The sequence below is a fragment of the Cynocephalus volans genome, chromosome 18, assembly GCF_027409185.1.
Source record: "Cynocephalus volans isolate mCynVol1 chromosome 18, mCynVol1.pri, whole genome shotgun sequence".
NCBI classification, from domain to species: domain Eukaryota; kingdom Metazoa; phylum Chordata; class Mammalia; order Dermoptera; family Cynocephalidae; genus Cynocephalus; species Cynocephalus volans.
Genome location: NC_084477.1, coordinates 16925283 through 16986230, shown reverse-complemented (window position 1 = coordinate 16986230; position 60948 = coordinate 16925283). Strand labels below are relative to the sequence as shown.

At 39.1% G+C, this 60948-nt stretch overlaps 1 protein-coding gene across 4 annotated transcripts; it reads left to right on the top strand.

The window, feature by feature from the left end:
• The first annotated feature begins 1127 nt into the window (after positions 1-1127).
• TSNAX (translin associated factor X) lies at positions 1128-39356 on the top strand. 4 transcript variants are annotated; one of them, XM_063082778.1, is made up of 6 exons: positions 1128-1263; positions 1803-1907; positions 15163-15277; positions 19881-20011; positions 33676-33803; positions 37597-39356. In XM_063082778.1, exons 1-6 carry the CDS (start codon positions 1143-1145, stop codon positions 37972-37974), a joined length of 978 nt encoding a protein of 325 aa, XP_062938848.1. In that variant the 5' UTR covers positions 1128-1142; the 3' UTR covers positions 37975-39356. The 4 variants fall into 4 exon arrangements, with proteins under 4 accessions (XP_062938848.1, XP_062938847.1, XP_062938850.1 ...); XM_063082777.1 differs by having other exon boundaries at positions 1800-1907; XM_063082780.1 differs by lacking the exon at positions 1128-1263 and adding an exon at positions 1274-1399.
• The last annotated feature ends 21592 nt before the right edge of the window (positions 39357-60948 follow it).

Here is a 60948-nt window from a genome sequence, read left to right as displayed (position 1 = left end):
TTCATCACAAGTGCCCTTTTTTTTTTTTTTTTTTTTGGCATAGTCAAGTGCTCACTTATCAAAGACGGGTTGGGGATACTGGCGTATGTCACAGGGTCGGATGTCACACAAACTCACAAGTATTTGCCCAACATCCACAAAACAAGGTCCCCAGCAACCTACTTTTTATCTGCAAGAGAGGTGGCCGGTCAATTCTGCACGGGCACGGTGGGTGGCGGTCCCTTTCCTGCCTTAAATCTGGAAGACACCTTAGAGATCACCCGGAGAAAGAAAACCTCCCTGCGACCCTCCGCCAGCGACTCCACGTCATCGCCATCCCCCGGCCAGGTCGCTTGGTCGCTGCCGGGAGTGCGGTGACTCAGAGGTGGTCCGAGTCCCCGGAGGGCGCCGCCCGTCACCCGTGCTGACGACGCGAAGGTCGTTCTCCAGTGACGAGGGGCGGCGGGCACGAAGTCGGCTCCCGACTCACCGGCGCACGCCTGTCGCTGTCACTAACCTCTCGCGGTGGGAGACTCGCTGCTCGTGCGCCTCAGGATTAACTCCCTTAATCCGCATATAACGCTGCGAGGCGGGCACTATCCTGACCCCACCGCACTGATGAGGAAACTGAGGCACACAGGCCCACTGCGGCCTCACGGTCACACAGCCACTGCGTGGAGGGGATCGGGAGGGCGGCGGGGATGGGGGATGGGGGAGGGGCGGGGAGGCGACGGGCGGCCTTCTTCGTCACAGAAACGCCAGCAGCGCCCTCCACTCGCCTATTTCCGTCACTTAAAGCTCCCGGCGGCCCTGCTAGGAAGGGAAAGCTACCAAAGTCCCAGCTCTGAAAGCGCCCGCTGCGATCCCTACGGGGCCTTCCCTCAGGCCCGGATGCGCCTCACACGCCCGGCGGCCCGGCGCGGACTGCAGCCCCCATAATGCACCGCGCGCGGAGCAGGGCCCGGCCGCGGGGACGCCGGGGTGTCCCAGCGGCGCCTTGAGAGAAAAAAATAGAAAAATCCAAAATCCCATCTTCCGCCGCTTTCCCTTCTCCACACAGATCTCATTTCCAGGAGGACACATTCCGTTTAGTAACAGCGCATGCCGTGAGGCGTGTAGAGCCGCTTCTGCTTTCAGGCACAGAAGGGGTCAGGCGCGGTGTTATGCGAGCGAGGCCCCCGGACCCCTCGCGGGGCGGAAGTAGCGGCGGCGGGGCTGCGACGCAGGCCGGAAGTGCGGGAGGGGGCGAAGGGCGCGGCCTCGGCGGGCGGGTGCGCGCTTCTGGTAGGTGCGTTGACGTCGGCCGTGTGGCGCGGGGCGCTTCCGCAGCGTCGCTCCCGGGCTCGGCGGCCCGCGTCCTGTGCACTCCCCCCGCTCCGGGTTCCGTAGCGTGGCCGGGACGACATGAGCAACAAAGAAGGTGGCGTCCCCCACAGCCCGGGCCGCTCTATACCCACAGGGGAGGCTCTCCTGCCTTTTGGGCCTCGAGGGATGCTCTGGTCCCTGGCAGGCTCGTGGGGCGGCGGCCCTGGGTCCCTAAACGGCCACATGGTCCCGTTTACGCCCCTTGTTTAATTTTTAAGTCTGCAGTTTTGTCCCAGTTCCGTAATTGCCCCACCTGGGCCGGGTCGAGGAGCCTGCTGGTGGCGGCCGGGATGGTCGTGGGGTCAGGCGGGGCTACTTGTCTGTCAGGGAGGAGGAAGGCGAGGCCCTGCGGGGGTCGGGTGTGAAGGAAGGAGGCGTTTGCCTGTGCCCGGAGTGTTTTGCGGGCCTCGGTGACGGAAGATCCCGGTCCAACTTTCCCCCTTCTTCTCCCCCAGAAGGATCGGGAAGGTTCAGGAAACGCAAGTATGACAATTTCCCACATAACCAGAGAAGAGAAGGGAAGGACGTTAATGCCTCTTCACCCGTGATGGTGGCCTTCAAATGTAAGTTCTCCGTGACGTGCATTGACGAAGGGACTGAACTAAAGGCTGCGACAGAAATTCCTTAGCCGGATTGTGCACGAGGAAACAGCCCTAAGAACTAAAGACGTGCCGATCGGAACCTGCATTTTTCTGGAGGGTCTGTCCTGGAGGGTTCCAAAGTCTGGATTCCAAAGGCTTGACTTTTCTGTCTCATTAGGGAAAACGTTAACATTAACAGTCAGACACAGGTAGCAGTTGACATGCCACGTATGCTTACAGATTATCGTGTCCCTGATAACATTTTCTCATCCATTGTGGACAGTAGTCCCCCCTTATCTTCCCAGGGGATACCTTCCCAGACCCCCAGTGGGAGACTGAGATCCAGATAGTACCACGCTATACGAAAGTACCTGAAAAAGTTCATGGAACGATTCATATTATCTTTCTTTTTTTAAAAATTTTATTTTGTTGATATACAATGTGGTTGATTGTTGTGGCCCATTACCGAAACCTCCCTCCCTCCTCCCTCTCCCCCCTCCCACCCAACAATGTCCTTGCTGTTTGCTTGTCATTTAAACTTCAAAGAATTGTAGTTGTTGTCTTCTTCCCCCCGCCCAGGTTTTTTTTTTTGTGTGTCTGTGTATGTATGAATTTATTTATTTTTAGCTCCCACCAATAAGTGAGAACATGTGGTATTTCTCTTTCTGTGCCAGACTCGTTTCACTTAATATAATTCTCTCATGGTCCATCCATGTTGTTGCAAATGGCAGTATTTCATTCGTTTTTATAGCTGAGTAGTATTCCATTGTGTAGATATACCACATTTTCCATATCCACTCATCCGATGATGGACATTTGGGCTGGTTCCAACTCTTGGCTATTGTAAAGAGTGCTGCGATGAACATTGGGGAACAGGTATACCTTCGACTTGATGATTTCCATTCCTCTGGGTATATTCCCAACAGTGGGATAGCTGGGTCATATGGTAGATCTATCTGCAATTGTTTGAGGAACCTCCATACCATTTTCCATAGAGGCTGCACCATTTTGCAGTCCCACCAACAATGTATGAGAGTTCCTTTTTCTCTGCAACCTTGCCAGCATTTATCATTCTGAGTCTTTTGGATTTTAGCCATACTAACTGGGGTGAGAGGCTATCTCAGTGTAGTTTTGATTTGCATTTCCCTGATGCTGAGTGATGTTGAGCATTTTTTCATATGTCTGTTGGCCATTTGTATATCTTCCTTAGAGAAATGCTTACTTAGCTCTTTTGCCCATTTTTTAATTGGGTTGCTTGTTTTTTTCTTGTAAAGTTGTTTGAGTTCCTTGTATATTCTGGATATTAATCCTTTGTCAGATGTATATTTTGGAAATATTTTCTCCCACTCTGTTGGTTGTCTTTTAACTCTGTTAATTGTTTCTTTTGCTGTGCAGAAGCTTTTTAGTTTGATATAATCCCATTTGTTTATTTTTCCTTTGGTTGCCCGTGCTTTTGGGGTCATATTCATGAAGTCTGTGTCCAGTCCTATTTCCTGAAGTGTTTCTCCTATGTTTTCCTTAAGAAGTTTTATTGTTTCAGGGTGTATATTTAAATCCTTAATCCATTTTGAGTTGATTTTAGTATATGGTGAGAGGTATGGGTCTAGTTTCATTCTCCTGCATATGGATATCCAGTTATCCCAGCACCATTTGCTGAAGAGGCAGTCCCTTCCCCATTGTATAGGCTTGGTGCCTTTGTCAAAGATCAGATGGCAGTAAGTGTGTGGGTTGATTTCTGGATTCTCTATTCTATTCCATTGATCAGTGTGTCTGTTTTTATGCCAGTACCATACTGTTTTGGTTATTATAGCTTTGTAGTATAGCTTAAAGTCAGGTAGTGTTATGCCTCCAGCTTTATTTTTTTTGCTCAGCATTGCTTTGGCTATGCGTGGTCTTTTATTCCATATAAATGTGTGGATAGTTCTTTCCATTTTTGAGAAAAATGTCATTGGAATTTTGATGGGGATTGCATTGAATTTGTAGATCACTTTGGGTAGTATGGACATTTTCACTATGTTAATTCTTCCAATCCAAGAGCATGGGATATCTTTCCATCTTCTTGTATCCTCTATAATTTCTCTCAGCAGTGGTTTGTAGTTCTCATTATAGAGATTTTTCACATCCTTGGTTAACTCAATTCCTGTTTTTTTTTTTTTTTTTTTAAAGATGACCTGTAAGGGGATCTTAATCCTTGACTTGGTGTTGCCAGCACCACGCTCACCCATTGAGCAAGCTGGCAATCCCTATATGGGATCCGAACCCGTGGCCTTGGTGTTATCAGCACCGCACTCTCCCAAGTGAGCCACAGGCCGGCCCCTAAGTATTTTATTTTTTTGGTGGCTATTGTAAATGGGCCGGCATTTTTGATTTCTCATTCTGCATGTTCACTATTGGAGAAAAGAAATGCTACTGATTTTTGTGTGTTGATTTTGTATCCTGCTACTGTGCTGAAATCATTTATCAACTCCAAGAGTTTTTTTGTAGAGGCTTTAGGCTGTTCGATATATAGGATCATTTCATCTGCAAACAGGGACAGTTTGACTTCATCTTTTCCAATCTGGATGCCCTTTATTTCCTTCTCTTCTCTGATTGCTCTGGCCAGTACTTCCAACACTATGTTGAATAGGAGTGGTGAGAGCGGGCATCCTTGTCTAGTTCCTGTTCTTAAAGGAAAAGCTTTCAGCTTTTTCCCATTCAGGATGATATTGGCAGTGGGTTTATCATATATGGCTTTAATTATGTTGAGATACTTTCCATCTATACCTAACTTATAGAGGGTCTTTGTCATGAATGAGTGTTGAATTTTATCAAATGCTTTTTCAGCATCCATAGAGATGATCATATGGTCCTTGTGTTTGACTTTATTAATATGGTGTATCACATTTATTGATTTGCGTATGTTGAACCAACCTTGCATCCCTGGGATGAATCCCACTTGATCGTGGTGAATAATTTTACGTATGTGTTGCTGTATTCTATTTGCTAGTATTTTAGTGAGGATTTTGGCATCTATATTCATCAAGGATATCGGCCTGTAGTTTTCTTTTTTGGTTATATCTTTACCTGGTTTTGGTATCAGGATGATGTTTGCTTCATAGAATGAGTTTGGGAGTTTTGCGTCTGTTTCAATATTTGGAATAGTTTGTAAAGAATCGGTGTCAATTCCTCTTTGAATGTTTGGTAAAATTCTGCTGTGAATCCATCTGGTCCTGGGCTTTTCTTTGTTGGGAGCCTTCTGATAACAGCTTCAATCTCCTTTATTGTTATTGGTCTGTTCAGATTTTCTACGTCTTCGTGGTTCAGTTTTGGGAGCTTGTGTGTGTACAGAAATTTATCCATTTCCTCCAGATTTTCAAATTTGTTGGCGTATAGTTGTTTATAGTAGTCTCGAATGAATCTTTGTATTTCAGATGAATCGGTTGTAATATCGCCTTTTTCATTTCTAATTTTTGTTATTTAAATCTTCTCTATTCTTTTTTTGTTAGCCATGCTAATGGTTTGTCAATTTTATTTATCTTTTCAAAAAACCAACTTTTTGATTCATTTATCTTTTGAATTGTTTTTTGGTTTTCAATTTCATTCCGTTCTGCTCTGATCTTAATGATTTCTTTCCGTCTGCTAACTTTAGGTTTGGATTGTTCTTGTTTTTCTAGTTCTTTAAGGTGAAGTGTTAGGTTGTTCACTTGCCATCTTTCCATTCTTCTGAGGTGAGCGTTTAATGCAATAAATTTCCCCCTTAATACTGCTTTTGCAGTATCCCACAGGTTTTGGTATGATGTATCATTATTTTCATTAGCTTCAATAAATTTTTTGATTTCCTGCTCGGTTTCTTCTTGGACCCATATGTCGTTAAGTAGAATGCTGTTTAATTTCCATGTGTTTGTATAGTTTCCAGAGTTTCGTTTGTTATTAATTTCTAGTTTTAATCCATTGTGGTCTGAGAAAATACATGGGATAATTCCAATTTTTTTGAATTTATTGAGACTTGATTTGTGACCTAATATGTGATCTATCCTGGAGAATGATCCATGTGCTGATGAGAAGAATGAATATTCTGAGGTTGTTGGATGGGATGTTCTGTAGATCTCTTCCAAGTCCAATTGGTCTAGAGTATTGCTTAGATCTTGTGTTTCTCTGCTGATTCTTTGCCTAGATGACCTGTCCAATATTGACAGTGGGGTGTTCAGGTCCCCTGCTATTATGGTATTAGTGCCTATTTCCTTCTTTAGGTCTAATAGAGTTTGTTTTATAAATCTGGCTGCTCCAACATTGGGTGCATACATATTTATGATTGTTATGTCTTCTTTGTGGATCAGTCCTTTTATCATTCTGTAGTGTCCCTCATTGTCTCTTTTTATGGTTTTTAGTTTAAAGTCTATTTTGTCAGCTATAAGAATAGCTATTCCAGCTCGTTTTTCTTTTCTGTTTGCATGGTAGATCTTTTTCCATCCTTTCACTCTTAGTCTATGTGAGTCTTTATGGGTGAGGTGGGTCTCTTGTAGGCAGCATATAGTTGGGTCCTCCTTTTTAATCCAGTCAGCCAGTCTGTGTCTTTTGATTGGGGAATTTAAGCCTTTTACATTAAGAGTTGTTATTGAAAAGTGTTGATTTATTCCTAGCATTTTATTGATTCTTTGGTTGTCTTAGGTGTCTTTTGTTCCTTGCTTTCTGATTTACTGTTTGTTTTCTGTGTTTGTTGGTTCCTTAGGTTGTAGATAGCCATTTTGTTTGTTTGTTTTCTCTTCATGAATGCCATTTTTATTATACTAGTGGGTTTTGATTTTTCTTGGGTTTTTATGGCAGTGGTAGTTATTTTTCAGGAATCAAACCCTTGAGAATTTCTTGTAAGGGTGGTCATGTGGTGGTGAACTCCTGCAGTTTTTGTTTGTCTGAGAAATATACTATTTGCCCATCATTTCAGAAGGATAGCCTTGCAGGGTAGAGTATTCTTGGCTGGCAATCTCTGTCTTTTAGTATTTTGAATATATCATCCCATTCCTTTCTAGCTTTTAGGGTTTGTGATGAAAAGTCTGATGTTAGCCTGATTGGGGCTCCCTTATAGGTGATTTGATGCTTCTTTCTTGCAGCTTTTAAGATTCTCTCTTTGTCTTTGAGTTTTGCCAATTTGACTATAACATGTCTTGGAGAAGACCTTTTTGGGTTTAATACGTTTGGAGATCGTTGAGCTTCCTGGATCTGAAGATCTGTGATTTTTCCTATACCTGGGAAGTTTTCTGGCAGTATTTTGTTGAATATGTTTTCAGTGCAATCTCCTTTTTCCTCCCTTCTGGAATACCCATGACTCGGATATTTGATCGCTTAAGGTTGTCTGATATCTCTCTCAGATTTTCTTCAATGTCTTTGATACTTTTTTCTTTTTTTTTTGTCTGCTTGTGTTATTTCAAACAGTCCATCTTCAAGTTCAGAGATTCTCTCTTCAATTCCGCAAGCCTGCTGGTTAAACTCTCCATTGTGTTTTTTATTTCGCTGAATAACTTCTTCAGTTCGGCAGGTTTGCTACATTTTTTTTCAGGACATTGATTTCCTTGTACATTTCCTCTTTCAGGTCCTGTATACTTTTCCTCGTCATGATGTCTAGCTGAGTTTTCTTGTATCTCATTCAGTTTCCTTAGAATTATCACTCGAAATTCCTTGTCTGTCATTTCAAGGGCTTCTTGTTCTATATGATCTAGAGTTTGAGATTTATTAACTTTTGGTGGTGTACTTTCTTGATTTTTCGTATTTCTGGTATCTTTTTATGTTTATTCCTTGTGGCAGGGGGTTTCACAGTCCACCGATTTGACACTATTGACTAACCAAGGTGTTACTGTGGTTGCCAATTTGGTATGGCTACCTCCGTGATTGCTCAGTTGGCCTCTAGTGCCTTGTGTGTGTGCTTGCCTCGGGTCTTGGGCCTCTCTGGGGAGCCATCTCTCTGGTCAGCTTGGACTCTGCTGGGCTGCTGGATCACGGGGCGGTACCGCAGGGTGTGTGGTCTCTGCTGAGCTTCTACCTCCCGTGCAGGACTTCTCCCTGTTCCGTGCGCTCTGGCCCGGGCTGCTGGGATGTGCTGAGGCACCGCAGAGCGTGTGGTCTCTGCAGAGCTTCCCCTTCCCCTACAGGATGTCTCTCTGCTCTGTGCGCAGTAGGCCAGGCTTGGGATGGAGCTGGGTGGCGGCAGTGAAGCCTACCTGCTGCTGGATCCCGCGGCGGCGGCCCCACCACAGGGTGTGTGGACTCCACGGAGCTTCTGTCTCCCTTGCTGGACGTCTCTGTGCTCCGTACACATTGGGCCGGGCTGCTGGATCGCGCGGCAGCAGTGTGGTCCCCGTGGAGTTCCCGCCTCCCCTGCCGGACGTCTCCCTTCTCCGAGTGCACTAGGCAGGGCTGCTGGATCCCGCAGTGGCGGCCCCACAGGGTGTGTGGTTTCTGCCGAGTCTCTGCCTCCCTTGCCGGACGTCTCCCCACTCTGTGCGCACTGGGCTGGGCTGGGAATGGAGCCGGGTGGCGGCGGTGAAGCCTACCTGCTGGATCACGCAGTGGCGGCCCCACAGGGTGTGTGGTTTCTGCCAGGTCTCCGCCTCCCTTGCCAGACGTCTCCCCACTCTGAGCGCACGGGGCTGGGCTCCATATTATCTTTTATTCTATTTTTCTACCAACTTTTTGAAGCACCCTCATGTATGCTATGCATGAATTTCTTTTTCTTTCTATACAATTTCAGGGATAGAAAGTTCATTCTTGATTTTTTTCTTATTGAGAACGTTTATCTTTTCACTTAAAGAAAGCATTTTATGACTTCTCTTTGTCATAGTCAAATTGCCAGCATCACTGTTCTTGCACTTCAGGGTTGTTATTAAGTCAAGTAAGTGTGATTTAAACAAGCGCTGTGATACTGCGACAGTTGACCTGATAATCTAGTTGGCTAGAAAGTGACTGACTGGTGGGTAGTGTAGACAGTGTGGAGACGCTGGACAAAGGGATGATTGATGTCCCATGGGATGGTGCGCAATTTAAAACATGACTTGTTAGTTCTGGAATTTTCTGTTTTATATTTTTTTGGGCTGTGGTTGATGCAGGTAACTGAAACCGTGGATAAGGGGGAACTACTCGTGTGTGTGTGTGTGTGTGTGTGTGTGTGTGTGTATTTAGTGTGTATTAGTTTTGTTTTTTCAACTAGACTTTTTTTTCCCCTCTTTTAAGAAGATGACTGGTAAGGGGATCTTAACCCTTGACTTGGTGTTGTGAGCACCACGCTGTCCCAAGTGAGCTAACCGGCCATCCCTATATAGGGATCCGAACCCGTGGCCTTGGTGTTATCAGCACCACACTCTCCTGAGTGAGCCACAGGCTGGCCTTCAACTAGACTTTTGAAGACAGGGACCATATATCTTTGTTTTTACTGTAGCACTTTGCACAGAATGGGAACTCATTTGTTAGTAAATCCTATACATATATACACATATATATTCATAGTCCCCCTTTTCTCAGCATATTAACTTAGTCAAGTTCCTCATTCCAAAACAATTCGTAAAGCAAAATCTTCCTTCCTCTGTCCACCTCTATCCACTATTTTGTACCTCACAGTTTCTGTGATTCAGGAATTTGGGAAGTACTTAGCTGGTTGGCTCTGACTGAAGGCTTAGTTGAGGGCTGGAAGATCTACAGCTCTTGACAGCTTAGGCCTTCTGCCTACCACCAGCTCCGTTCCTCTTCACATGGATCTCTCTTTAGTGCTGCTTCAGCGTCCTCATGTATGGCATCTGACTTCCCCAAGAGAGGAAGCAAGGAAGAAACTCACAGTCCCCTTATGTCCTCATCTTAGACGTCAGACACTGTCACTTTTGCCACACTAATTGTTGGAAGCAAGGCAGTTTATAAGCTCTGCTTCGTATTTAAGGGGAAGGGAATTAGGTTCCACAATTTGAAGGGAGGAGTCTCAGATCATTTGTGGAAATATTTTAAAACCACCACAGTATATACAGTGGTCTTCAGACACGTAAGACAGCTGGTTGTAATTGAGTAGAGAGCATATTGATACTGCTGTATCCTAAGTGGAAAAACTACAGTGGGTCAAGTATTTCCCACCTTTAAGCTCATGCACCCTGTACAGAGCTGATTGTTCCCAGCATATTTTGCTGTTTAATGTTTCTGCCTGCCTTTGGGCACATAGTTTCAGCTTGGAATTACTTCTACCTTGGTGCTCCCATTACACATCTTCTTCAAGATCTGGCTCTGGTAGTTTCTTCTCTTTGAAGCCTTCCTGGTTTTTCTCTCAAGCAGACTTGGTGATAAACATTACATTCATTTATTTTCCACTCGTCTAGTCATGAAATATTTATTGAGCGTCTCATATGTTCTATCGTGTTAGTGGTGAACAAGAAAAATGTGGTTCCTGCTTCCCTCAACCTTTTACATGTATTTATTATAGCTTGGTTACATTTCATTTAATTATTTGTTTACATCTCTGTCTTTCATAACTGAACTGAGCTCCTTGGGCATAGGAATTGTATCTTATCTAACATTTTATTCATAATATCTGACTCAGAGTGGTGATTAATGTATTCATATTAAACAATGAATACATGTTAATTATCTTGAAATATTAGTCAAAATCCTGGCCTAATTGTTATCTCAGTAATAAAAGATCAGATATATTTAGGTCCTTGTCAGGTACTAATTTGGTTAATAGTTTAAGTTTTTGTTTTTTTAATTCATGCAGAATACATCTTTTGTGTGCTCGCTATAGGCCAGGCAACTTGCTGGGAATTTGGAGTGAAAATGCTTCTGAAACAAAATAGTTATTAAGAGAGTTAAGTTGTGTATGGGTATTTCAAAGACTAAGGCTTGAAAAAAATAGGCAAGTTTATACTTGAGACTTGCTAAGTGAGTAAATCTCAAATGTTCTCACCACAAAAAAATGGTAACGTTGTGAGGTGATGGGTATGTTAATTAGCTTGATAGTGGTAATCATTTCACAGTCTGTGTGTGTGTATATATATATATATATATCTCAGAACATCACATTGTATATCTTTTATATATACAATTTTTATTTGTCAGTTATACCTCAGTAAAGCTAGGGGAAAAAGATGACAGGAAGACAAACATAAAGAATAGGGATAATGTATAAACTTTTAAAAAAGTCCTAGTTTCTTTTTTGTAGATAATTATACTGTATGTGGTAAGGTAATTTGAAAAACTTTATGTAACCTCGGGAGGTTTTGTGCCATCATTTTGCGATAACAATCTCATGTTAGCTAGGCTGAATGATTGTTTAAAAGAGTGCGTACAGTAAGCCCATTGTGAGGCTCTGAGTGATAAAACTCAGTTAAGACATAGCTGTTTTTAAAGAAAGAATATTTTGATTACTAGCAGAGCCTTTGATTTCCAACTGCTTCAGAAATATATAAGATGTTTTTTGTCCTCTACATTTTTATGGAGTAAATAATAGTTGCTTTATTGGGGCATACTGACCTGCCTTCGCGAAGTTTACATTCTATTGAGGAATTTGGTTAATAAACAAGTAAATATACAGATAGATAGGCAATATAATTTTAGCGAGCAGAGGATAAATGCTAGGAAAAAGTAAATCATTGAAGCACTGTGAGGGAATGAAGAGTAAGGGAGGAAGGAGGCAGGTGATATTAAGCTGTTTTTCAGCCGAGTTGTATGTGAATGACGAAAGTGTGGAACATGAGTCGATTACTGGGATGGTGTTCGAGAGACAGGCAGTAGTGGAAACTGAGGCGCCAAGGAAGGTACAGTCTAAGAGAATCAGGACTAGCAAGAAACAGTGTGGCTTCATGAGCCAGGGGTAGGACATGAGGACAAATAAACATTTTAGAGGCATGAATTTACTACTTAATCATTATGGATTCTGCAGATTATTTTTCCTGTAGGTGATATGACATGTCTGGAGACTCCCAGTGGTTGTATTATTAAATGTTAGTTATGTGTATATATATGTATATATAGTTTAATAAAAGAAAGTAACTTTGTGCTCTAGAAAAGCTAAACAATTTTTCCTTCAGTTAAATTTATTTAATATATCCTTTTGTTCTGTTGTAAGTATACTCACAACACCCCTGATGCAATCTTTTAGTCAGTAATAAAAAGTGATTGTTACTTGTTGAAAATTTTTATAAGGAAAAAATTTTGAGGCGGAAACATTTAGTAGTGGTGTGGTGAAGATTTTTGATTGTTTTAAAAAACTTAAAACACTTTTTCTGTTTGGCAGTCTCAAGTTAGACTTTTTGTAAATAAAGCTATTTAGGGTAAAAAATCTTACAGTCTCAATATTTGAGATTAAAAGAAATCGAGCAGAAAAGATGAAAATTAAGTTAACATAAAAAGTAAACAGATTGGCAATTATATGAGGTAGATATAATAGAAGTATTTCAGTTAGTCGTTTCTTGAACGTGAAGTGCTAATGCAGGGTCAGGAGAAAACAGCAACTGTTAGGAATCAAAGTGGTGACATTTAAGGGGAAGAATGTTTAAACATTTTCCTGAAGGCAAGACGTGTTAGAATTGTGAAAATGCCTTGTTGTATAATCTGATAAGAAAAAGTGGAATGAAAGTGGAGGAAAAAACACCCCTTCTTTTATATAGCCATAGAATATTATGTAATGGGGACTTGCGTCCGCTCTATCCATTTGACAGGTTGAAGGTTACTTTCTATGTGGGAGTGCTGAACCGTCAAAGATAATGTATAAACTAACTGGATACCACAGTCTGTGTTCATTTCCTTGTTCTCAGGAACTCTTACTTCCTAGTTTTCTTCTACTTTCAATTCTCTTCTTCCAAGATTTCTAACATGCTGACTGACTCAGTTTCCAGCTTATTTTTTCCTGGCCTAACTACTTAAGTTTTGATGTTTCTTAACTGATTATTTTCAGATGCACTCTGCCACAACTTTCTATTGATTTCAAAACTACTTTATGATCTAGTCCTCTAGTTATTTTCTTTTCTTTTTTTTTTAATCCTCTAGTTATAACAAAACCAATTCACATAGTGTTTGTGAATTTTCAATCTTTTTTCCTTTTTTTCTTTATTTTTTAAAATTTTTTCTTTTTATTTTTTTGACTTTCTTAATTTTTATAAAAGTTAATAATACATGTTTATATAACTGGCCATAGCCTGGGTGGCTCATAAAAAGCAGAAATTTATTGCTCATAGTTCTGGAGGCTGAAGTCCGAGATCAAGGCATGGCAGATTTGGTGTCCAGCAAGTATTCGCTCTCTGCTTCATAGGCAGTGCCGTCTTGCTGTGTCTTCACATGGCCAACAAGGAAAACAAGCTCCCTCAGCCTCCTTCAGGCACTAATCCCACCATGAGGGCCCCACCCTCATGACCCAGTCACCTCCCAAAGGTCCCACCTCCTAAGACTATCACCTTGGGGATTAGGTTTCAACACATAAAGTTTTGGGGACACAAACATTCAAATGGTAACAGTTGTCCCTATGGAAGTGTTCCAGGACAGGGGATGGGCCAGTGGGAGCTGTTGGGGGCTGGGCTGTGCGATGCTGGCCCATCCCTCCTCCTAAGGCCTGGAGAGAGGGGCTTCTGTATTATTCCATACTGCAGAGGCAGCTGGTGCCAGAGTAGACTCCTTGCCTGAAGGGGTTCAGGAGGTTCTGAAAGCCTGACCCCATGACCTGGGTGCTGCTGGGGTCAGCCCTGGGCCCCCCAAGAAGCCAACTCTTCTAGGGTGCAGCTGGGTTTAGGTCAACGTTCACTGGGTACTTGCCAGTGCTGGCTCTGTCCCACGTGCTGGCCATACCCAGGGGCAGGGGTGCTTCTTCCAGGCTAACAATGCTGTCCCCAGTGCCTGGATGGATGTCCACACACTGTGACCACACAGCCAGGGCCACAGGCTTGATGTTGAGATGATTTTGAAGGACCTCTTTAAGTAAAAGAATACAAAATGTTTTGTTTTTTTTTTAAAATAGGTTCAAAATTATTTAGAGTGAGAAATCATAACACATTGCAAGGTTTAAAAAGCAATAGAAGAGCCGGCCCGTGGCTTACTTGGGAAAGTGTGGTGCTAATAACACCAAGGCCACGGGTTCGGTTCCCTATATAGGGATGGCCAGTTAGCTCACTTGGGAGAGCATGGTGCTGACAACACCAAGTCAAGGGTTAAGATCCCCTTAGTGGTCATCTTTTATGAAAAAAAAAAAAGCCATAGCAGAGGAAGGCCAGGAGGGCATCATGGGGCTTGAGTTGTGCTGGGAGAACCTATGGGTACATGTGACTTACTTCACGTTAACTAAGTAGAAAGTAAAAGGTCCTCTCCTCCCTATCTGGTGGGCATGATGGCCATCATGATGGTCGCAATGGTGGCAGAAGGCTCCTCAGCTATTGGGCTGGTCTTGGAGCTGGGGCTTCTTGAGCTACCGCCCTTCGAGCCCCCAGCTCTGGGCCTCAGCCCGAGCTGGTAGCTGGGGCTTCTCCAGCAACCATTGTGACCTGAACACATATCTGCTTCTTTGCAGTCCTCTTTTCCCATGTTGTGGGCTTCAACCTTTTTTTCTTTATTATCTTCTTAAAAATTGTTTAAGTGTAAGTATTATGGTTATGTATACAATGGTAAAATAATGTAAATTGGAGGTTATGTGCAATCTAAAGGGACATTGAAATGGCATTAATAAAAAAAGAAAAATGAATGGATTATGATTAGATTGTTATTCGCTATTTAAATGTGATATTCATAATTTTGTAGCTTTTTAAAAATTGAGATAATTCACAGACTATGGCAGTCATTTTAGGAAGTTTGTTGCATATTCATTTTAATCCACTAAGCTGCTTTAATACAATTTATGGATTTCTAAAATATTTTCAGGGATTCAGGAATTTGTTTCTGTGCATTGTTGCTATTTACAGAAAAATATTAGTGGCTGCTTAGTTTCAGAGGTTTAGACATCTGGGACCATTATGAAACAAGTTTAAATTAGATTAAGTAGACTTCTAAAGGTGCTTAACAATGTAGACCTAGGATGTTTGACAATTAACAACACTGTAGACAGTAGGTGCTAGAGATTGTTTACAGTGTTCAGCTTTTTGTAGTTTGAGAATTAGTGTCATTATGACCATGTTCTGCTTGTGTTATGCCTTAGATAAAGGCAGGAGACTGCAGCCATTGCTTGCATTCACCTTGTGACACGTATTCTCTGTGTTGTTTGATAGGCTTTGAGTGTAGAATATGCATGCTCATGGTCATAATAATGTGTCCTTAGCATTTCAGCAGGAACTTGATGCAAGGCATGACAAGTACGAAAGACTTGTGAAGCTTAGTCGGGATATAACCGTTGAAAGTAAAAGAACAATTTTTCTCCTCCATAGAATTACGAGGTGAGTAAACATCTTTAAAATTTGTTACAATTTGATATAGTTTATATTTTTTATGCTTCATACCACGATGCATGGTAACTAGCCGTTAGGATATTCTGTGACTTTTGTTTGTGAACATTGGGATCAAAAGACATTTTAAGAATAAATATTTCAATAAAAATAGGAAGGAAAAAATTCTTATTTTCAGAGCAGTTAGGGATTTTGTGCTCTGTTAAGATCATTAAAATATAGCTATTGTTTGTGAAAATATATTACATTTTTATTGCTTATTAGAACCTATTAAAGCTTTACTTGGATGGTAGGTATGAAAATTTTAACATTAGATAAATGTTAAATCTTCTTATTTTCTCATTTATTTCTCAACTCGTTGCAATAGGGCTATCCCTCACAATTATTGAAATTACCCACATTACTTTCATATTGTTAAATCTAGTGCATCCTTTTCTGTTTTATTTTACATTTTTGCAGCATATTATACTGTTGAATACTTAATTATTCTTTGAAAACTTCTCTTCTTTCAGCTTTGTGACATTTTCTTTCTCTAGGACTTATCTTACTTTCCTAGGCAGGCTTTGTATATTTCATAGATTTCTTGGTTACAAGTAAAAGAAACCAGCTTAAACTGCCTAAGCTAAGCAAGAAAATTACAGATTTTAAAGATTCAGGAATATCTTATGAATGCAGCTGAGTATCTCTGTCTTTCATCTTTGTTTCTCTGTTAGCTTCATATTTCATTTGACCAGCTTCCTTTGCTTCTTTGTTCTATGCTGGGGTAGAAAGTGCCTGTCCTACACCTCTTCAGCCTATGTGTTTTAGGCCCAACTCCCAAAGAGAGATTTCTTGTTACAAATTCTAAATACCTCTAGAAGGGTGACTATGATTGGCATTACACTATGTCTCTAATAAAGTATTTAGAAAAGACCAAATATAATTTATTAGCTTTTTATTATTAAAAATATTGTTGAAGTCTTATATTCACTAATTTAAAACTTTTAAGATAATTCTCTAATGCATTAATTTTTATTTTATTAAGTAGAAGTGAATTTGTTATACATAGTTATTGAAATATGGCACTGTTAACCTTTTCTTTTTCTTACCTCACTTTCTAAAATTAATTTTTGCATGTTTTCTTAACTAATTCTTAGAAATCTTGTACACAGATGAGCTTGTATTATAGAAAGAAACAACACTATTCTGATTAATTATGGGCACCTTTTTTTCCCAGTAACAACTCTAACTCTAAAACAATTGCCATCAGTATTCAGCAGTTTAAAGAAATAAAAACATAATAGAAGAGTGACAGGAGAACTTAATATTTTAGAAAAAAGCGATGTTATTCTGTAAAGTCATCTTGTATTTCTTCACCAAAAAATAATAGATACTCATTACGTAAACTTAAATAGTGATCTGTAGAAAAATAATAAGTGACGAGAAAAGTAAAGCTATTTTAATGAAAGAATTTAGTCAGTCATAATATCCAAAGATAGCCACTATCATTTAGCAGATTTCATATTTTATGCACTATTTTTTTTATCATAGTTGTGACCATATTGTATATTCAATTTTGATTAGTAAACTGAGAAAAGAGTAAACTTCAGAAAAATTACAAACTTCATTAAAATTACAAACTTCAGAATAGTAAATATACTTTATGAAAGAAATCAGCCAGTCCCAGTACAGAAAGATTATTACTATTAATTAAGAAGATTTAATACTTTAACTACAAGCTCATTTTGTTTAACAGGCATGGATATTTCTTTCTTCTTTAGTGAAGATTGGTAGTTTATGTCTTTCAAGGAATTTGTCCATTTCCTCTAAGATTTGAAATGTATTGGCATAAAGTTGTTCCTAATATTTCTTTGTTATCTTTTTTTTTTTTTTTTGTCGTTTTTTCATGACCGGCACTCAGCCAGTGAGTGCACCGGTCAGTCCTATATAGGATCCGAACCCGCGGCGGGAGCGTTGCCGCGCTCCCAGCGCAGCACTCTACCAAGTGCACCACGGGCTCGGCCCTCTTTGTTATCTTTTTAATGCCTGTAGGATCTGTAGTGATGTCCCTTCTCTCATTTCAGATGTTGTAATTTGTGTCTTCTCTTTTTCCTGATCTACATGGCTAGTGGTTTATCAATTTTATTGATCTCAAAGAACTGTTGGTTTCATTGATTGTATTACTTTTGGGTTTTCTTTTGCATTGATTTCTATTCTTATTTATATAATTTTTTTTTTTCTGCTTACTTTGGGTTAATTTGTTCATCTTTCTTAAGTTGGAATCTGAGATCAATGAAGTAGCTAAGGTTCATCTTTTCTAGTGTAGGCATTTAGTGCTATAAATTTCCCTTCAAGTCTCCAAGTATTGCTTTAGGTGCATCCCACAGATTTTGATGTTTTTTATTTTCATTTAGCTCAGAATACTTTCTAATTTTCATTTCGATTTCATCTTTGGCCCATGGGTTATTTAGAAGTATGTTATTTGGTTTCCACATATTTTGTGGGTTTTCCAGATGTCTTTCTAATACTGATTTCTAATTTAATTCCATTGTGGTCAGAGAACATTCTTTTTTTGATTTGAATCATTTTAAATTTACTGAGACTTCTTGTGGTCCAGAATATGGTCTATCTGGTAAAATGCTCTGTGTGTACTTGAAAAGGATATGTATTCTGCTGTTGTTGGGTGTAGTGTCCTATAAATGCCAATTAAGTAAAATTGGTTGATAATGTTGTTCAGGTCATCTATATCCTTACTGATTTTCTGTATACTTGTTCTATCAATTATTGAGAGGGAGGGATTGAAATCTCTGGAATGTAATTGTGGAAATGTCTATTTTTCCTTGAAGTTCGTTAGTTTTTGCTTTATGTATCTGGAAGCTCTGTGGTGCATTAATATTTAGGATCATTACGTTCACTTGATGAATTGATCCTTTATTATTATGATGGTATAACTGGAAATAGTATTTACTCTGAAGTTTGATGTTAATATAGCTACTCCTATTTACTTTTGTTTAGTGTGAGGAGGGTATATATCTTTCATCCTTTTATTTTTAATCTGTTTGTGTCTATATTTAAAGTGGATTTCTTATCTTTCTTGCTTTCTTTAATCCATTCTGATAATCTCTGCCTGTTATTGGAGGTGTTCAGACTGTTTATATTTAGTGTGGTTATTGATATGGTTGGATTTAAATCTCCCACCCATTTTCCTCTTTTTTGTTTTTTTTTTTTGCCTTAAATTAAATTGAATATTTTTTATGATCCAGTGTTATCTTATTTCTCTGCTTATTAGTGATATCTTTTTGTTTTGATATTGTAGTGGTTGTTTTATGGTTTATAGTGTATATCTTCACTCAGCATTGTTGACCATTCTTACTTGCACAATGCTGCGTTAACTGAAACTTGTGCATATCAGAACCACATCTTTGCTTTGTATGGTTCTGTGGTAACAGTTACTTTTCAGATCGAGGCCACAGTGTTGATATGCATAAGTTTTAGTTAACGCAGTACCATGCAAAAGTAAGGACCACTTGCATATCATTTCAGATATAGTATAAAAACCTTCTAATATACTTCCTTTTCCATTTGCCCTCTACTAGCCTGGTCTTTTGTACTACTGTTGTAATTCATGTTGCTTCTGTATTTGTTACAGTCCTCACCAGACATTATTATTTTTACTTCAGTGTGATTTAAAAAATAAGAAAAAAGTGTGTGTTATTTGCATAGTTACCATTTCTGGTGTTGTCCATTCCTTTGTAAATAGATCCAGATTTCTATCTGGTATTATTTTCCTTTTTCCTAAAGAACTTCCTTTAATATTTTTTGCAGTGTCAGTCTGCTGGTGATAAATTAGCTCTTTTTGGCTCTATACATAACATGGGGATTGTTCTGCCTGCTCACTTTGGGTGGTTCTTTTTCCAGCACTGTGTAGTTCCCTCACAGGCCTGCTGTGATCAGTACTCAGCTAAAGACTTGAGGAGGTTCCTTCCGTAGGTCTCTGAAGCTGTCTCTCTTTGTTCAGCTTTCTCCTCGTCATGACTCTGCCCTGCAAATGTTAGCTGTCTTGGGTGTCCCTTAAAATCTCAACTTCTTTTCTACTCAGGGGGATTCCTGGGTTCTAAGTTTCTTGTCCCTGCACTGTCACTTGGAAACTCTCCAGACAATTAGGTGGGACACTCATAGGGCGTAGTCGTATCTCCCTCCACACCAGGGGATCATTGTCCCATGCTGCCTGTAGTCTAAGGTCTGAAAGCATTGTTTTGTATGTTTAGTTTTTCTTTTTAGTTGTTTAAGGTGGGAGGATAAATCTAGTCCATGTATCCTGACTGAAAGCAGACATTACAGATGTCACATTTTCATGAACAAAATTTTTCTTATAGTTACAATCACATTATACATGTAATTTTTATACTTCTTTTTTCACTTAATCGTGTGTTATAGCATTTTCCATTTCTTTACATATTATTAACAAAATCTAATTATAGATTTGAGTTAGAAGTATGCAAATACATACAAATATTTATTTAGTCCTGTGTTAATTAATATTTACATTATTTCAGTTTTTCACTATCAAAGCATCTGGCTGATATTCTAAAAGTTCCCACTATCTTGATTATAGTGCTCCTGATTTGGAAGAAATATTGACTGAATCGGAAATTAAATTGGATGGTGTCAGACAAAAGATATTACAGGTAGCCCAAGAGCTGTCAGGAGAAGACATGCATCAGTTCCATCGAGCGATCACTACAGGTGAGTCTAGATTCCTTTCAGTGGTAACATTTTTTTAAAAAGTGTGCTGTATGATTTATGTGTGAGCTGTGTGAATTTTAATTAATACCTGGTGAAATAATATTATTATACTTTTTAAAACCTGGGACTTGTGAGTAGTAATGTAAAGGCAATCCAAAAACATTCAATTGGCTTTATTTTTACAGCACTGTTGGTGATAGTCATTGACTGATTTTAATAAAGTCATTGAGAACACAGAGTCAATAGAATGAACTTTATTCTTGAATATGTATTCAGACAGGGCACATCTCATTTCCAGCTACAGGTAAGTCTCACTAGTGGCTCTAAGTTTCTGTTTTGGTAGATTCATGAAAGAGAAGGTATCACTTAGCCACATGAATCCAAACATCTCAGAGGGTGACTCCCTGTCTTGAAATCTTAGGATAGTACACATTTTAAATATTCATTTAAAAATGTTCAGAGAGTACTGGATCTTCATGGTTACCACCGTTTTCAAATTAGTTGAATAAATGTGTAAAGTGTTTTGCTCTCTTTTCTTCATTCCTTTCCTAATATGAGCTTGACAGGCGAGATAACTACATAATTAGATACATCTTAAGATTTGCATAAACAGTGGGAAATGAGTTCATTGGTATCTGCTCCATATATGTATGTCCTATTGTAATCTAAGCATTTATAATTTCAGCACTTATCTTTCAGAAATATTAAAATGTCTTTTAATATGTAAGAGAAGGTACCTGCATATGCCAGTTAAAGCTGGTGATGCATGATTGGAAGCAAGTGAAAACTCAGATAGTTCTATGAGGTGTCATAGCATATTCCCAAAGGAGATATAGTCCCATCATGATAACTTATTACTTAGTATCAGGGATTTATTTGGTTTTTAACAAATTGCACATAATAAACATGATTTACTGAATTCAGTTTGTGACATCAAATGTCACAACCTCAAGTATGACAAATTTGGCCGGAGAGGAAGATATCGGAGGTATTGATGGTAAGATGGGTGAGGTGGAAACTAAATCAAGCTTCTAGAGGAAAATATATGAGAATATCTTCATGACATTGTGGTAGAGAAGATTTCTTTAACCAAAACAGCATTAATTGTTAAGGAAAAAGTGGTCAGTTGATTTGCATTAAAATTAAGAAATTCTTTTACCAAAAGAGATCATTTAGGAAGTGGAAAGGCAAGCTGAAGTGTGAGAGAAGACAGATACATACGTTGGGTAAAGAATTCCTAGAAATCAACAAAAGGACAAGTAATTTTGAAAATGAGTAGAAAACTTAACAGGGGCCTCAAAGAAAGAGAACATCCACATGGCTAGTGAACATATGAAAAGGTGCTTAGCATCGTTATTCACCAGACTTATGCAAAGTAAAGCCACAATTAGGGCCACAAAAATGATTACACTGTGTAATGTTGAATATACTAATTATCCTGATTTGAGCATCACATATTGCACACAGGTATTGATAGTCAATGCTGTATCCCACAGAAATGTACAGTCAATTATTTTTCAATAAAAAATAAACTTAGAGTAAAAAAAACCCCAAAACACATTTAGATACCATTTGGCCACCAACATGGCTAACTTATACAGACTGACAAAACTACTTTAAAAAGCTATTTGGCAGTATCTGCTTTAGTTAAACATGTGCTTGTAACTGGGTGTGACCTGGCAGCTCCACTTCTAGGTATGTAGACAACAGAAGTGAAGCTTATGCCACCCAAAGACATGTTCAAGAAAGCTTATAGCAGCTATACTCATAATAGCCTAAAACTAGAAATGACCCGAATCTCCATCCAGGAGAGTGGATAAGTTGTGGTACAGTTGTACAATGTAATACTGCACAGCAACAAAAAACAGTAAACATATGCAGCAGTGAATGTGAATCTCACAGGCGTGTTGGGCAAAATAAGCAGCCATAAAAGAGTACCTGCTTTATAATTCTGTTTATGTGAAGTTCAAGAACAGACAGAACTAGTCCGGGGAGGTAAGAGGGAGGACAGTGGTTACCTGGAGGTGGAGTTTGGGGCAGGGGTTCTTGACTAGAGGCAAGAAGGGACCTTCTCAGATGACAGAAATGCTTTATATTTTGGTCTGGGGGTATTACATAGGTGAACATTTGTAAAAATTCGTTGAGCTATACACTTAAGATTTCTGCACTTTACCGTATATAAGATATAACTCATTTTTTTTTTTTAAACAAAGAAAAGTTAGTGTTGACTGCTGGGTTCTTAGCTCCTTTTTCCAGAGTGGTTCCTTGTATTAGGAGATCACATCAATGGCAGTTCTCTTCCTGGCAGTGCTTTGGTACAGATGTGGGCCATGCCATTCATAGCGTAATACTCTCTGTCATGGCTCTTTTGGTGAGGTTCCCCTTGGGTACTCTGTCACTCCTTGTTGGTTGCAGGTCAGATAATGTTAGTGGCATCCTCCACCTTATTCTGTTTGATCTCCTGAGCTTTTTATATTCCTCTTGTAGAGGAGGTGTAACAGGAGGAGGTGAACTGGAACTGTGGTTCTTAGGGTTGGTTGGAATCCAAAAGTGCCATCTCCAGGCCTCAGGTATGCTGTAGATCTTTTCAGGGATAGCGATCAGGAGCAGTGGTGTTTATCAGTTGTCTGTGCGTGAACACTGTACCGACATAAGGGAACTCAGGGAATTATGGCTGTTGCTCCCTCCCCTGCAGCTGGAGCAGTAGCTGTGACCATACTAGAGTGGATCATAGCAGGAAGACAGTTCAGACAGAGTGGTTCTGCTCTACGTAAATTGGGTATGCACATACAATCTTGAGGATTACTGGGTGGTGGAGTTGGTGGTGATGGAGCAAGTTGGGTTTGTAGAAAGTCCTCAATCTGAAGAAGCAGTACAGTCTAAATGTCTTACTGCATTAAAGTAAAAAGAAATCCCATTCTACAGCTTCTCTTAAGTTACCTATTAACTCGAATGAGTAAAGCAAGAGTTTGAAAAACTTCCGTAGTCCTTATCATTTTTTTCTGTCACATCATGCAGGAAGCCTATCTTGTAAAAATTTATGGCTAGGTAATAAATATAATAAAAGCTGACACAGTAATCCTCACTTTTAACTTCAATCTGTGCTTAAAACGTTTATTTTTGTAAAAACTTGTGTATTTTCTTCACAGTGTTGCTGTTTCACATATGAAAAGTGATCTCATACTTTCTGTGTTTAAACATCTCAATTTCTTATTGGTTCATAGGTTAAGCTCTGTCAATTCTTTTTTTTTTTTTTTTAAGCTCTGTCAATTCTGACAACTTGAATTTCCCCACATGTCTAGTGGAATATCCTTGATTTGCTGTATTTGGCCCACTGGCACTGTTTTGTATGTCCTGAATTCATCAATGAGTAAAGTGTAAGGAAAGAGTTTAAATAAGGCTAAGGATCACATTGATAATAGATACCAAAAGAAACCTAGAAAGCTGTATGTTGTCTTTTATTTTTATTATTTTTTTTGTCAGCACCATGCTCAGCCAGTGAGCAAACCGGCCATCCCTATATAGGATCCGGACCCGTGGCCTTGGTGTTATCAGCACCACACTCTACCGAGTGAGCCACGGGCCGGCCCCTGTATGTTGTCTTTTAGAACATAACATAAATGGAGGGGAAAAAAAGCTAAAAGAGACATTGAGTCAGTAGAGCGTTTCCTAAGTCAGGAAGGAAGCACTACAATGTTGGAAAGTTTAAATAGCACGTTAATAAAATGAGAGCAGTCTTTCCTCAGATTTCTCACTTCCCTGTGCCACTGAGGATTATTATAAGAACCATAGTCTGTTTTAGGCCTTTGTTTATGATTTGCAAGTTTTCTTTGAAGATTACCTACTTATGGATTTTAAAAATTAAGGATTCTCTATATCTCACTTTCCTGTAAGATGTTTTTAAAATGAGGTTTTTTGAATTGAAGCAATACAATGTTTTTCCTTAAACTTAAAGAATAAAGCAGTCAAATAAAGAGGTATCTGGGGCTTAAAAATTTGCTGACATGTTTTATTTGATAAAATAAGGTTATTTATAATTTTATAATTATAGTAGCGTTAACAATATGATGCTTGTGAATAGCTTGCTGCTTGTAATTGTTAAATGCTTGTTTTGGTGTTACTCCAAATAGCTGTTCTTTTGACTTGAAGATAAAACAATTCTGGCATTGAACTAAAGGAGTTTTGTGCTTTTCCTCATTAAGAATAGTGCTAGTGGCACGCAGAGCATTTCCCTGAGGGATACTTATGTGAGCTCAAACATTGAGTATCCTAATAATTGAACAACAACAAAACGTTAGGTCTGTTTTCTACACATTTCTTATCAGAGTAGATTGCAGATTGTCCCAAGGGATGGTTAAATAAATGAATGAATAATTAGTTCCTTGAAATAAGTTACTTAAAAACATTTCTGGGCCATATCATTTTTTTCCTCTTGTTGAAAAATTGTTAGGTTGAGGGGAAATATCCTCCATCTAGAAGAAAAAAATTTTTTTTTTTTTTTTTTTAGTTTATATCACTGATGATGATTCTGTCATTTCTAAGACGTTTTGTTGTGCATAGATCACTTCTGTCCCCATTTTTTTGGCCAGTCACATGGCACACCTAACTTCAAGGGAGAATGGGAATATGGTGTGTGCCAAGGAAAACAAAATGTTTTTCTCTGATATTGAAATTTGATGTCCTTTTAGTTTAGGGGAAAATCTAGGTATTGCTTGTTTTTAATTTTTTTCTGAATATATTTCTCTTTTGTTTGAAAGCATTCAGTTGTCTAATTTGGAAATAATTTTACAACTGAATGGGTGGTAAGAGGATATCTAGTCCCACTACCTCATTTTGTAAATGAGATTAGTGATGATATTGGAATTGGAATCTGACTTGTTTTATCTCCTCTGATAGACTTTCTGCTCGGCCTTGCTTCTGTGATAGATAGTGCTTTGTACCTATTTTCTCCAAAACCAAAGGATTTTTCTTGAAGAGATCAGATCCTATATCTAATTAAAGAATCTCATACTTCTTAATTTTACCTATGTATGTAAGTAAAATAGATATAGTTTACAGTTGCATTTAAATGTGGGATGATTCAGTAAACATTTTCTTTGACTATTTTAATCACAATTTAATAAGTGTATACTTATTGTGTGTACACACTGCGAACTTTCGTGGTAACTGCTGCGGCCATGAGAAAATGTCTCTATAGGCATTTCTGGGTTATAAAAATTCAGTTTGTGAACATTCTTTCTAAGTAAATGTCTGGTACACACTGCTTAGACTGTGTGAGTATATGAAGGTCTTTCAGTCCAGTTTTTCTTCTTGTCTCTGAATATTCCTACTGCTGTTTTGAAATACTGTTTCAGAAAGTGAATCTTTTGAGCTGAGGCTTGTCAGTTGATAAGGACGGGCTAAATAGGGGACATGGAAAGAAGAGACAGCTTCTTACTCAGTTGTGGACGCACTGCACCAAGTTAAAGAGCTCCTTATTTTTTGACAAACTTTATCTTATCATGTCTTAATGGGATAAACAGTAATGTTCTGTTGACATATTTTGCTATTCTTAGCTTCCTAAAAAGTATTTTAGTATCATAGTACATGTTGGGCTAGGGTAAGATTTTGGAAGAACAATGTCCTCTTTTAATACATTGAAAAGGTAAAAAAAAAAAAAAAAGAACGAAGAACCATTGCTTTCTTTAAAGAAGTTATAAAGTATTGTCTAACAACAGTTAATGCCAGTCATTCTTATTTTAACTATTCTTCCCACAGTTAAAACCAACCAACAGTTAAAGAGGGCCCTTGTACCAGACAGTAATATATCATTCTGTATGGATCCTACAATGTCGGTAGATGCCTGTACTTTACAAATGAGGAAATGGGAGCACAGTAAAATTAATAAACTTACCTTAACTCACACTGCTAGTAACAAGCTGAATTGGCTTTTGGACCTAGGGCATCTTCTTTCAAGTCTATGCTTTCCATTATGTTGTATCATATTTTATTTGGAGTGGGGCTAAGTGGTCATTCTTGGTGTGAAAAGAATAAGGCCTCAAGTTTAGGGTTAGCAGTGGTGATGGAGAGGAAAGGACATGTTTTTAAAAGACAGTTAAAAAAAAAACTGTAGGGGAATTGGCTGGGAGAAGCTTTAGGTTTCTGGTTTGGCTGACTAGGTGAATGGGAATGTTAAGAAAAGAAAACAGGAAGATGGAACCAGTTTTGGATATGATTAATTGGAAATTATGGGGCAACCGGGTAGCTACCTGGTAGGCAATTTGATGTGTGGGTCTAGAGAACTCAGGATACAAGTGTAATCTGCAGTTATAGCCCTGGAGTCATCTTGGAAATTGTAGTTGAATTTGTAGACATAGGTAAGATTGTCCAAGGGGAGTGTAGGGTGAGAAGAAAGGCAAAAACTGGGAACCTTAGCCAAAGGAAATAGAATAGGGTGTTTAATGGAATAGCATCCCAGAGGAATCAAGAGAGGATGGGATTCAGAGCTCAGGTAGATTGATAAGCTTCAGTCCCCTCCCTGAGCAGTTAAGAATAGGTATAGAGGTAGGGAATGAAGAAAAATTCTTACTCCGTTTATTAGTCTCTTTTCTGTTGCTCATAACAGAATGCCTGAAACTGGGTAACCTATAAAGACATAGAATTTGTTTCTCACAGTCTCAGAGGATGGGAAGTCCAAAGTCCAGGGAATGCATCTGGTGAGGGCCCCTTTGATGTGTGGTGACTTCACAGCAATGCAGGGTGTCAGATGGCAAAATGGTATGAACAAGAGAGCTAACCTGCTCACTTGCTCTCCTTATAAAGCCATCAGAACCATGCCCATGACTCCATGAATGGGTACAGTCCTCAGAATCCAGTCACCTCTTCAGGGCCCCACCTGTTAAGTACCATAATAGGATTTCCCACTCTCTTAACACTGGGGACACAATTCAACCCATAGCACCTGGTAACCTCTGTTTTCATGTCATGTGATGGGTAAGGGGGTGAGGCAGGGAGATGGTTTGGAATTGGAGACTTGTTAACCATTTTTGAAAGTTTACCTGATCAGTCAATGTGCTCCCTTCTATGTACCAGTAGGAATGAATGGGGCAGAAAGTTAGATGAACTCTGCTCATTAGCAGGAAGACAGATGAACTGTGTCCATCAGATTAACTCCTCATTCCTCCTCCTCCCAACATCTGGTGACTGCTGATCTCCTTTCTGCCTCTGGATCTGTCCACTCTTGACGTCTCCTGTGAACAGAGTCATGTAATCTGTGGTCTTTTGTGGCTAGCTTCCTTCACTTAGCAGTGTTTTCAAGGTTCCTCTGTGTTGTGGCGTGCATCGGTACTTCATTCCTTTTTATGATGGGTCATAGTGTTACAGAGCAAGGGCTCACTGCTGGATGCACACAGAAGCCAGTACCGTGGCACTGGTTTTTAGAGAAGAAAGAAGCTTTATTTTGTGAGGTCGTCTGGTGTGGTGTCCAGGGGGAGGCACGTCACATCTGTCTCCCTGATCTAGGGGCTGTACAGGCTTTATGGATTATTTGGTATCCCTGACTGGTTAACTCTCAGTCAGGCCACACGACAGGGTGATAGTGGATTGGCTAGCCCTAAATCGGGCAATAGAACATGGTGAGAGTGGATTGGGTAGTTCCAAGTCAGGCCACGTATGTGAATAAGGTGGGACTGATTGGCTGGCTCCAAATTAGGTATGACTAGGCAAAGGGTGATTGGCTGGCAGGTGAGGAGCTGTGATTGGTTAGGCCTAAGTCCAGTTGCTTGGTGGAGGATTTTCTGGTTTCTGTGCTGCTTGAGGTCTTCTGGAGGCCCAGGTCTTCTCTCTGTGCATACTGAGCTTACACCCTGAAAGATGACTTTGAAATAACTTGAGATAGGGGCATAAAACCAGTTGCAGCTGATTTTAGATGGTTTCAGTAGACCATTGTATGGATATACCACATTTTGTTTATCCGTTGATGGACTTGTTTTGTTTCCACTTTTTGGCTGTTGTGAATAATACTGTTACTAACATTTGCTGACAAGTCTTTGTGTGAACAAAAGCTTTCAGTTCTCTTGGGTCTATATCTAGAAGATTGCTGAGACGTATAGTAAACGTCTCAAAATTTTGTACAAAAGCATTAAAAGCCTGGAAAGAAAGTTGAGACGTGAAATTTGAATTAATAATGAAACCTCTGTCTTATTTACCTTTATATGTAGTTTTTGATAGATAGTTAGACTAGGATGTATATTGCTTAAATGTTACAAGAATAAGTAAAAGTAATCAGAAGGCTTTAGCTGGATTTCCCTATACATATTCTAATAAGGGAACAAGGAGAAACATAACAAATTATATAAAAAGGAGCCTACAAACTTCTTTCTTAGTGGCAGCTGATTCTGTAAATAATTCTAATTGGATTTCATCCAAGTCTAAGGCAAGAAGGGGAAGGCATTGTTTGGTGGAATATAGCAGTAGGTTAATTTTCACTTTGGGGATTATTCACTGAAAATAGCGGATGTCCTTTTCATCAAGTTGCAACATAACTTGTTTAAACATCCTTTTACCTGCACGTGACCAAAAATGCTTTTCAGTGTTTTGGGCCAGATGTCCTTGAACTTTATCTGTGGTCTGTGGTATTGCATGAAACCTAATTCCTATGGAGCAGAACTGTCCACCTCATTTCTGAAGTAACTTTTATCAAACATATTCCAGGACAACTTACATAATGACTTCAGATATATTTGACTTTGTCGTGACCGGCACTCAGCCAGTGAGTGCACCGGCCAGTCCTATATAGGATCCGAACCTGCGGCGGGAGCGTCGCTGTGCTCCCAGCGCCGCACTCTCCCGAGTGCGCCACGGGCTCGGCCCTCAGATATATTTGAAATTTTGGAATATTATTAACTGTTCTTCCTACTGAAATAAAAACAAAACAAACAAACAAAAAAAACGAACACCCATCTTAATGAACCTAAATTATATACCACCCAAACAAGAATGTCATTTGTTTTTGCAACAAGTTACTGCTGCATGACATGAAAAATTAGTAGTATCTTGTTTCTAAAATGTTTGTGATCTCATAAATAGCTACATAGGAAATAATATTAAATTTAACGAGTAGGATAAACAGCTTTTTATCCTGGTGGAGGGATCCGGCTTTTTTTCTACCAAATGTGTTTCTAAAGTTAATACCATTTTATAAAACATTTATGCCACTTTAAGAAAACTAAAGCAGTAAAAGCTTAACCTCATAACATTGATATATTAGGCAGTGTTTTTTTTATCTTTTGTCTAACCAGATCAATAGCAAATATTCAGTCATAGATACTTTAGACAAATGCTTGTTGAACATCTGCTGCCTAAAAGAGATTGTATTTGAAATGAAAATACAGCATGCCAAAACTTATGGAATGTAACAAAAGCAGTGTTGATAGGGAAATTCATAGCTAAAAATGCTTATGTTAAAAAAGAAGACTCTACTGTGTTATACATAACGTAACCATTTTTAAGTGTGTAGTTCAGTGGCATTAAGTACATTCACATTGTTGTGGAACCAATACAACCATCATCTCTAGAACTTTTTCACCTTCCAGAGTGAAACTCTGTACCCATCGTATTTTGCATTTTTTCACAACAGACATTTTCCTATTTATTAAATGTTCTTCTAAAACATAATGTATAGTTTTTTGACAAATGGATATACCTTATTCAATTATGTTTTTGTGTCTGTTACATGAAAGGCACATATTAGGCACTAGGATATAGCACTGAACAGGACAGTCATGAGCTTACAGTGGCTTATGCCTATCAACCTGATATGATGATTGCTTGGTGATGTCATTGAGTCTTAGCACAAAGGCCCAGGCAGATGTGTGTGTGAGACCTTCAACGGAGACGGTCTTAGTTTTTATGCTCTCTCCCTCCCTTGTCAACTGCCATGTGTAGGACAGGCAACTTGCCACTTGTGTTTGATTCTAACATATTATAGCATTGCTATTTTTTTTCAATATGCTGCTGAAATGTAAGCCAACTGTTAAGAATTTGGGGACAGGATTATGCCTTGAAATACTGAAGAAGGTAGTGATTTATACTAACTGTAGGAAAAATTCATATCACAGGGAACACAGAAGCCTTGATTTTACTGATTTAAAGGGTTTTAAGAGCAATTCTGACATTATGCAGACATGGGTTTGCACCCATTTTGGAAATGTAACCTTGTGAGTATAGGTGAGAGTAATTAAGCAGGTCCTTATAAGCCAAGCTAATGATTTAGCTCTGTATTCTAAGAGCCGTGGGAAACTGGGCTTTAAACAGGGGAGTGATGTGGTCATAGTTATGTATTAAAAAGGCAGACAGTCTGCATTGTGAGAATGGGTGAGAAGAGGTCAGGAATGGATGGGGAGACCCAGGAGGTGCTTAGAGTTGGCAAAACTAAGAGGACTACGTTTGGAAGGAAGATTGTGAGTTCAGTGTTTCATGTGTTGATTTTGAGGTCTCTCTGCTAGGGATGTCAAGTGTGCTTTTGGATATATGTGACCCTAAACCAGAGGCGTGAAGTTGAGGAACAGCAGGGTTCATTGAAACCAATTGTAGATGAACTTGAGAGAACCAAGGGCTAGTAGAGGCAGAGACTGAGAAGACATGGCTGGAGAGATAGAAAAATGGGAAGCCAGATGATGCTGTCACAGAAACCAAAGAAAACTTGTTTAAAGAGGGAGAAAGTGGTCAGAAATGCTGAATGCTGCTAAGATTAAGACTGAAAAGCGTCCATTAGACTTGTGTGGTAGTTTTAGTGAGAGCTGTTTTTCTATAGAGATGGGCTCAGGCTAGATTGAAGTAGGCTGAGAAGTGTGAGATGAAGTTACCGAGGAAATATAACCAGCTATTTCAAGAATTCAGCTCTGAAGGGGAGGAGAGAGATGGGGCAGTAGTTGGGAGGAAAGTAAGGTCGGTGGATGGGAGAGATTGACAGTAAACATCTGGTAGAGGACACAAGGCGGAGCATCCAGTATATTGAAGAGAGAATCCACAGTAAGCTTCCTGCTCAGTTCTTGAGCTTGAGCCTCGTACAGTGACTGGCCTTGGAAGATGAGGCTGGCCAGTTAGGTCAGTTGGTTAGAACATGGTGTTATAAGACCAAGGTCAAATTTTGGATCCCTGTACAGGCCAGCCGCAAAAAAAAAAAAAAAAAATAGATGGAACACCTCCTCTAGGTAATAAGAGTGAAGGACAAATAATACCATTATTTATTTCCTAATTTCCTGTTGTATTCATTAGGGTCCAAACAGGAGACATAAACTACACAGTAATTTGAACAGGGAAAGTTTAATGTAAAAAATTTTTAACTGTGTGGGGGAATTACCTAATAAAAGGAAACAAGAACTCTAAAGAGTACAAGAATATCAGACAGAAGAGCAGCCACTACCCCTAGGGTGGAGGCAGATCACCCAAGGAAGTAACAAAGTTGGAAGAACCCCCCGCTGGCCCATTGGGTGGCAGAGATGTTCGCTGAGGGATTGTGCTGATGGAACTCTCTGGGAAGCTGTCCATGGAGAGGTGCCATGCCATGGATCTCCCTACCCAAGGAGGCAGCTCCCTGGAGAGCCGTTCTCTGGAGTACAAGAGTCTGTCCCCAGGGAGATGCCCCCTGTGGCTGGCTGGCTGTCTCAGCTGCTGGCTGCCCCATATTTAGAAGGCTGCTAAGAGGGACACACTAGAACCAGGAAGAGACCTCTTTCCTCTTTACTGTCCTTTGACCTCCTAGCACTGTCTACCAGCAAAGCTTGGGATCTTGCCAGCTGACATGAGAAATGTTTCAAGGGTCCACCTGCATTGTCTGAGATAATGTAGCTGAGAGACAGTAAATTGACAAGTGGCACACCTATTATTAGTCTTTTAAGATTCTTCCTATTTTTGCTGTAGTGACTGTGATGATGCACATACTTGTTCATAAATCTTTGTACATATGTTCACTCATAAGAGGCTCACCATATTAGAGCATATTTAGAGATGTGATTGTCAATTTGTAAGTTTTAGTATTTGCTTTTGTATGCATGAAGTATCTCTGGAAGGAAATGAGAAATATAGATTTCCTTTAAGAAGGGGAAAGTAGTGTTCATCTATTCATAAAAGTAAAATTTACAAAAATATTTTTGATTGTAAATGTAAGTGATGCTACTTGTTTTGTTAAACTGAGCCTGTTAATGTTTAATTTCTCAGCATGCTATGGTTTATTAAACAAATTGTCCTTTTCTATCAGTTGTTCTGTCTGCTGAAGGCACCTGTTTTCTGACCTCTACTTTGACATCATTTGCAGCTCAAGATGAGTCAGGGTATTTTCACTTAGTTCTGTTTCCTCTTGCCACTATCAGCACCAGGTCATCCATTTCCATTAGTGTCCTTGACCCTTACACAGCATTTTATGGGATTACCCCAAAGCTGTCAGCCTCCTTGGGTTTGATTTGTAGTGTCAGGTAGTGTAGGCAGCTGGACTCTGTCATCAGAAGTGTTAGAGACAACTTAAATACTGATTATCCTATTAAGTTCTGAGTTTTCTTTTCCTTATCAGAAATTCATTTTCCTCTTGCTATTATTATAATAAATCTTTCAAAAAGACTAAGTTTCTTAACCTGGTGATAACGATAATTATTTTAAGAGGTAATTTTTCCTTGTTTTGTCTTATAGATTAAGGGCATAATAAAATAACATTGAAAATTGTGGGTATAGAATTTAGTTGTTTTAAAACACCTGAAAAAGTATTTCTCGTACTTTTTTTTTTTTTGCAGTTGTCTAGTTCGGGGATCCAAAGTCTTCTATACTGTTTTGATCTTTACCAAAATTTACTTTTAATGCAAGGTGAATTTTTTAGAATTTTCTTTTTTTTTAAAAAAAAAGATGACTGGTAAGGGGATCTTAACCCTTGACTTGGTGTTGTCAGCACCACGCTCTCCCAAGTGAGCCAACCGGCCATCCCTGTATAGGGATCTGAACCCGTGGCCTTGGTGTTATCAGCACCACACTTGGGAGACCAAGTGAGCCACGGGCCGGCCCTAATGTTTTAGAATTTTGATCTGATACAAAATTGTATTGCTTAGCTTTATTTATTTATTTATTTTTCAAGTTAAACTAATGAAGTAGAAAGGAGTTTTCTAGTATTCTTAGATCCATTTTGAAGTGTGAAAAGACAAGCAGTATTTTGTATATTGATACTTTTATCTAAAGTGTTTTTACCTATTAAAATTGTAAGAAAGACCCAAATATCCTTAATTTTATGTCTCATTTGATTGAATCATTGTTCTATTTTGCTGCTTAAGGAAGCAAAAAATAATTTACTGGATAATTTTGCCTACCAGAATTTATGAAAGTCTTTTCTTAAATTCTTAAAATTATTTTTCTTAAAATCTTTGACACTTCTCTGTAGGAAAAAGTAGATTAAGACTAATGACTCATGAAGTGGAAAGAAACCGAATACTTTTGCATTCAAGCAGTCACAGGAATGTGTTGCTGTGCTCAGTGCGGGTCCCCGTCCTCTATCCCCAGGTGATTGAAGTATCAAGTCCAGTGCGACAGTGTAATAGCATCCATTAAACTGTTGTTGAGTGTGGTGATCATCAATCTGAAGTTTTTTATTATGACATTTTGGTTAATTTAGTGCTTGTTCTTAGTGATTTTCTTTGGTTTTTCAGGACTGCAGGAATATGTGGAGGCTGTCTCTTTTCAGCACTTCATCAAAACACGATCATTAATCAGTATGGATGAAATTAATAAGCAGTTGATATTTACAACAGACGACAATGAGAAAGAAAATAAGACCGTGAGAATTTAAAATGATATTTCACTCTTATATAATTTATGTGATAGCACAATGGCTGTAGGCGATTGAAGGGCTTGTAATGCTAAGAAGATTGAAATGGGGATATTCTTTCATAGATTCTCAGCTAGAGAAATATTCTTTTTAAATATTTTATTTAGTTTATTGAACAACTATAGGTAGGCTGGGAAAAGTAGTACTCTTCACCTAAAGCATTATTGAGTGTTTACTCTGATTTTGGTTTTACTATGTATTTTCTATATATTGCCCTTTATAAGCACTATCTCATTTAATCGTTTTATTAATCTTATGAGGAAAGAATGATTACCCCCACTTTACAGAGAAGGAAACAGGCTTTTAGAGAGTTTAATTTCCCCAAAGCCACACAACTAGTAAGGGTGGCAGAGCTAAGATTTTACCAGGTGTTTGAACCCATGCCTGTGCCCTTGTCTGCCGTGCCAGTGCTTCTCAAAGTGTGCTACAGGGACCCCTTGCATCAGGCACCTGCCTCAAAGGTTTGTTTTAAAGGATTTGATTTAAAGGTTTTTAATTAGGCAGTGTGTAGCATTTGACACACAAGTACTCAATAGTTTGTTGTTATAAAGTAGATGTTATAAAGTGAGAGCTGTTAATCACTCAGTTCGGAATACTTTATCAGAAATTTATGTAGCTCCTCTGAATTCAGAAAAGAGAAACTTTTGCAGTTTGACTTTTAAACAAATGCTATTTTTTTCCTCCTGGGTTTCAAAATATAATAAACAGGCAACGAGGTAGGCTATTTTGAATATTTGATAATTTCAGAGACACTGATTTTGAACAGTTTTTTGGTCTCCTTTTTTTTCCTTTTATTATATTTTTAAACACCACTCAAAGACTTAGGATAGGTAGGCAGGAGATGGAAGAAGCTATAGAAATAATATTTCCTTGTATAGCAACTAAAATGTTAATATTACACAATGAGACTAAGTTGGCATTGCATATATAAAAGAAGCCATGTATTTTCTCAACTTTTTTCAATTATAAGTTTAGTAAGGAGGAAATTCATTTTCAGAAGTAAAATTTTTTCATATTTTTGATTATCTGTTGAAGACTGAATTACACAAAGAAGTAAAGTAAGCTTTTTGGCCCTGCTTCTTAAATAACATTAAGGAAGTACCATACTTTCCTTTCAAGTTTTCTCTAAATCAAAATGAAAATATTGGGGAAAAGGCAGAGAAATACTAAGTAAGTGAACTGGTTTTTTAGGACTTAGGTACTAAGTTACCCTGAGGTTATGGTGCCATAACATTCATGTACAGTTTTCATATGTTGAGACCACATTCACAAATAATTTTTCCTTTTAGTGCCAAAGATTCTTGATGATGAAAATTCTGAGAATTTGATAGGGAAAAGTATTTTGCTCTAACTTGTCTATTGAGAAGATTGCCAAAACCATTAAATTTAATATTTTAAAAAAGCTTTTTATTACGAAGAATTTCAAAAGCAGAAAAGTAGAGAGAATAGAAACATGGCGAATGTCCATACACTCACTGTATGGAATTCAGTAATGGTTTCATTTTTTGCTAAATCATTTCAGTCAGTTTTTTTTTTTTTTTTTTTTTTTTCCGTGACCGGCGCTCAGCCAGGGAGTGCACCGGTCATTCTTATATAGGATCCGAACCCGCGGGCGGAAGCGTCGCCGCGCTGCGTGCATACCGAGTGCGCCACGGGCTCAGCCCTTTTGCTAAATCATTTCAAAGTAAATTAGAGTTGTTACAATATTTCACCCCTAAATACTTCAGTGTCTATCTTGAAAAACTGCATTTTAAGTAATTTTCTTTTTCCTAGTAATAATACATTATTAGTAAAGCAGAATTTATTTCTTTGACAATTAGTTGAAATGTAGAAATTTTCTAATTTTTTAACATGGTTTTTCCTCCAAAATCAACTTCTTATTTATAACCATGGAAATTCTTCTGTCTAATGGTTAGAAACAGAGAACATTAATGTTTTCTTAAGCAAAGTTTATTTTTATAAATGGCTTATGAAATGCACCTACCACAGTCACAATCAACCCTTTCTAAAAAGATGTCAGATCTCTGAATAGTTAATAGAAACAAACACAGCAGGTACTTTCATGGTATAGTTTAAAAGGCATCAGAATGATTGGGAAGCAGGCTTCAGGTACTTATCCTGTGATATTTCTTGGAGCTTATTTCTTATGCTCTGTGATGAGGGCATTGGACCAGATGGTCTCAGAACAGTCCAAACAATACTAGGATTTATGCATTGTATATACAGCAACCAGAGTGATCTTAGTAAGACCTAAATTTGACTCTGCTGTTTTCTTGCTTAATTCTCAGAGACTCTTCATTACTTATAAGTAAGTTCATATTCCTTAATATGACATTCTGTCCCTCTCTCTAGTCTCATCCTGTACTGCTCTTTAAACTTAAGAAATGCCTCATTAGTTCCTCAAATATACAACACAGTTCTTACCTGCATGTCTTTGCAGTTCCTGCTGCCTACACTACCCTCTGATGTAATTGCATCTTCACCTAGCTAAGTCCCAGATAGCCTTTTAATAACATTTTTGGCATCACCTCTACCAGAAAGAACCCAATAGAGAGACAGAAATTGGTGTAGAGAGAGGAGATTTACGTGGTGATGGTAATGATGATAGCAGTGAACATTTATTGAGTATTTACTCTGTTGGGCATTATGCCAAGAATTAGGTAAATGTTATCTCATTTAATTCTTAAAATAAGCCTCTGACGTAGGTATTGCTATCCCATTTTACAGATGAGGAAACTGAGGTTTAGAGAGATGAAATAACTTGCCCAGGGGTATATGCCTTATAAAGCAAGTTCCTGGAAGAGGTGGGAAGAGATGGGTCAGAGTCATTTGGGTGAGTTAACTTCAGGCAAGAGGAGGGGCAACTCATCATCTGAGACTGGAGCATAGAAGTAAAGATGGATATAGGTATAGATAAGGGTTTTTTTGTTAGTGATAAAGTAGTTGAGAGCATTGTGCTAGGTGATCTGGCAAACAGCCAGGTCTTGAAATTACACAGCATTGTCTGCTGAAAGTGAAGAGGTTTGGGATTGAGAGGGGACTGAAGAGAGTGGTAAAGGTGTGGAATAGTGTTTGAAGAGGCTGGAGAGAGAACCAGGTAAGAATAAGTACAAGGATTGGTGAGTAATTTATAGCAGTACAAATTCTATGTAGTCGCGATTACTATTATAAACTCAGTGGTGCTCAGCCTCCTGAACAAGGGACTACCAAATAAATTTAGTATTGATTCACGATTTTGTTTTTGCTGGGCAGATGCAGTAAAAAATAGAGGGGTCTAAGGGAATCGCAGGTGCAGCAAGAGAGTAATAAATTGTGGTGGTCAGTGCTCAGTAGGGAAAGATGGGAAGCAAAGGAAGCAGGAATGGATCACAAACTTGGAGGGGCTTATAAGTTTTTATTTAAATCAGTGGTTGTCATGCAGTAAAGTCATTAGGCCTTGTTCAAGAATGTTTTTATTTCATATATCAAGTGAAGTTGGAAGTAGTTGGTTTTATGATGATACAGTATTAGATTTTAGAATTATCCTGAAATTATCTCGTTCAGCTCCCTCCCCAGGCCATGGATTCCTCTCGTGGCATCCCAAATGGTTTATTAAGCAGTATAGATGGCTTTATTTAAAGATTAGAATGACTGATCTGCTGTTGATTTTGTACTTTATAGTAAATGTGACACTTGCCATATTCACTCTTTCACAGTGTGTTTTCTTTGTGTGTGTGTTGTGTTGTGTTTTGTTTTTTACCAGCCCTCCTCTGATGCACAGGATAACCAGTTTGGTACTTGGAGACTGAAAGTCACACCTGTTGATTACCTCCTGGGCGTGGCTGATTTAACTGGAGAATTGATGCGGATGTGTATTAACAGTGTGGGGAATGGGGACATTGATACCCCCTTTGAAGTGAGCCAGTTTTTACGTCAGGTTTATGATGGGTTTTCATTTATTGGCAACACTGGACCTTATGAGGTTTCAAAGAAACTGTATACCTTGAAACAAAGTCTGGCCAAAGTGGAGAATGCTTGCTATGCCTTGAAAGTCAGAGGTTCAGAAATTCCAAAACACATGCTGGCAGATGTGTTTTCAGTTAAAACAGAAATGATTGATCAAGAAGAGGGTATTTCTTAGAATAACACAACTTATTATTCTCTGGAGAACTCCTTAGAGAGACCAATTTGTAAGACTGTTATTTAGTATTTCATTTGACTTTATTGTGGCTTTTACATAGAAATGTTTTTAGTTGACCTTGTTTTAAATTGCATACAAGCTGTACATGAAATGATCCAAATGAATCATTTCTTATATCTTATTCATGAAAGTTTGCTTACAAATGTTTGCATATATGCCTGTTTGAATTTTTGCTGGTTAACCATCATCATTTATCTTTGTAATGTGAACATGCTTCAGTGTGTGCTTTCTGCCACACCTGTTTTAATTTACTTTGTGTGAATTTGGGAGTGGTAGTTTTAGTGGAAGCCAATTATAATTCAAGTTGGTGATTTGTTATATGTAGAAGAGAATTCTTAAACTTCTTGGTAATATTGTGCCAAGCCTCCAACATAGGCTTATTCCATGGAATAAGAATTAAAAACTAGGGCCGAGCCCGTGGTGCACTTGGTAGAGTGCTGTGCTGGGAGCGCGGCGACGCTCCCGCCGCGGGTTCGGATCCTATATAGGACTGACCGGTGCACTCACTGGCTGAGTGCCGGTCACGAAAAAACGACAAAAAAAAATAAATAAATAAAAAAGAATTAAAAACTAACAAGCTATCAATATGCTTTCAGTACAAGTTTATGAGGTATTATAGTGAGAATTTATATTATATTCTGGATAATTTTAGGCCATTTTGAATTTATATGAAATAGCCTTCCAGAAAAATTGACAGGTACCCAGATGTAGTTTCATCATTTATTTTTTGTTCTTTATCACAGAAGATCTGATAGGGAATTGGAGCTAACCTTCTAATATTTTCACTGGTGAGGTTGAGTTGAATAATATTCTTGTACATATGATGGAAAAGCTTTTAGTAGTGATCATTTAGCAATTTTTTTGTCATTATATTAGGCATGTTTGGAGGCTTTCCTAGTCTAGCATCTATTAGAAATTATATTTAAATAATTACAGTGATGTTTTGAAATACTGAGTTAATCCAAACCTTTATAGTTGTCCTGTGGTGTTAATTGACAAGTTAAAGTTGCCAAAGAAAATTTATCACATACAATTCAGCAATAAGACAATTGTCGGCACAGTTGATAATAGCAGTAACAGTCTGTAGTCATACTTTGCCTGCTGAACTTACAGATTATTACTTGTGCTGTGAAACTCACTTGAGCATGACACTGTTGGCTGACAACCAGACGTTTCCAATTGGTTTTCTGAATTTTAAGAATCTAGATACTGGGTTTTATTTTTGGAAAGATTAGCTCTATTTGTAAGGGCTGATTCTTTGAAAATGTAATTTTCCAAAAATGTCACCTAAAGGAAAATAAAACATACACTTGCCTAATAAATTAGGTTTGTTTGTTTTGGTGATGGTGGTTTTTGGTTTTTCTGTTGACTGCTGAAATGGAGTCGTTCCCGTTACATAGTTTTTTTTTCTTCTACCGCATGAAGTTAAACTTATTATGTTAAAAGTAAAATAATAATGGATTATTGAATGTTTTACAGATGTTTAAAATGGAATTTTTTTTTTAACTGTTGGAGATATTGGTTTTCCTTCTTTGTTGTGTGTGTGTGTTTTTTTTGTTTTTGCTTTTTAGCACTGTTCACATTAGCAAATTAGCAGACAAACATCTTTTCATTCTTGGCTGAAACCCTGGTTGTTCTGACCACTACTGCCAGTGGGTTAGGAAGTATCTCTTTCAAAATAATATTCAGTATAATTCACCACTATCTTTTTGTAGCAATTTTGAACCAGATAATAATAATAATAATAATAATAATAAAAAAAGTGGGGGTTCTGATTTACGTATATAATAGACCTCCATTCAGACCCTTTAAGCCTCAGCAAGGAATTACATGTGTTACGATCTTTTAAAAAAGTGAATACTTAGATCTCACCAGCCAAGCTTTAAAAGATAGTAGATTTTCATAGGAAACATAGGCTGACAGTTCTTGGTACTATTTGAGAAACCCATTTTTAAATCATATATCAGCAGACAAAGGAATGGAGCTGGGTGAAGGTGTGTTGTGCCCATGTGGCATCCAGCTCTTGACCAAGGAGAGTGTGCACAGGAGAAAATCAGGTTGGCTCTAAGGCTGGCGGTCAGGAAGAAATTGCCCTCGGGGTGGGGTGGGGGGTGGGAACAGAGATTCTCAAAAAGGTCCATTTGCCTCCCAGTGTCAAGAAATAATGTGTTCTTATACTTTGAGCATTGACCATAACCCAGACAACAGGCTAAGAGTTTTATTTAACTTATTTAATTTAATATTTACAATAATAATGTGGTGTTTGTACTGTTGCTTCTTGAGAATTTAAAACGTTAAGTAAAATATCCAGGTTAGAATGCCATCTCGTAACTTCAAGGTCAAGGGTTTGGATTCCTATACTGGCCAGCCACCCCCCCACCCCCCGCCCCCAAGAAAAAGAAGTATCCTGTGTCACACAGCTGCTAGTAAGTTGCAGGGGTCACCGCGCACACCCTTCTGATTCTCTTATTTGCCTAAATAATTCACTTTCTTTTGCCTTAATTTTACCCTAGTTTTTCTTTTTCCATATTTGTTTTAAAAATGAACTTTCGTACGTAGTTATCTTTAAGGAGTGTCACTGTGAGATTTGGCTTGTTCCTCTTCTTAGAAGTTCTGGGACAAACGGTTGTGTTAGAGCAAAACTCAAGTCAAAATCCCATATTAGGAATAATGCATGTACATACTCCCATCTCTAGGAGGTGGATCTTAATTCCCCTCCTCTTACTTGCAGCCTGGACTTAGTGGCTTGGTTCAATAGAGCATGGAAAGGAGAAGATAGTGGCTTTATAGGAGAGAAGCCTGGCAGCCACCACCCAATCCAAGTGACTGGTTAATATCACCAGCGAAGGGTCACGTTGATATCATGTACCCCTGATTTGATGTGATAGAAAGCGTACTTCGTCTCAGTGGAATTCTTCCCCAAGTGCAGTGCTCCCAGCACAGCCATAAAAATAACAGAGCAAACCCAGATTAAGGGACACTCCACAAAACACCTGACTAGTACTCTTCAAAACTGTTAAGATCGTTGTATTAGGCCATTTATGTTGCTGTAACAAAGTATGTGGAACTGGGTAATTTATAAAGAAAACGAAATTCATTTGTTTCAGTTTCTGAGGCTGGGAACTCCGAAGTCCATCTGGTGGTGGCGACAGTGACCCAGGGGTTGCACATTGCAAGATGGTGGAAGCAGAGAGAGCAGAGAAAGAGAAAGACAGACTCCCCTCTTCTTTTAAAGGGCTCAGAACCACACCCCTGATCACCATTTCTAATGCATTCACTACTGTGCGGTCCTATAATCCAATCACCTCTTCAAGGCCCCACCTTTCAATTACCATAATAGGATTTCCCACCCTCTTAACAATCACAATGGGGTTAAGTTTCTAATACAGAAAACTTGGGGAACACAATTCAAGCTTCAGTGAGTTTTGGGGGGACATAATTCAATCCACTACAGTCATGAAAAGCGAAGATGGAGAAACTCACAGATGGAAGGAGACTAAGTAAATATAGTGTCAAATTTAATATTGTACCCTGGATTGAATCCTGGAACAGAAAAAGGATATTAGTGGAAAAAACGTGAAATCCTAGAAAAGCCTGTAGTTAAGAGTGCTGTGCTGATGTTGATTTCTTAGCTTTAACAAATATACTGTGGTTATACAGAATGTTGACATTAAAGAAAGCTGGATGAAGGGAAAACTGAAGTCTTTTGAATAAAACATCAAAATACAGAAGTTAAGCTTATTGTTTGATGATACTGAGAGATAATAAAACTTGTAGAATTTTTGGTCAAAATAGGAAACCTAATATACGCTCGCTTAATATGGGTATTTATTATTAAAATAAGCCCAGAGGTAGGGAGGGTTTCCAGGTTGGTTAACACTGGAACTCAGTAATGTTGATAAGGACCCAGAATTCTTTCTGTTCTCTATCATCATCATCATGCTGTCCTCTGATCGACTCTTCCTTGTGACTGCAGGATAGTTGCTGTATTTCCTGGCATCATGAAGACCTGACACTGTTTGACAGAAGGGTAGACTTCCTTGAGCTTCTTTAAGAGTAAAAAACCTTTTTCATGGGCCAAGCCCGTGGCGCACTCGGTAGAGTGCTGCGCTGGGAGCGCGGCGACGCTCCCGCCACGGGTTCGGATCCTATATAGGAATGACCGGTGCACTCACGGGCTGAGTGCCGGTCACGAAAAAACGACAAAAAAAAAAAACAAAAAAACCTTTTTCATAAGTTCTGTGGAAAGACATCCCTTCACATTTTATTGATCCAGACTGGCTAGCGTTCCCATCCTTCTAGACCAGTACCTGGAAAGGAGAGCGTGATCACCTTAGTATACCAGTTGATTGTTCAAGAGAAGGGCAAACACAAGAAACTGAATCAGGGCTCTACGATCAGAGGAGAAGGGTAGAATAGCCTTTGGGTAGGCAGTCAGCAGTATCTACTACAGGTGAGCTGGTGCCATGCTGCCGATACACTTCCACAGTGCATGTCATGATAATGCTGCGGATGTTACACCAGGATGATAGAGCTACCTCTTTCATAAGTGATTTCTTGCATGTATTAAGTCAGTGGTTTTTAAAGCACACATTGAGAGCCCTAGGGTTTTTGAAGGTGCCTGAAAGAAAGATGCTGTTTAAATAAGAGATTGGAAGAATACATTTAAAAACTTGATCTAAAGTCTTTACTGTCTACAAAAGACTCACTTTAAATTCAAAGACACAAACAGATTGAAAGTAGAAGAATGGAAAAAGATAATTACATGCAAACAAAAACCAAAAGAGCTAGAGTGGCTATACTAATAGACAAAATAGACTAAGAAAAAAAATTGTTTTGCTGGAGACAAAGAACAACATTATATAATGATAAAGTGCTCAGTCCATCAAGAATATATAATACACACACACACGTAACACACCTAACAACCGAGCCCCAAAGTACATGAAGCAAAATCTGACAGAATTGAAGTGAGAAATAGACAATTCAGCAGTAATAGTCGGAGACTTCATACCCGATTTCCAATAATCAATAGAACTACACAACAGAATATCAGTAATAAAATAGAGTACTCAAACAACTCTATACACCAATTGGACCTAATGGACATATCAAAACACTCCACCTGGCAACAGTAGAATACATGTTTTCCTCAAATGAAATTTAGGAAATACTTTGAGAGGAATGAAAACAAAGCCACAGTATACAACTTCTAGGATGCAGTGAAAGCAGCACTTAGACTATAAGCTATAAGCTTTAAATGCCTACATTTAAACAGAATGATCTCAAATCAGTAACCTAAACTTTAACCTCAAGAAAGTAGAAAAAGAAGCACAATCTAAACCACAAAGCCCTGTATAAAGGAAATAAGTTTAGAGCAGAAATCTGAAACACGGTGTAAGAAAACAGTTGAGGATATCAACAGAACCAAAAGTTGATTCTTTGAAAAGATCAGCAAAATAACTGATCAAGAAAAAAAGACTCGAATTATTACAATCATGAGCAAAAGAGGGAGCTTTATCACCAACCTTACAGTAGTGAGAAGAATTCTAAGGGAATACTATGAACAATTGTATGCTAAAAATTAACCCACATGAAATGGGCAAATTCCTGTAAACTCACAAAATACCAAAACTGGCTCAAGAAACTGAACATCTGAGTAGACCTATAACAAGGACATTGGGTTACCAATCAAAAAACTTCTAGCAAAGGAAAGCCCAGGACCAGATGGCTTCATTGTTGAATTCTATCAAATATTTAAAGAAGAATTAACACCAGTCCTTCTCAAACTCTTTCAAAAAATAGTAGAGAACACTTTCTAACTCATTCTGTGAGGCCAGTATTATCCTCATATTTAACCAAAGATATCCCAAGAAAACTGCAGACCAGTATTTTTCATGAATATAAGTGCAAAAATCTTAAATTACTAGCAAACCAAATCCAGCCACATGTAAAAAGATTATTATTATACACCATGACCAAGAGAATTTTGTATCAGGAATGCAAGGTTAGTACAACATGAAAATCAATTATATATAATGTATATGTGATGTAATATGTATGTGTAATAAATGATATTGATAGCATGAAGATGAAAAACATGGTAATCTCAACAGACACAGGTAAGTCATTTGACAAAATCCAACATCCTTTCGTGATATAAACAACAAATTCAGAAAAAAAGCTCCTCAGCCTGATAAAGAGCACCACAAAAACCCACAGCTAACATTACAGTTAATTGTAAAAAACTGAAACTTTCCCTATAAGATCAGGAACAAGATGAGGATGTCAAATTCTATTTAACATCGTAATAGACAATTGGTTAGAGCATGGTGCTGATAACACCAAGGTCCAGGGTTTGATCCCTGTACCAGCTGGCCTCCAAAAACAAAAAAACACATTGCAATAGAAATTTTGGCCAGGACAAGTAGGCAAGAAAAGTAAAGGGCATCCACACTGGAAAGGAAGAAGTAAAACTTCTTGGAGATACATATTTGGAGATAACATGGTCTTGTATATAAAAAACCCTAAAGAATTATCAGAAAACAGACGAGGGCTAATAAATTCAGCAAGGTTGCAGGACACAAGACTAATAATTAAAGTATTTCCACCTGCTAACTAAAACAACCTAAAAATATTAAGACAATAATTCCACTTACAATAGCATCAAAAAAATTTGTCCCAAGAAGTGGTACACTTAAAGCTACAAAATATTGTGAAAGAAATTAAAGATGGAAATAAATGAAAGGCATCTTGTGTTCATAGACTGAAAAATTTAATATTGTTAAGATAGCAATACTCTGCAAATTGATCTATAGATTCAATGCTATCCCTATCAAAATTTCAACTTCATTTTTTTTCAAAAATGGGCAATCTGATCTTAAAATTTGGAAGTTTAAAGGACACAGAATAGTTAGCACAACCTTTGAAATGAAGAATGCAGTTGGAAGACTCATTCCCTGATTTCAAAGCTTACTACAAAGCTACAGTAATCAAGACAGTATGGTACTGACATAAAAAATACAAATAGATCAATGGAATGAAATTGAAAGTCTAGGAAGAAACCCATGTATCTATGGTCAGTTGATTTTTGACAAGGGTGCCAAAACCATTTAAGAGGAAATAATAGTCTTTTGAACAAATAGTGCTGGGACAACTGAATACTTGAATGTAAAAGGATGAAGTTGAACCATTACCTCAAATCATACAAAATTTAACTCAAAATGGATCAAAGACTTAAAAGGCGTACATTTTCTTAAATTTAGATTAGGCAATGGTTTTCAAAATAGGATACCCAAAGCACAAGCATCCAAAGAGAAAAAACAGGTAGATTGAGACTTCCATCAATATTAAAAACTTTTGTGCATCGAAGGACACTATCAACAAAGAGAAAAAACCCACAGATTGGGAGAAATATTAGGGGTCTAGTATCCAGAATACACAAGGAACTCTCAGAGCTCATCAATAGAAGACAACCCAATTTAAAAATTGGCAAAGGGAGCTGATTGGTTAGCTCACTTGAGAGAGCATGGTGCTGGTAACACCAAGGTCACAGGTTCAGATCCCTGTACTGGCCAGCTACCAAAATTTTTTAAAAAATAAAAATTAGCAAAGGATTTTTTTTTAAAAGCAATTCTTAATTAAGCGATTCTGTCAAGGTGTTATACAAATGGTCAATAAGCACATGAAAATATGTTCAGCAACATCACCATTAGGGAAATCCAAGTCAACACCATGATATACCTCTTCTCACCCACTAGGATGGCTATGAAAAAAAGAAAGTCAAGAATGTGGAGAGATTGGGACAGCCTGGCTAGTTAGCTCAGTTGGTTAGAGCATGGTGTTATTACACCAGGGGCAAGGGGTTGGATGCCCGTCCTGGCCAGCCACACACACACACACAGAATGTGGAGAAGTTGGAACCCCCTTACATTGCTAGTAGAAATGTCAAATGTAGCTGCTTTGGAAAACGGTCTGGCAGTTCCTCAAAAAGTTAAACACAGAGTTGCCATGTGACCCACTACTTCCACTGCTAGGTGGACTGAATCCCAAGAGAATTGAAAATCTGTCCAGACAAGATCTTGTACATGAATGTTTGCAACAGCATTATTTCTAAGAGTCAAAAAGTAGAAATAAGCCAAATGTCCATCAACTAATGAATGGAGAAACAAAATGCAGAATATATCACAATGGAATATTATTCACCCATGAAAAAGAATGTTGCTGCGTCATGATCACTCATTCCTAGAAAACATGCTGAATGTAGGGCCGGCCTGTGGCTCACTGGGGAGAGTGCGGTGCTGATAACACCAAGGCCACAGGTTTGGATCCTATATAGGGATGGCCGGTTAGCTCACTTGGGTGAGCATGGTGCTGACAACACCAAGCCAAGGGTTGAGATCCCCTTACCACTCATCTTTAAAAAAAAAAAAAGGAAAGAAAAAAAAAAACATGCTGAATGAAAGAAACGACACAAAAAAACCATATGTAGTGCAATTTCACTTATATGAAATGCTCAGAATGGGGGTGGACTGGGAGTGACTGCTGAGTATTGTTGGGGTGATGAAAATTTTCTGGAGTGGATGGTGGGGTGGTTGGACAACCTTGTGAGTACACTGAAAACCACTGAATTGCACACTTTAAAATGGTGAAAGTTATTTTACATGAATTGTGTGTCAATTTTTAAATGCTTTTTAAAAAGCAGATTGATTGGTTCAATTTTAGATTGAACGAAATTGAACCAAAAATTAAAGATTGATTCCTTGAAATTTTGCTAGAATGTCTGTGAAACTATTTGGGCCTGCTATTTTGCTTATGAGAATTTTTTTTTTTTTTTTTAACTCTTCGTTCCATTCCTTTAATTGTATAAGACTATTCAAGCTTATCATTCCTTGATGGTAGATTTTGAGAAGTTATATTTTTCTCAGGATTAGTCCATTTTGTCTCAGTTTTCAAAATACATTTGTTACAAAGTATGGTTAGTATTGTTTTGTTATATTTGTATCCTGGCTGTATCTGTAGCCATGTTATTATTGATTTATATTGTCTCTCTCTATGTACACTTTTTTAAGAGTCAGCTTTGTGAGATGTTTCTCCATTAGGTTAGTCTTTTCAAAGAACTTAATTTTGCTTTATTTGATTTTCGGTAGTCTTTCTATCTTAGTTCATTGATTTATACTCATAAAATCTCCTTTCTTCTACTTTCTTTGTGTTTATTCCATAATATTTTATATATTTTTATGTACTTTAAAAATATTTTTTTTACATTTTTGATTACCGCTTCTCAGAGTTTATCCCTGGGTCTTGATCCTTGGTTTTATGATTAATTTCAATAAATGTTTGTAGAGTGCTTATGAGAAAGATATTGTCCTGACTAGTCTACGTTCTCTGTGGGATTGGATTGATCCACCTTGACCTCTTATTTTTAGAGGACTAAGGATTTGTTGTTTTTTCACCCCCCCCCCCATTTGGGAATTAGGTAGGTGCATGTTTGACTGGTATGGGCTGACTTCTACTGTTCTCTTCCCCAGTTTAGCTGCTGATTCTGTCATTTACTGGTGTCATCTTTCTGACAGTCGTTCCAAAAGTCTGTTCAGAAAGACACCACTGAATTCTTGTGGAAGTACTGTAATCTTTAATTTTGAAGAAATGCTTTGATTCTGTCTTTCACCGATTGCATAGTTTGTTGTCCCCAGAGTTACGAAGGTGTCTGTGGCACCTGTTGCAGCCCAGAGTAACATGTATTGCTGCCAAACCAGACATCAGTTAGTCTTCAGGACGATCTTACTGAGCGCATGCCAGTTGCTAATTTGGAGTAGCTCACCAAGCAGTAGATAAGGTCCTAACTTCCATCGAGGTCGGTGAGGGTCCAGCAGTACCGCTGTTCAGCACACTCTCATTTGGGGATTCTCTGGGTCCCTGGAGGGATTATGGGCAGAATCATTGTCCCTGGACCCATTACACTTAGAGCCACCCAGAAGTCTACAAAGTAACGCACGGTCAACAGCTTGTTCGGTATGACAGGTGTCACATTTGCAACCCATAACCTTTTTTTTTTTTAAATGTAAGACTTGAAAAGGTTTTCGATAATTTGTACATTAAATTTCAACCCACAGGTTAGTGATAGCACAACCTTTTGTCTAAAAGTACATTTATATAAATTCAGCAATTCTTATGACTGGGGTACACAGGGAATGATAATATTCCCTCCCATACACACAACTTCTTATCTCCCCTCTTTATAGGTAATGTAACTGAGACCCAGAGAGGCTAAGTGACTTGCTCAAGGTTACCTACCACATGTCAGACATAGATTTGGGATTAGAAGCCAGTTCTAATGGAATTTAGATGACAGCCATTCTGCAATAGCACACCACTTTCTCTGGTTCTTAACATTACATGTGACCTAGAGCAGTCTTATCCTAAGCTTTCATCTTTCTGAACCTTAGTTTTCTCAACTGTTTAATAATGTCTTCCCGACTTTTCTCAGGTGTTTTCATGATTAATCAGTGCCATCTATGTGAAATGCATGACAGGGCGTGAAGAATCCACTGAACAGATCATACCTATAATTATATAGTGTATGATGTATAATTATATTCAATTATATTTTGCATGTAATTTAAGGAGATTCGTGGGCCCTCTAAAATCCATCTATGGATGCTCTAAAACTGAGTCCCTGAAACCCAGATTAAGGACCTTGTCATAAAGGGAATCCCCAAATGTCTTCATGTTTCACCCTTGTATAAACATGTAGCCTCTATGGTGACATTTTGAAAGGGGCAGAGCTCAATTTTGTTAGTCAAATTGTGTGAGTGAAATTCTGATACTGTGTTAGAGTGTTCCTCTTGAGAGAGATGTCCATGGCTCTCATGTCATTCTCAAATGAATCTTTGATCTCAAAGAGCTAAGAATCACTGGTTTAGATGATTTCCTGAGGTGCAGTGCACCATCAAAGGCTTTATAAATCTGTGAGGATCCTAACCAGATGAAGCAGTTCTTAGTAGTTATGTAGTATTGGGATTTCCTTTTGTTTGTTTTTATAACAATGGATGAAGTTCTGTAGAATGAATTTTCCACAATTGTAGTGTCCCTTGCTCCTGGAGTTTTTAATTTGTAGAATCACACTGATTTTATTTCAGAGATTAACTGTTGTAATTGTCCCTATGTGTATATCATTTGTGTCTCAGGAGAAATGTTTTTTGCCTTTGTAGAATAAAAGAAATAAACATAGTTAATTTTCAGTTATATCATCTTCAAATTTTAGGATTAAAGTGTTTCTTTTTTCTTGGTCCACTTTTTTTTTTTCTGGAAAAATCTTATTTGTAATCCTTGTCAGAGCTCTTTTGAATAACTTAAGTATCTGCATTCTCCAAATCGTAAGTGTTCATTTAGGAAACATGACAGAACAGTATCCAGGTAACACAAAAGCAAGAGGACTCAGTACAGAACGTTTTTCCATATTTATAATGCAAATAAAAGCCTCTAAGACTGCCTTTGTTGACCTGATATAATACACGCATGCGCCCACTCGTGCACAAAGATAAACACGCACAGGAGTTTCTCTGGGACATCTCATTACTTCCACGTGTGCAGGTAAAATGGATAGAAGATGACTAGCAGTATCAGACAGAATGCTTATGGCACTGACTTTCAGGAATGAAGGTTTGGGTCTCCCACCAGGGAAAGAACCTCAGTTAACTGAGGTTTTGGCTGCAGGCAGAGGGAACATAGAATGAGTTGTAGAAGAAAAGTATAATATCAACTATCACATCAGGATCATTTGCAGAGTCAAGGGCTGTGGTAACAATGCATATTTTCTCCTTGCTCTGTTTTGTGTATATTTTATGTATTAACAAGTTGTGTCTTTTGTTTCTTCCTCTTCTATTACTGTTTTAGGAAGAATGTGATCATGCTTTGGTTGCATGAAGGATAGTTGCATCACTCAGAAGGAAGCATGATATTGTTTGGAAGTTTAAACCTAGCTAGAAGGGTGTGTCTGAATATAGGGTGACCGAAGGAGTGGACAGTGCCGGGCATTGCCTGCTGATGCTTGATCCTAGACCTGCCTTCTTAACTCTCAATTGTAGGGGCTGGGAGCCAGGAAACCACACTTTCTTGACTCTGTTGCTCACAGGGTTTTATTTACATCCTACTAATGAGAGACACGTGTACTCTTTGGAAGGCAAGAGAGAAACAAGCCATGATTTTTCCTTCAGCATCAGAGGGCAGGCGTGTAGGCTTGTTCAGACAGCATACGTGAGGTTTTGCAGGAGTTCCCGCACTCCGTTAATCACCTGCTTCAGGCTGCGGGCAGCCGAGATTATCAGCTGTGGTTTCCTGCAATTCCTGAGACTTCTTGATTTCCTGAATGTGCTGGCGGCTTTCCCTGACCTTCCTTCCCTCCAACCCTTCCAGTGTTTTGGAAGCACCTGTGTTAAATCCTTTCCTGAGTGTAATACCTAGTGCCCTTTCTGTTTTCCTGATTGAAGGCTGACTGTTAGAGACAGTTTTCAGATATGAAATACAGATGATTCTTAAGTCTAGGAAAAGATGCCCAACCTCTCTCATAGTAAGAGAAATACAAATTAAAACTACAAGTTACCACTTTTCACTTACCAGATGGGCTATGATTTGAAGTTCAAGACCACAGCGTTGATGTGGCGGAAATGGACACTCATGCTGCTGTGAAAAGTGGAAATTGAAATTGATCTATATTATGTGGAGGGATCTTGGCAATATGTATCCAGTTTATTTATACATTAGTGAAATCACGTGTTCAAATAATACTCGTTATAGCATTGCTTTGAGTATCAAAAAGTATGAAACGTAAGTGTCCCTTCATGGAAGACAAGTTAAATAAATTATGGTATCACCATAGAATTAAACGCTGTAAAGTCACTTAAAAGAATGAAACAGCTCTGCATATACTGTTGTGGAAAGATATCCAACCTATTTTAATGGAAAAGTTTGAAATGTATATAGGCCACAACCGTATGGGAAAAATTGTGAGATACGTCTGCATGTTTTTGAAAATGCACAGAATATTTTTAGAAAAATACACACAAAATGATGAAATATACTGTGTCCATGGAAGGGAAAGCTTAATATCACAAAAAGTGTCACTTCTCCAAATACTAATGCATAAATTTCAGAGTAATTAAAATAAAAATTCAGTAAACATTCTCAAGGAACTTAACAAGTTGATTCTAAAATTCACATGGAGGAGAGAAGGAGCCGAGAACAGCAAAACAATTTTGAAGACAAGGTGGGATTAGTTACCCTCTCATTGATCAAAACTCATTATAAATTTATCATAACTAACAAGTGTGGTATTGGTGCAAAGACAGGCAAACTGGCCAGTGGGATAGAAAAGAGGGAGCCTAGAAAGAAACCCATGTTTCTTATGAGAACTTAATATAATAGAGACGGCATTGCAAACTGAAGAAAAGGAGAAACTTTTCAATCCACCTGGGAAAACAAGGTAACTCAGTACCATACACCATACCCTGGAATACCAAAATGTCCATTTACTTAGGTGGTCTTTTGTGTCCTTCAGTGAAGTTTTATAATTTTGTTTTAGATCTTTTTCATCTTTTGATAAGTTTATTCCTCGGTATCCCATAAAACGTTGCTCTTGGGGAGAATGGTCTCTTTTTCAAAACAGTACTTCCTCATTGACATTTCACGTTAGAATAATGTTTTTCTACATCGTTCTTGAATCCAGCAGTCTACCTGAATTCTTACCCATTCTAACAGTTGGCTTAATATTCCTTGGGATTTTTAAATGTAAATAAATACAGCATCTGCAGGCAATGATTGCTTTCTTCTTTTTCAGGACTGTTATACTGTCAAAGCAAATTGAGATTCTGTATGGTTCTCTTTTAACAACTTTGTGGAACTATTATTCACATACCATCTATTTACCTACTGGGAGCGTACAGTTAAATGGTTAGTGTGTTCACAGAGTTGTTTCATTACCTCCCCCACAACCTGTAATGGTTAACTGTCACTCCCAATTACCCCAGGCCCGAGCTTTAGGCAAGAGCTAATCTACTTTCTGCATCTACAGATTTGCCTATCATGGACGTTTCATGTAAATGGAATCATGCAAAATATGGTCTTTTGTGACTAGTTTCTTTCAATTAGCATGTTTTCAAAGTTCATCCACGTCGCAGCATGTATTAGTACTTCATTCCTTTTTATTGCTGAATAATATTCTACTGTATGGATATACCATATTTTGCATATCCATTCATCAGCTGATGGACATTTGGGTTGTTTCCACTTTTTGGCTCTTAGGAGTAATGCTGCTGTAAACATTCATGTACAATGTGACCTTGTTTATTAGTTCTCATAGTTTTTTAGTGGATTCCTTAGGATTTACTACATACAAAATTATGTCTTATGCAAATAAAGATAGTTTTACTTCCTTTCTTATCTTGATGCTTTTTATTTCTGTCTCTTGCCTAATTGCTCTGGCTAGAACCTCTAGTACGATGTTGACCGGAAGTGGTGAGAGCAGACATCCTTGTCTTGTTGCTGATCTTAGAGGAAAGTTTTAGTCTTTTACCACTAGGTTTGATGTTAGCTGTGGGTTTTTCATGGCTGCCCTTTATCATGTTGAGGAAGTTTCCTTCTCCTCCTAGTTTGTTGAGTGTTTTCATCATGAAAGAGTGTTTGTTTTATCATGTGCTTTTCTGCATCTGTTGGGATGGTCATATGGTTTCTGTCCTTCTTTTGATATGGTTATTACATTAATTGATTTTCAGATATTAAAACAACCTCATGTGCTGGGGATAAATCCCTCTTGGTCATGATGTGTAATCCTTTTAATATGCTGAATTCAGTTTGCCAGTATGTCGTTGAGGATTTCTGTGTCTATATTCATAGACATTGGCCTGTAATTTTGCTGGTGTGTGATGCCATCTCTCTCTGGTTTGTTATCGGGGAACACTGGCCTCCTCTCCACCGTGCCCTCAACTGTGAGCATTGCCAGTTCATGTGCATCCCAGTCTTGATTTCAGATCCCTGTGTATTTCTGAGGGATTTGTTTTCCTGTTTTATTTGTTATTTCTCTGTGTTTATAGTATGTGGCATTCTACTTTAGGTCAGTCTTCCATGTTGCCAGATCTGGTAGTTGAATTTTTGAAAGAAAAAAAATATTTTTTACATAAATTTTATGTGTACATTGTGGAAAAATCTAGAGGCAAAAAAAAAAATTTATAGTTCTACTTGCAGAGATAACTACTGTTAGCATTATGTTAACTCTATATCTCTCTAATCTGTCTCTGTGTGTGTGTGCGTGTGTGAAGGTGTATATGCACATATATAACTAAACTAAAGAGGAATTCTGCTTTTTGTACTATTTTATAACATTATTTTTTCACTAAAGATAATGCCAAAACATTTACATGTTGATGAGAGGACTTGTAGTTATTTATTTTTTGGTGGCTGGCCACTATGGGATCCAAACCCTTAACCGTGCTGCTATCAGCACCACATTCTATACTGAGTGAACTAACTGGCCAGCCCCCAGCTAGGTGATTTTTCATGGTTATGAAGTATGCCACCATGGTGCTAAAACTCAATTTACTCAACTGAATCTGTTATTAAATACTTAAGGGTTGTTTAAAAATGTTTGCAGTTCTAAACAAGCGTCCTTATCACTGCATCTTTGCCTGCTTCTATGTTTATTTCCATAGTGTAAATTGCTGAAAGTAGAATAGCTGGGTAATATGAATGTTTTTGTTACTTACTAACAAATCGAGTTGGTTTCTTCAGAAAAAAATTGTCATCAGACTCCCTTTTCTGAGTTCTCGTCCCCCAGATAGGTAAGCTATAAGAGACACAACCTGTATTTATATATGTGTCTCTCTCCCTGAGCTGTGGTGCTGCACTGTAATTTTCTGCTGAAGTTACTAAGGAGTATTATAGTAGCCTCTGGAACGGCGCTCCCCGCTGATTGCACCCTGCACAGTTGGGAGAAACAGCGCTCGTGCTGCAGAGCATCGGTACGTGCGCCAGGGCAGACCGGCTCCTCTGTGATTGCTTTTCAACATGAAAATTAAAGCGTGTGGGCCGCACGTTCATCAGCTCCACTCACCAGCACCCGACCCCGTCCTGCCTCAATGAACTCAATGAGATTAACAGATGTTATTTCTTTAATCCTCATTAGAATACTGTCAGGTAACAGGATCGTTGCGGGGTCACTAGAACTGAAGTCCAGATGCTGATGAGATGGACTCGGATTATGGGAACATTTTTCGTCAGGCCTTCCAGCTCCCAGTGCAGGCCAGCCATGCTCCTCTCAAGCCATTTTTAATTTTTTTTTTTGTTTTTGGCAGCTGGCCTGTATGGGAAACTGAATCCTTGACCTTGGTGTTGCAAGGCTGTGCTCTAATCAGCCGGGCCAACCGGCCAGCCCCTCAAGCCGTTTTTATAACACAGTGCTGCATCAGAAGCCTCCAAAATGGGAGTGGCTTATTGTTCAGGCATCCTTGTTGTCCAGTTGTAAGTTGTCTAAAATGCTGCAATTATTCTTGCTTCAAAACATGGAAAAGAGGCACAATAAGATTCCAGTAATTTGTTGCTAATTTTGGTAAGTTTCACAATGGCATTGTGATTATGTAAGGACATGGGCACCAAAGTATCGGAGGCAAAACAACATGAAGTCTGGGGTTTGCTTTAAAATGCAGTGGAGAGGGCGGGAACAAGGAGAGAGGGACGGGTGGAGAGTGGGACAGGTGTGGCCCCGCTTGTGGGCTGATCATGCTGTTCTTGTTCTGTGGCCATTTGACATTTTTCATACTTTAATAAAAGGTAGTTTCTTTTGTTAGAGAGGCTATTTTCTTTTATTAGAAATAAAAATTATTAGTTTTTAGAGTTTTTTACTGGGGGCAACAGAAGAGGGGAGAGAGAAAAAATACTGTTGAGTATCTGAATGAATTGAGAACAAGCAAGGGGAATGTGCCTGGCAAAGGAGAAACGTGGCCCAGGCTGCCTTTGTTATGAATTAGCTTCCTGCTGCCAGGTAATGGCACAAGCAGAGACATGGATATGGACGTGTATGTTCATAGACTCCCCAGCCCACATTTCCATGGCTCTAAGCCTGTGTCTGGCTTTTAATTAAATCTTGTAATTTCATTGTTTAGGATGTTAACAGTGGAAAGGATATTAGAAATCATGTAGTCTCACTTTTCATTCTACTAGTAAGAAATTGTGTAAAACACATCTATTTCCCTGCATAAACATCTTTTTATCTCATCTCATTTATCCTAACCACACTTTTAAGAGGTAAAAGATAATAGAGATGTTGCTATCTTTTTATACATGAAACTGAGGCACTGAGGGGGTCAGTGGCTTTGCCACTTTTAAAAAGCTGGATCAAAATGACCTCTTCCCCTGAGCCCAGGCCTTTTGACATCCATCCCAGAACTGCTCCGGTTGTATTTCCTACTGTTACCTCTCAAAGCAGAGACATGAAAAGTTTTCAATATCAATGAGATTGAGCAGGGAACTGGATTTGAAGCCATCCCGTTTTTAAAATTTAAGGCCTAAATTAGATTCTGATATCACACATTTCATTCATTGGCTGTGAAATGGTGAATGTTCAAATTTAGTAAATTGATTAAAGCTGGGTTCAGTGATTCAGTCATGTTTGGTATCAGAAATGAGATTTCCAAGACATGCATAGCTGGGTGCCTTACATACAGGACTATGTGAGTAACTTCACAGTTAAATCTGTTCTCAGGGATAAAGTGTACCTGTCTCTGTGCCAGTGACCCCCAGCTACCTCTCTAACACCACCTTTGCCTGCTGCCTGGGACCCTGTCTGGGTTCTAAGCTAACCTCCATTCCCAATTCCCAAGTACTCTCAGTGCTGTCCTCCTCCTGCTCTTCCTAATGCTTGTTCCTCTTCTTGGGGTGCCCTTTTGTTAAGCCTGAAGCCCACCTTCTGCACTTGCAGTGAATTCTTCCTCCAATAGCCTCTCTCGGTGTCAGCTGGCGAGGGCTGCCACAGCGGCTACCACAAGCTGGCAGGCTTAGCCCCCAGACACTGTCTCCCAGGCCAGGGCTGGAGCTCTGACATCAAGGTGGAGCAGGTGGCTTCTTCTGAGGGCTGCGAGGAAGAATCCGTTCCGGGCCTTTCCTCTAGCTTCTCTCTTCAGTTTTTGGCATCCTTGACGTGTAGAAGCATCTCCACCTGTCTCTGCCCTCGACTCCACATATGTGTCTGTCTTAGAATCCCCCTTTTCATAAGGACACTCGTCATACTGGATTAGGGCCCGTTCTGAGGTTCTGGGGGTCCCTGTTCACACAGTAATCTTGGGAGGGGTACAGTCCAATCCGTAATCCTTCCTCTTTTGAACTTTCTGGTTATTTGTATTTTGTTTATGGGGTATATCACACCTGTCTTCCCTCTCCGTCTAGAGCGTGAGACCTCCGAAGTCTGGTTTGTACTTCACCCACAGTGCCAAGCACGGAGGATGGGTGGGGCTTTACTAGACTGCGATAGCGTCTTTCTCACCGTGGCTCCCTCTGGCACCAGGTTAGGCCAAACATCCAAACAGCGAGAGGCAGGATTGTATTAAAATGGAGGTGAACACAGACTTTCCCCATGTACCTGTCTGCCTGCAGTGAAGTTTGTGTGCCATTGTTGGAGTCAGGACAGAGTGGTTGGGATTTGACAGTCAGGTTGAGGACCCAGGGCTAGGACAGTCCACTTCATGGAGTCCTGCCAGGAGTGTGTGTGGGGGGGGGGGATGGGGGGCAGGTGTGTGGTTATCACAAAGCCAGGGAGGACACTGAGTGAATGACTGACTAGGTAGCATGATGTCAGAGATTCAGAAAGATGTCACGAGAAGGGTGAACAAAGGATTATGGAAGTGTGCCAGTGTTCAGGGGACAGAGCTCCCGTGGGGTTGAACAGAGGCAGTAAGCGTGAAAAACGTGCCCAGTGTCTGGGGCACAAGGCAAAGGGGTGAAGTATCTGTACAAGAGTCTGCGTGCCCAAGGACAGTGTCAGAAGCAGGAATCGGACTTAAGGATGGGCCAGGCCACTGCCTTTTCCCAGGAACGGGTCCGTCCACTTGGAGAGAGGAAGGGAAGCTCTGGGCTGGACAGGGGATGGTGTGCTCGCATAACCTCTGACTGCCACCAGTGACAGCTCCTGCATGTGAGTGCCTGGCTCCTGGAAGACCAGCTGTGACACTCACTGCCATTTCATCAGTCAAAATGCTGACCTGGATGATTAGAAAAAAAGACGTTACTGTCCCTTCTCTCGAGATGCTTACAGGTTCATAAAACACAATCCAGGAAAAGTAAGCCTCTTATAAAGCGATAACACAATCCACATAGGAAGCTGGATTTAAGAAACCATTTTTTATAGAGAGTCTATATACATTTCTGAAGGGGCATCAGTGGTAGTCCAGTTAGGGACTTATGCAAATCTATCAAAGAACTAGATCACGTTTATTACTACGTGATTTGAAACTGAGCACATGTGGCTTATCTAACAAACTTAGTAGAGCATAATTTTTAGAGTGTCGTATCATTGAAATGCAAATGGTCTTTGAGATGCAGAGGAGAGAGGTTTGATGTCAGTCAGCGTCTGACTACCTACATTCTCTGTATTGTTCACTTTGGTTTGTCTATGATTTTAACTTCATTGCTTCTTTCCTTTTTTTCCATTTTCCTCTTTCTGATAAGTATTCACTGAAGTCTTCTTGCAGTCCAGTGATAGCTTTGCATGTGTGATAACTGGATATGTAACCACATAAAATATTTTGTGATTGTACATTTACTCGAAAATATTCAGGGCCGAGCCCGTGGTGCACTTGGTAGAGTGCTGCGCTGGCAGCGCGGCGACGCTCCCGCCGCGGGTTCGGATCCTATATAGGACTGACCGGTGTACTCACTGGCTGAGTGCCGGTCACGAAAAAACGACAAAAAAAAAAAAAAAAAAAAAAAAAAGAAAATATTCACATAGCACCTAGTGCTTGCAGAGGCCTGTTCTAATGTGTGGTTTATACAATGGGAATAAAACACACGGCTCCTGACATCGTGTGGGTAGGGTTGACATGGGTATATAACAGACAGCTATCAATCAAACACCAAGAGACTTTGTGCCCAAAGTAGACCAGGTAAGCACAGTGCACCGGAAGGTTACCGTCTAGCATTTTAATTCTGCTGGAGCTAAGGAGATGGGAGACATTGGTCAGCCACTAACCTGTATGTGCCTTGGAGAAAATGTTATAAATATGTTCCCTTTTACGAGATCAATTCAAAAACATGTGTCCTTTCATCTGGAGTGTGCCAAGCCAGAGCACATGGATTAGTCAGGAGCTGTTGTACAGGACCCAGTATCTGGTGGTCCTGGACATAGACTCGTCTACAAAAGCAGGAAACCACACTAAGTGCTTCTCTAATATACCCATAGGTAGAAACACCAATTTGTATAACAAGATTTTAAGATTTCAGAGGTAATGAAATATACTACAAATGTATTTACTTTGTTATTTTTATTTTACAAGTATATTTAAAGACTACAAATATATTTAAAGAATATATTAAAAAAAAAAAAAAAAAAACCAGCAATGATCCAAATGCCTGGTAAGTACTGGAAAGTTCAAAGGTGAGTAAGCAAGGGAGGGCTTTTTGGAGAGGGAGATTATAATCTCTCGATCAGTGCTTCTGGAAGTGTGCTCCCTAGACTGGCAGCATCAGCGTCACCTGGAAGCTTCTCTGGGTGGGGGGCCTAGGTATCTGTTTGACAAGCTCAGAATCTTCACTTAACAGAATCCCAAAGGGATTGACAGGCACATTAAAATTGGAGAAGTCCTGGTTTAACCCACAGATCCCCTTTTCATGGACTGTAGTGCAGTAGTTCTGCAGAACTCTCTTTGGGAAGTGCTGCTCTGGGAAGTGGAGACCTAATGCCCCTGAGCAAAAAGGCTCCATAATGGAAGTGGGCTTATCCTAACCACACACACCACACAGAGCACTTTCTCAAAAACCCCCTTTCTCTTTCTCTGATCTTTCTCTGACTTTTCTTCATGCTTACTCCCAGAGGAGGACTTCCAGTCATTTTCATCCTTGGCAGGAGACCTCATTCAGTCACTAAGCTTGACAGAGAATATTCTGCAGAGCCTCAGCAGTAACCTGTACACTGCTGATCCATGGGATCGTTGGTCCCGTGGAAACTCATACCCCTGTTGGTTAACTCGGGGCTCCACAGATCCTTACTGATCCTACACGCTAGCACTTGATCCAAATGCCCTCCTGTACCCGAAGGCCTGGTCATTTAATGATCTATATTCTGGTGCAGTTTTTAGCTAGGATATACGTACTACCGTAGCTTTCTTTTCAGACATGGTTGTTTAATTACGATTTATTTTATTTAAAGAAGAACTTTAGAAATTATTGCTCTACAATATCATTTTGAATATTCTCTAGTTGTTCTATGTTTGAGCTAGTCTTTTGGAAGTTTGGGAATCTTGCCTGAGGCTTGTTTTGAGTCCCCCAACCAGTACTGCTGGGAACTTTGGGATTTACTGATTAACAACAAATGGTGGGAAAGCGTAGAATTTCCTGCAGCCATTTGACTTAGAGATTTGGTAGTGGCACTCAAAAAGAGCTCTGTTATTTGAGCTATTCCATCCCAAAGTCATGACTAAAGCAAAACCTCTTTTGAAAGGGGGTTAACTGAAAAGATGACAGTTACAATGTTGAAAGATATTATTGCAGGACAGACATTGCGAGCAAGTAGGGGTACCCTTAGGAGAGACTCCAGAAGATGACTGAGAGGGTGTCACAGCCAGGATAGGGGATACTGCAGATGGGGACTCACAACAAAGAGCAAGGGTCAGATCAAAAGACAGCACAGGAGGTCATTCAGAGAATTCTGATAAAGGCAGCACAGAGTTCAACCTGAAACCAGGAAGTCGAAGACCTAGTGTGTCCCCTACAACGTCTGCCAGCAACGCCTGCCTTTGTGTTAAAAGGAGGCCGGGACGGGAGCAAGCTAAAGAATGGGGACCATTTCCTCTCTTTGTGCCTCAGTTCCCCGCCTTTGTATACACCTCCATCCTGAGTAGACTTGAATTCTCCGAGCCGAAACGGATAGATTCATCCTGCAGAGAAACAAAGTTTGCTCAGAAGGGTACATCCAAAGGATAGCCAGGGGTTAGGAGGCGTGACCCTCAGGTAACACTTGTGGAAATCAAGTCTATGTAGGATCACCTATGCAATGTTAGACTAACGAGGCCAAAACTGAATTTAGCAAAGTTTTTTTCCCCCCTATCATGAGGCAGAACTTTGACGGAACAGCAAATTGGTGATATGGTTTTAGACACTTACACCATAGTGTTTGCAATGGGCTGTGGGTATTTCTCTCCTTGGGCATTAAAAAAAACCCAAAACCAAAAAACAAGCAACAAACCCACTACTAAATGCTTGATTGTCACATAGAATTTTTGTTGTGTACATATTGATAGAGCTGTTTTAGGCTTAGCTAGACATTCACTCTTGTACATAGATAAAAAAAAATTCAAACAAATGTAATTGGTTAAGATATTCCTAAAAGCTTTTGTATTCAGAGGCAATCTTTTCTTTTTTCTTATTAAAACATAATTGATTATACATATCTGTGGGGTACAGAGTTGAATATCAATACCTGTGTCCAATGTGTGAGGCTCAATCAGGATAGTTAGCAGACGCTGTCCTTAATGAGTCACTTTCCCCCAGCTTTACTGAGGCATGATTGACATATAGAAATTGTATGTATTTAAGGTACACAACGTGATGTTTTGATACACGTGTGCTCAGTGGAATGACCGCCACTACAAAGGTTAACATCTCGTCACCTCACATCCTCCAGTCCCTCACCTGTGTGCGTGGTGAGGACGCTCAGTT

What these genes read in the sequence shown, in the direction of transcription:
- TSNAX (XM_063082777.1), top strand. Translation starts at nt 1,143, where the DNA reads ATGCGAGCGAGGCCCCCGGACCCCTCGCGGGGCGGAAGTAGCGGCGGC. An exon ending in CGGGCGGGTGCGCGCTTCTG is followed by an intron (nt 1,264 to 1,799) that starts GTAGGTGCGTTG and finishes CTTCTCCCCCAG; the next exon opens with AAGGATCGGGAAGGTTCAGG. An exon ending in CTCCTCCATAGAATTACGAG is followed by an intron (nt 15,278 to 19,880) that starts GTGAGTAAACAT and finishes TCTTGATTATAG; the next exon opens with TGCTCCTGATTTGGAAGAAA.